Genomic DNA, 70,554 nt, shown 5'->3' with positions numbered 1-70,554 from the left:
CTTGGCTTGACCGAGTCCGGCCCGGTCGTGGCCCGTACTGGTCCTAAAATTCCAGCCCGGCCCAGCCTTGGCCCGCCATTTTAGCAAAAATAATAAGAAATAAAAATAAATTGGTAAGACCCGTCAGCCCGGCCCGTCCGCCCTTGCCCCACTCGGGCCTGGTCCGGGTCAAGCATATCCCAGCCCGGCCAGCCCGACACGGTCCTAGCCCGGCCCGAGTACAGGTCTAGTCACAATGACCGACCCGGAATACTAGTTAGTTTAGTTGGTGAAATTATTAATACATACCTAAAAAATGTGATCATAAAATCTTGAAAATGCAACTCATCAAGCTGCAGAAGTGCATGACCTGTTTAGTTCTCATATCCGAAGGCAGCGAAATTAAACATCGAAATCTCTTCTCTTAGGCCATATTAACAGTTTAAGACGACAACGACAACAAAAGAGAGTAAAACATACTAACTACTAATAACTGTTTTTCAATGCCAGCATATTGTTCCTGAAACTGATTAATAACAAAATTACTAAAGATCGCCCCTTTATTACTCATCTCGCCCCTATTATTCATTTTACTTTCCAATTTTGCCCTTTACTCTAAAACATTCTCAAAACTATTTTTTGTCAGTAATTCAAAATATGAACGACGGTGACCCGTTTTACGATAATTAATAATCAACCACGATTAAATTCGAAACAAAATTGACGATTAAAAACGTAAAAACTTCAAACGGTCATAACTTTGTACTCGGGTGTCCGATTTTGACGAATTTTTTTTCAAATCACTTAACTCGACGAGACGAACGCAATGGTAAAAAAAAATAATTGGAAAGTGGGCCCATTCGTGTGAAAAACACGAACTGGCCTAGGCCGGTTCATGTGGTTTACCGTTTACATGAACCCGCCTTGGCCAGTTCATGTAAATCACACGACTGGGCCTAGGTCGGTTCATGTGGATTACACGAATTGGCCCGGGCTGGTTCGTGTAAACCACATGAATCGGCCTAGGTCAATTCGTGTTTTTTACACGAATGGACCATTTCTCTTTTTTTTTTTTTTTTTTTTTTTTTTGCATTGCGTTCGTCTCGTCGAGTTAAGTGATTTGAAAAAAAAATCGTCAAAATCGGACACCCGAGCACAAAGTTATGATCATTTGAAGTTTTTTGGTTCTTTATTCGTCAAATTTTGTCCAATTTAAATCGCTATTTCGTATTATTTGGAGATGGTTGGTTTTTGTTAATTTAATTCGAAACAAAATTGACGATTAGAAACGTAAAAACTTCAAACGATCATAACTTTGTGCTCGGATGTCCGATTTTGACGAATTTTTTTTTTCAAATCACTTAACTCGACGAGACGAACGCAATGGTAAAAAAAAAAAAAAAATGGAAAGTGGGCCCATTCGTGTGAAAAACACGAACTGGCCTAGGCGGTTCATGTGGTTTACATGAACCAGCCTTGGCCAATTCATGTAAATCACACGAATGGGCCTAGGCCAGTTCATGTGGATTACACGAATTGGCCCGGGCTGGTTCGTGTAAACCACATGAATCGGCCTAGGTCAATTCGTGTTTTTTACACGAATGGACCATTTCTCTTTTTTTTTTTTTTTTTTTTTTTTTTTTGCATTGCGTTCGTCTCGTCGAGTTAAGTGATTTGAAAAAAAAAATCGTCAAAATCGGACACCTGAGCACAAAGTTATGATCGTTTGAAGTTTTTTGTTTCTTTATTCGTCAAATTTTGTCCAATTTAAATCCCTATTTCATACTCCGTATTATTTTGAGACGGTTTTGTTTTTGTTAATTTATGAAGCGGTTTTTTTGAAATTTTAAATTTAAAATCGAAACTGAGTAAAAAGGAAGGTAAATGGGGTTTTAATTACACAAGGGCAAAAAGGTAATATTTAGGGGCGAGATGAGTAAAACTAGGGGCGATCTTTAGCAAACCCGATTAATAACAAAAGGTAACTAACTCTATCCTGTAAATAGATTATGGAAGGAAACTGACAAAGCCGAAATCTTCCTTTCAAGCCTACTAATCCTCGATTCATACTCAAGACAAAGAGCCGCAAACGGGTTGTCCTGACATAATGCTTCATCTGGTCCAATTACATTGCCAAAATTCTGATGCTTAAAAGTTACCTGTGAACAAACAGAATTCATTGCATCACAGCCTTGCTTTCTTTTAGGAAGTATTTCCGCCAGTTCCATACCGCCTTCTTCCTGATATATGCCTTTGCTCAGCTCAATCTCACCCATGGTACGATTAATGGTCCACACCTCATCTTCATCGTCTTCCTCCATATCTGATCAAACCCGAATCTCCCTAGCTGAGAGTCTAAACACATATCAATCAATCAATATTATTAATATTATCTAATAAATTCCTAGCTGAGTTATTGGAGGCTGCCAGGATTTGAACCCGTGACCTTTGGTCACACGGGCTCTGATACCCTGATAGATGAACCAACTCAACCAAAACCTTAAGGTGATGATTGAGGTCCAACAATTATATTTATTTCTTCCTCGGAAAACATGGCGGGCAAGCCAAAGAGACAGAAAACCAACATACTCTATTTCATTACCATTTCCCATAAAATGTTCTTTCCACCTTTTCTGAGACAAATTATTATTTTTATCCCTTAATTTTCTAGATGTCTCAATTAACTTATTCTCAACCTGCTGAACATCTTCCCCTAAAGAAAAGCTATTACTCGAAACCGAAACACCCAAAGGAGAAAAACCACCCAAGATAAATACATCCTCTAATGTAACAGTAGCTTCACCCCATGGAAAAACAAAGGTGTTAGTCTCAGGACACCATCTTTCAACCAATCTATAAGACTATAAATAAGATTATCAATTTTCCTAATATGGTAAGTAGAACAATTAATAGCATCAAAGATTCTGGCTTTACGCCACATCGGTTCATGGGTTACCCTCAATTTCTCTACCCATGTTTTCCATCCTTTAAGAGGGGTTGAGTGGCAAAGAAAGACAACATTTGGTTTCGTCGAGGATGAAAAAGATTGAATCTTTGGAAGTTTGGGTGGTAATTCATATGCATTGGGGTTTAAGGAGGGTTTTAGGAAAAGAGCAGTTCTTCTTTTAGTTGGGTTTTGGATAACATTGGTAGTAGTACGATCAACCATGAACTCTGCTCTTTCCTCAATAATGGTGGTTTCAATTGTTGTAACGGAGGCGTCCCGTTACCCAAACAGTTAATTGATAAGGCGATAAGAACAATAAATAACGAATGTAAATAAAGTTGACACAAAGATTTACGTGGTTCACCAGTAAAATAACTGGCTACGTCCACCTTGCGAGGAGATCAAATTTCACTATTGTGGAGAAAATAGTACAACAGTAGACCGGTACACACGCGCTCAATATGAGCCAAAAGTATACCCTATTCTACCAACAAATATAGTAGTCTCAAAGGAATAAAAGAGACTACCCCAATAAGACGAAGGACAAATAATCTTGAGGCCTACCCCGATCTGAACAAACTCCTCCGATCTTCAAAGACAGACGAACACCAATAATAGAGCCCGGAACAAACTGAGTTTTCTTCTTCAGAAAAAACCTCACAAATTGACCCTCTTTATTGTGCTCTCAAATCTCTCTCTTAATTAACCTAGAATAAAACTTAGGTCTTTATATATTTATTCCACCCAAGATAAAATATCTAGACTAATAAGAAATAAACTAATAGGAAATAAATAATTTCCTAAACACTAAGAAAGCCGTCGAAAGAATAAACAATGACAAGCTAAGACTAATTAATTAAGAGTCCTAGCTCTCTAAAGCCAAAGCAAGTCAACGTGACTAACAAACCAAAAATAAGACAATTCATGTACGTACAATAATCACTTTGGCATCAGAGACTTCTGCGACCCGCACGTCATGCCTAGTCCCTTCCTTCGACGCTTCTTTTCGATTCTTGTCTTCGACACAAATTCAAGGCACATATTTCTAACAAATCTCCACCTTGACTTGAATTACCCAAAGACGAACCAAACCAAGAAGAAACAAACCCAAAGCAGCTTCAACAGAATCGATCCTCAAGTCACTACCTGTCCCGGTAGTCTCCACTCTGACTTGAACACAACTCCCAAAATGGACAAATGAACCAAGTGTGCAACAAATGTGACCAACATACGAAGTACCCAATGTAGTAAGCTGAAAACTACCAATTGTACTAAGTACCGAACATATCTTCATACCAATAGGAAGGCCAAACGCAGCAAACTCCGAAGAGGACAAAAGCTACCAAAACGCCAACACAAATATATGAGATACCAAACGTCACTAAGATGGAACGGTGTACCAAAACAACACACACAAGACTCCAAAACAAAATCTCCTCCAAACTACATGGCTAAATGTACCGTCGTACCAAACTGTCCAAAAAGAACACAAACGCCATGAACAAAACAAATGTCTCACTTGAGTATACTAGGTGTCATGACCACCACGAAAATGCCTACACCAAGGCAACAAAACTCAAGTCGAAACCAAACAAAAACAACATTCTAAGCGAGCACAAATTACCTCCATCAAGGTACAAATTGTTAGACAAGATAGTCCAACCCAAAAGCTCCAAAGAATAAACTCTCGTCGAAGTTTCAAATGACCCCTTACGAGGTCCCAAACGGCTCTCTTTCAAGAGCCACAACAGCTCCACCTGGAGCCCCAAACTGCCCCACCTCTTGGGGCGCAGACCGCCTCATTGAGGCGAAGAGACAAAAGTAGATAGCTTGTCTTGAGAACCCCGTAGCTTGACTGTCTGGGAATAGACTCCACCTTCCGTCAACACTACCATTCTCACTAAAGCTATCCAAACCCGAATTATCCAGAATATCACCAAGTGACCCAAGTGACCCAAACTGGATGTGCTTCAAAGTATCATTCACATATCCAAGTTGCATATGCCCCAACTTAGACTCGAGAGAGACAAAGAATGATTACCCGATGCTCCAACAATCGGCAGACAAAGGCTTGAAGGACATAAATAGTTCCTTCCTTAACACCCCTCCAAGTAACAGAAGAACCCTTACCAACGCACAACGATCCACCATCACCTTGAAAACTGTAGCCCTGATCAACTAACATTCCAAGTGATACAAGATTTCTCTTCAAACGTGGAACATGCCTAACACCTTCTAGGAAGACAACAACACCATCACATGTCCTAATCCGAATAGTCCCAACTCCAAGCACCTCACAAATAGACCCGTCACCCATAGCAACATTAGCCCCATGTGAAGCTTCATAAGAAGTAAACCATTCCCTAAAAGGACACATATGATAAACGCATCCCGTATCCAAAATCCAACTATCCGAAGAACGTGGAACAACATCAACAACGAGAGCATAATCTTCCTCATAATCGTATTTAGCAACCTTTTGTGCAACAAATATAAACACCACTTCCTTCAACTTAGGACACCGATTTTTCCAATGACCGGGTTCCTTGCGGAATTGCAGACATTCTTACGAGGACCCTTAGACTTTGCTTTACCCTTATTAGAACCCTCCGAATTCACAACAAGCCCTACAGGACTACTGTCTACAACACCACCTGACGCTACTCGGCGCAAATCCCTAGTGTGAAGCGCTGACCTCACTTCCTCTAGGGTCAAAGAATCTTTACCAACAACAAATGACTCCACAAAAGTCTCAAACGAATTTGGCAAAGAAACTAACAAAATCAAGGCAGCATCCTCATCATCTACCTTAACATCTAAATTACGAAGATCAAGTAAAATAGAGTTAAGACGGTCTAGATGGTCCTTGAGAGACGTACCTTCTTGCATACGAAGACCAAACAAACGCTGCTTAAGAAGCAACTTGTTGGTTAGAGTCTTTGTCATATACAAAGATTCCAACTTCAACCACAAACCTATAGCGGTTTCCTCATCGGCAACCTCAACCATAACATGATCGCTAAACATAACGAAATTAAAGAATGAGCCTTCTCCTCCAAGACTACATCTCGCATCTGTCTTTTGTCTTTGTCTTTGCCGCATCGACGAACTACCCGCTGAATTTGCCTTTGAGATAGCGGACCACGCGCCTTCTTTGTCTAAGCAAAGCTCTCATCTTTAACTGCCACAGCCCAAAACTATTTCTCCCAGTGAACTTTTCAACATTCAAAACATTCGTAGACGACATCTTTTCACCTGAAAATCAAGAAACCCAAATAACGCCTAAAACACAACTAACGCGGAAGCAGCTCCCAAATCAGAACCTTAGCTCTGGTGCCAATTGTTGTAACGGAGGCGTCCCGTTACCCAAACAGTTAATTGATAAGGCGATAAGAACAATAAATAACGAATGTAAATAAAGTTGACACAAAGATTTACGTGGTTCACCAGTAAAATAACTGGCTACGTCCACCTTGCGAGGAGATCAAATTTCACTATTGTGGAGAAAATAGTACAACAGTAGACCGGTACACACGCGCTCAATATGAGCCAAAAGTATACCCTATTCTACCAACAAATATAGTAGTCTCAAAGGAATAAAAGAGACTACCCCAATAAGACGAAGGACAAATAATCTTGAGGCCTACCAAGATCTGAACAAACTCCTCCGATCTTCAAAGACAGACGAACACCAATAATAGAGCCCGGAACAAACTGAGTTTTCTTCTTCAGAAGGAACCTCACAAATTGACCCTCTTTATTGTGCTCTCAAATCTCTCTCTTAATTAACCTAGAATAAAACTTGGGTCTTTATATATTTATTCCACCCAAGATAAAATATCTAGACTAATAAGAAATAAACTAATAGGAAATAAATAATTTCCTAAACACTAAGAAAGCCGTCGAAAGAATAAACAATGACAAGCTAAGACTAATTAATTAAGAGTCCTAGCTCTCTAAAGCCAAAGCAAGTCAACGTGACTAACAAACCAAAAATAAGACAATTCATGTACGTACAATAATCACTTTGGCATCAGAGACTTCTGCGACCCGCACGTCATGCCTAGTCCCTTCCTTCGACGCTTCTTTTCGATTCTTGTCTTCGACACAAATTCAAGGCACATATTTCTAACATCAATGATTTCTTCTTTTGCCATTGTTTTTCTGTGTGGACTGAAGCTCAGAAATGTTCAGGAAAAAATGTCAACTTTTTAACTCTTTTGGCTGTAACGCTGAAACTGTGTTGGTATGCACTATGCACCAGGTTACAGGGCTAATGTACTAATGTGTGTGGACTGTGGATTGTGGAATAACATGTCGAACGGGTCGGGCGGGTCTGGTTCCGGGTTGGGTCATACGGGTCTTGAATCGGATTAGTATCAGAATACGTGTCAGAGAAAAGTTTATAACGTCTTTTACTTTATTATTTTTCAGACGAAAAACATATTTTTAAAAAATCAAATCATATTTAATATTAATAATGTTATTATATTCATTATTTGATAATTGTTTTATTATTTAATGATATAAAAGTTGTATAATACTGACTTTTAAATTAATTTTTTAATTAAAAATATAAAAATAATATTTTCTATATTTATATAATATACTCCCTCCCAGTCACTATAATGTTCCCTCTTTCCCGAAACGGATTATTCAACTAATGTTCCCCTTTCTATTTTTAGAAACTTTTACTCTTATTTTATTTATTTCTCTCTTTTGTCACCAAACCCCACACAACTCTTTTACTCCTATTTTATTACTTTCCTTTATGTTTTGGCCCCACAATTCTTTATTTAACTACTAATAATTTATCCATCTCTCCTATCACCAACCCCACACAACTCTTTTACTCCTATTTTAATATTTTTCCTTAAGTATTGTGCCCATATCAAATGGGAACAATATAGTGACTGGGAGGGAGTAAAATTTTAATAATATTCTTAATTTATCTTTGACCCATTAGGTCGAACGGATCGGGTCGGGTTTCAACCCTAAAATAACGGGTAATTTCGGATCGCGGGTCAAGATTTACGGGTCTTTGACCCTAAAAAACCGGGTCGGGTTTACAGGTTAAGGCCATGTTCTTTTGGACTGAAACTTATAGGATCTCGAATCGAATCAACTTATAAGATCTCGAATCGAATCGAATCAACTTATAGGATCTGAACTGAACTTATAGGATCTGAACTTAACTGAACTTATAGGATCTGAACTTAACTGAACTTATAGGATCTGAACTAAACTTATAGGATCTCGAATCGAATCGAATCGAACTTATAGGATCTCGAATCGAACTTAAATTAAGTGAGTATAGGATCTGAATCAACTTATAGGATCTCGAATCGAATCGAATCAACTTATAGGATCTCGAATCGAATCGAAATTATAGGATCTCGAATCGAATCGAACTTATATGATTTGAACTGAACTTATAGGATCTGAACTAAACTGAACTGAACTTATAGGATCTGAAGTTAACTTAAATTAAGTGACTTTAAGTCCAAAAGAACAGGGCCTAAGTCATATGTTTTGACGGGTCTTATTTCGAGGTACTCCTATTATCTTACTTCAATTGGTCTTCTGTGAGACGGTTCTACTCTAATAGGAGTATAATGTAAAACGGATTTATAAACAGAAAATATAGTACGTAGTATCAAAACTTTAAAAACCATTTTACACCAAAAGAAACAACATAACATTATGCACAACTACAATCTTGATCGCGTATCGTGAATGTAGAAATCTAAAATAAAAGATAATGGTACATTTTGGGGTGGCAATGGCCGAATTCACGGGATGAACCCCGAGCACGACATCGAGGCTGGATTGTAAAACTAGGTCCGAGCATGGCTAGTTAGACTGTTAAGGCTAGGGCATGCAGCGGGCGGGACTTATGCAACCTTTTTTGGATTGGGTCGACGGGCTTGACTAGGGCCAGACCAAGAGGAGAGCGACAATGATCCAGCCCCGAGCCAAGGTCGGGCTAGCTCGTGCCTGGTAGTGGACCACTAAAAACTAGCCCAATGTGACAAGCTGGGCGGGATAAGCCGAGTTGCCTCGTTATATTAGACCCCTCTAAGTATATCCCACACATTAGTTTTAGCGGCTGCTCATAATTTAAAAAACAATTACTTAACAAAGTTAATTATATTCGACTACAATGCATGATAAAAAATGGCTTTATCTTTATTTTGATTCTAACCCGACCTATGAAACCCGACCCCTCAGGTTGTCACAAGTCTCAAGTCTCGACGACACGTATGACGGGTCTACCCAAAAGTCCAAAACCCATGAGTCCATGACCACCAAGTAGACAACCCTACGATCCGATTCTCCAAACTCCCAAAACAAACCCTCGGCTTGAACTCAAAGAACCCAAAACTGTGAAAACTAGGGCTGAGCAAAACCGGATATCCGATCCAGATTTTAAAACCGGCTCAGATATCTGAATTTAAAATTATCATTTTTCCTGATCCACACCCGATCCGAATAATTCGGATATCCGAAAATCTGGAATCCGAAAAATCGGAGATCCAGATTTCGGAAACCGGATTCGATCCAGATTTAAATTTACTGTAAAAATTACGCCGGGGCTGGTGGTATTGGGCTATTGGCAGACTAAAACTAAAAGCAATTTTGGTCCATTTCGCATTTTGCAACCCACTAAAAAAGATAGCGTCTTCGATCGTATAAATTATAAGTCTTGATCGCATAAATTACAAGTCTCGATCGCATAAATTACAAGTCTTAATTTCATAAATTACAAGTCTTTATTACAAATTTCAAAACTAGTCTAAAAACCGCATAAACTAAACATAAAGTTTTCTTTTTTTTATATATATAATTTTTTAAAATTCGGATCAGATTCGGATATCCGGTTTTAAGAAAATCACAATCCACATCCGATCCAGTTTATTCGGAAAAAACCGGATCGGATATCCAATTTAAATGGTATCCATATATTCGGATTTTTTTATTCGGATTTCGGATCGGATTCGGAAAAAAAATCGGATCGAATATTTTTTGCTCAGCCCTAGTGAAAACGCCTTTCGATAACAAGATTTACAACAATGGCGAATGTATGTTGCAAAGCACGAGTAGCCCTACAATCCTGCAGTACCAAAAACGCCGTCGCTTCCAAATTATTTGGCCTCAAATCTCCATCAATAGGGAGTAAATCTTCAAAGTTACCTGGTTTTACTACCTCTAGTAACCCTAATTCAACCCCTAATATCTCTCCTCAGAGGTTATTCTCATCATCTAGGTAATTTATTCAATAAATTTTTAATCTTTATGTTTTAATTTATTTCTATTGCTTTTTTTAAGATTGCCCAATTTGGTTTTAATGCTGTAATTTGCTTTTATTACTGCAGTAATAAGATGGGTTTGTTCCAATTGATTGAAAATGTTGGATCTGGGTAAATGTTGGATTAGGGATTTATTGTTTAGCTTAGGATGATGTGATGATTGCAGTTACGTTGGTAGTAACAATGTTTGCTCTTCTTTTTACTGTGAAGTCGTAAGTATTCGATGATGATTTCGACACAATTGTTTTAATGGTAAATTAAACCAGATACCCGTCTTAAACAATAAAACGGGTCAAATAGGGGGATGAAACAATAAGCTGATTGCATAGGGGATGACAAACTCTGTCCCATCTACCTATATGGGGTAGTATTCGACCCGTTTTACACTTAAGACGTATATGACCGTCTTAAGAGAGACCAACTGATTGAAAATAGCCTCGCATTGTTTGTTGATAATGGGGAGAAAGCTGTGTACATTTCACCCCCTAGCTCGCTATTTTACGGAGCCATTAAGGCACAGGGTAATGTTATTGTACTAAAATAAGTGTTATTGAATATTAGTGTTGCCCATCAAAATAATTATTAGTGGAGTAATTATTAGCAGCAGCCAGCAAGTGTAGCAACTATGTTAATTTCTTTTAGGGTATGTTTGGATTGAGATATTTCCAATGGAGCCAAAGACTCATTACTCTTTGGTTATGGATTATAATGGAATAAATCAAAATCGCTCACTAAAGTGGCTGCCCTTCTTTCTTTTGTAAAGTAGCGGTCCTTCGATGCAGTTCTCGACGCAATTTTCATCTTGGGTAATTCGGAAACAGCCTCTTTGTGTTGCTAACACAAGGGTAAGGCTGCCTACATCCGACCCCCCTTACCCCGCAATTTGTGGGAGCCATTGAGGCACTGGGGTAATGTTGTTGTTGTTGTTATGTTTGGATTGAGTGATTTGGAGGGAAAAGAAAGGTAGGGAGAGTAAGGGGATTTAAAATCCCTTGTTTGGATAGCAAATAAGAGTGGAGGGAAATGGAGGGGGAGAGATTAGAGGGATCCATTTTCCCTCCTCCAAGGCAAATCAAAATCTCTCCACAATAGACGAGATTTGGGAGGAAATTGTATCCAAGCACCCACTCCCCTTCCTTTACCTCCCTTTCTCTTCCCTCCTTCCCCCTCCCCTCCATTTTCGCTATCCAAACACACCCTTAATCTACAATTTTTTTCTGCTACATTGCCAAAGTTAGAGCCATGTTTTGTAGCTATTGATTTATGTACATATGAGAGATTAGTTCATGTATCAAGCATGTTTTATTTGTTGATTGAATGATAAAATGGGAATGTAGGCTTCCGACATAGTCAATCGAAAACCACCTCTCAATATTTTGTTGATAATGGGGTAAACTTGAGTATATTCCATCACTGATCTTGCTATTTGTGGGAGCCCTTAAGGCACAGAGTAATGTTGTTGTACTAAAATAAGGGTTATTGAATATTAGTGTTGCCAATCAAAATTATTATTAGTGGAGTAATTTATAGTAGCAATCATAGCTACTATGTCAATTTCTTATAGTCTATAGTCTATACAATCTTTTCTACTATGCTGCCTAAGTTAGAGCCATGTTTTGCAGTGTGATTAATGTACACATGAGAGATTAGTATGAGTATTAAGCATGTTTTATTTGCTGACTGAATGATGATGGGAATGTAGGCTTCCTGTGGAGTTGGCTGGCGCGCAATCTCTGATGCCTTTACACAGTGCCACTGCATCTGCCTTGTTCACTTCCTTGCTATCAGTTCATGCTCAGAGCTGGGGTTCCCTTTCTGAAGGTATATGTTTGTTCTAGCTTTTGCATTACTCTACCGACTATGATCAGAAGAAATGTATCTTTGAAAGCTTAATTTTTGTTGTTATGAGTACTTTAGTTATATGATTGTTTAGTTAGCTTAATTCATATATGATTATATGAATGAGAATGATTATGTTGCTCTTCCTGCTCTGAGCTCAGCAGAAAATGAAGCTAGATAAATGTTTTTTCATTTTCTCTCTAAATGTGTTCGGTGTTACCTCCTAACAAGGCGTGACAACTCCTACTGTTTAACTAGAATCTCGTTAGTTCTACATGTATTCCATAAGCTCCGCTTATACAGACCTCTGAGATTCAGTATATTTCTGATGTTGGAATTTGGCTGTAACATCCAAACTTATCGCTGTCTTTGTGTAGGATGTATTGGACTATAATTTCATCTGTGTCACAGACTCACAGTCTTTATAGATTAAATATATTACTAACGACTCAACATACTGGATACTGTAGCAATGTGGCTTATTACATATTAGGGCTATACCGTATAAATACGTGTCTTTACTCTCTTATTTCGAATTGTAAACGTTTAGGTACACGTGATAAATGGTTCGTGCATCAAGCTTGGGTTGATATGTTGTAGGATTTCTTTCCTTGTGTTTTCCCTTTAGGTATGCCGTTTAAGCTGCTTTCATGCTTTGTATATCGGTTGTTAGTCACCAAAGTAAACAATTTAAAGTATACAGTGTATCGTGTCTTTTGGCTAGAAGTACTCTGAATTAGTACTGATTGGAACCTACGAGGATTTTTCCAAGCTTATATGCTTCTTCACTTCAGTCTGTTCCGGACCTAGGAATTCTCTCTCTCTCTCAGTAGCTGGTCCCCAAAGTTTTATGCTAAACTTGGTGCTAAGAAATCAAATCAGTCGGTTTTTCAAATCAAGAAGCTGTGGTTTTGGTGGTTGTTAAAACACGAAATGCCTCTCACTTCAAATGTTCTATTTTAGCTGTTCTTCCCACTCGTTGAATAAAAATTGCTTAATGAAATACTATATCTCTTCTCAGTTTAAAGAATCTGTTCGGTTTGACCTAGCTCACATATTGCTATTTGACAGGAACCATACTGGATGATTCTTAATTATACGAAATATTGCTTTCCAACTATTCCAAGTACGCTTCTTTCAGTTCCATACAAACTCTTATTCATAGGAGTATACAGCGTTGCACGCTGCCCTCATAATTTATTTGAACTCTACCTTTTCCATGCGTAGCTCAATTGTTCCTTTGTGGCCTGTTGTTTGGTAGGCTAGTGAAGTATTGATGTAGAATTAGGGAGTCCTGCAGCTTAAGTGATTCAGAGTGAGACGAGGTGCATCCTCACTGTTAGTCATGCATAACACGTCTCCCTCCCCTGTTGCTCGTTATTTCTTGCCAAATAAAAAATCAAGGTTTTTCTGCGTAAAAAGAGCCGTAATCACAGTTTTGAGCCCATTTCTTACCCGATTAACATTTTCAAATGGAGGTGACTGACTACTTATACACTGCATGAAAGTACTTTTTTTTTTTTTTTTTTGAAATTTGAACACTTTCCCGATTTCTTTTGTTGATTTCGTATATTTAAGTGGATTCGGTCAAATTACTGCCTGACTCCATGTATTAACAGGTTTTGCTACCCCACAATAACGAGGCCTTCAACTGCGTCAAGGCGGGAGATGCTGGATTCATGATAGTTGGATAAGTTCTTCAAACTGTAAGAAGAAATTGCTAGTTAGTCCGTATTTTATATTTCGAGGTTTGAACTTATGTCAATGTTTCCAAAACTTCTACTAACAGTTAATTATTTTTGGTGCATTACTAACAGTTAATTATCGAAAGGTAATATAGCACTCAAGTAGAATTTATGTTCTATTTTGGTTGTAATTTCTTTTATATACTGTATGTTGTTTTCCTCACTTCAATAACATTTTAGAGGGAATACATGATTCTACTACATTCATGTCACTGTGTGTGCATCAAATTCTTTCACGTGATGTTAGCCTATGTCCTTTTACCTGACTGGAGCTGGAAATATTAATGCCACAGTCTCACTTTCTATTGACGGATCGGGTCGGGTTTCAGCCCTAAAATAACGGGTAATTTCGGATCGCGGGTCAAGATTTACGTGTCTTTGACCCTAAAAAACTGGGTCGGATCGGGTCGGGTTTACAAGTCAAGTCATATGTTTTGACGGGTCTTATTACGAGGTACTCCTATTATCTTACTTCAATTGGTCTTCTGTGAGACGGTTCTACTCTAATATAATGTAAAACGGATTTATAAACAGAAAATATAGTACGTAGTATCAAAACTTTAAAAACCATTTTACACCAAAAGAAACAACATAACATCATGCACAACTACATTCTTAATTGCGTATCGTGAATGTAGAAACCTAAAATAAAAGATAATGGTACATTACTACATTGGTACATTTTGGGTTGGCAATGGTCCGGGCCGAATTCACGGGATGAGCCCCGAGCACGACACAAGGAGGGGGGGGGGGGGGGGGGCGATGGATCAGTAACCGAGCATGGCTAGTTAGACTGTTAGTGCTAGGGCTAAAGCAGGGCAACGTGCGAGACTTATGCAACCTTTTTTGGATTGGGTCGACGGGCTTGACTAGGGCAAGACCGAGAGGAGAGCGACAATGATCCAGCCCCGATCCAAGGGCGGGCTAGCCCGTGCCGGGTAGTGGACCACTAAAAACTAGCCCAATGTGACAGGCTGAGCGGGATAAGCCAAGTTGCCTCGTTATATTAGACCCCTCTAACTATATCCCACACATTAGTTTTAGCGACCGCTCATAATTTAAAAAACAATTACTTAACAAACTTAATTTTATTCGACTACAATGCATAATAAAAAAATGGCTTTATTTTTATTTTGATTCTAACCCGACCTATCAAACCCGAACCCTCGGTTATCACTTGTCTCAAGTCTCAAGTCTCAAGTCTCGACGACACGTATGACGGGTCTACCCAATACCCATGGGCCATGACCAAGTAGACTAGACAACCCTACGATCCGATTCTCCAATGTCCAAACTCCCAAAACAAAACCTCGGCAAAACTGTGAAAACGCCTTTAGGTAACAAGATTTACAACAATGGCGAATGTATGTTGCAGAGCACGAGTAGCCCTACAATCCTGCAGTACCAAAAACGCCGTCGCTTCCAAATTATTTGGCCCCAAATCTCCATCAATAGGAAGTAAATCTTCTAAATTGCCAGGTTTTACTACCTCTAGTAACCCTAATTCAACCCCTAATATCTCTCCTCAGAGGTTATTCTCATCATCTAGGTAATTTTTTCCATAAATTTCAATCTTTATAGTTTAATTTATTTCTATTGCTTTTTAAAGATTGCCCAATTTGATTTTACATCTGTAATTTGCTTTTATTACTGCAGTAATAAGATGGGTTTGTTCCGATTGATTTGATAATGTTGGATCTTGATTAGATTGATTGAGTAATAATTGGGTAAATGTTGGATTAGGGATTTATTGGTTAGTTTAGGATGATGTGATGATATTTTCGACAAAATTTGTCAGCGTCAATTGAAAACCACAAATAGAGGGATGAGAGCAGCCTATATAGGGTAGTATTTGACCCATTTTACACTTAAGACGGATATGACCGTCTTAAGAGAGACCAACTGATTGAAAACAGCCTCTCATTGTTTGTTGATAATGGGGGTAAAGCTGCGTACATTTCACCCACTAGCTCGCTATTTTACGGAGCCCTTAAGGCACGGGGTAATGTTAATGTACTAAAATAAGAGTTATTGAATATTAGTGTTGCCCATCAAAATAATTATTAGTGGAGTAATTATTAGCAGCAGCCAGCAAGTGTAGCAACTATGTTAATTTCTTTTAGGGTATGTTAGGATTGAGATATTTCCAATGGAGCCAAAGACTCATTACTCTTTGGTTATGGATTATAATGAAATAAATCAAAATGGCTCACTAAAGTGGTTGCACTTCTTTCTTTTGTGAAGTAGCGGTCCTTCGATGCAGTTCTCGATGCAATTTTCATCTTGGGTCATTCGGAAACAGCCTCTTTGTGTTGCTAACACAAGGGTAAGGCTGTGTACATCCGACCCCCCCATACCCCGCAATTTGTGGGAGCTATTGAGGCACTGGGGTAATGTTGTTGTTGTTGTTGTTGTTGTTATGTTTGGATTGAGTGATTTGGAGGGAAAAGAAAGGTAGGGAGAGTAAGGGGATTTAAAATCCCTTGTTTGAATAGCAAATAAGGGTGGAGGGAAATGGAGGGGGAGAGATTGGAGGGATCCATTTTCCCTCCTCCAAGGCAAATCAAAATCTCTCCACAATAGACGAGATTTGGGAGGAAATTGTATCCAAGCACCCACTCCCCTTCCTTTACCTCCCTTTACCTCCCTTTCTCTTCCCTCCTTCCCCCTCCCCTCCATTTTCGCTATCCAAACACACCCTAAATCTACAATTTTTTTTTCTGCTACATTGCCAAAGTTAGAGCCATGTTTTGTAGCTATTGATTTATGTACATATGAGAGATTAGTTCATGTATCAAGCATGTTTTATTTGTCGATTGAATGATAAAATGGGAATGTAGGCTTCCGACATAGTCAATCGATAACCACCTCTCAATATTTTGTTGATAATGGGGTAAACTTGAGTATATTCCATCACTGACCTTGCTATTTGTGGGAGCCCTTAAGGCACAGAGTAATGTTGTTGTACTAAAATAAGAGTTATTGAATATTAGTGTTGCCAATCAAAATTATTATTAGTGGAGTAATTTATAGTAGCAATCATAGCTACTATGTCAATTTCTTATAGTCTATAGTCTATACAATCTTTTCTATGCTGCCTAAGTTAGAGCCATGTTTTGCAGTGTGATTAATGTACACATGAGAGATTAGTATGAGTATTAAGCATGTTTTATTTGCTGACTGAATGATGATGGGAATGTAGGCTTCCTGTGGAGTTGGCTGGCGCGCAATCTCTGATGCCTTTACACAGTGCCACTGCATCTGCCTTGTTCACTTCCTTGCTATCAGTTCATGCTCAGAGCTGGGGTTCCCTTTCTGAAGGTATATGTTTGTTCTAGCTTTTGCATTACTCTACCGACTATGATCAGAAGAAATGTATGTTTGAAAGCTTAATTTTTGTTGTTATGAGTACTTTAGTTATATGATTGTTTAGTTCAGGGTTACCTAATTCGCTCGTCCCCCCTCCGAATTGCGAATTAATTCGAACGAATTAATTCGCAATTCATTTTCATCTTAATTCGTCCCAATTCGCGAATTATTCGTTGAGATGAGCGAATTATATGATTATATGCCAAAAACCAAAAAAAATCAGGAAAAATTGAAGTATTGACAAGATACCTGGTTATTTTGAAGTTTGAACTTTGAAGCCAAGCACAATGATTTGATTCACTATTGTAGATTTGTAGATTTAGCTTTAATTTGATTTTGATTTTTGACAGGAAGATGATTTTTTTTTAGCTTTGTTGATATAAAAGGATAATCCTTTTGCGAATTGGATTTGACGAATTACCGAATTTTAAAATAATGTAATTCGCGAGCGAATTGAATTCGCTAAATTGAGCGAATCGCGAATTAGAATTAAGAAAGCGAATTGAACGAATTGCGAATCCGGTAACCCTGGTTTAGTTAGCTTAATTCATATATGATTATATGAATGAGAATGATCATGTTGCTCTTCCTTCTCTGAGCTCAGCAGAAAATGAAGCTAGATAAATGTTTTCTCATTTTCTCTCTAAATGTGTTCGGTGTTACCTCCTAACAAGGCGTGACAACTCCTACTGTTTAATTAGAATCTCGTTAGTTCTACATGTATTCCATAAGCTTCGCGTATACAGACCTCTGAGATTCAGTATATTTCTGATGTTGGAATTTGGCTGTAACATCCAAACTTATCGCTGTCTTTGTGTAGGATGTGTTGGACTATAATTTCACCTGTGTCACAGACTCACAGTCTTTTTAGATTAAATATATTACTAACGACTCAACATGCTGGATACTGTAGCAATGTGGCTTATTACATATTAGAGCTATACCATATATACGTGTCTTTACTCTCTTATTTCGAATTCTAAACGTTTAGGTACACGTGATAAATGATTCGTGCATCAAGCTTGGGTTGATATGTTGTAGGATTTCTTTCCTTGTGTTTTCCCTTTAGGTATGCCGTTTAAGCTGCTTTCATGCTTTGTATATCGGTTGTTAGTCACCAAAGTAAACAATTTAAAGTATACAGTGTATCGTGTCTTTTGGCTAGAAGTACTCTGAATTAGTACTGATTGGAACCTACGAGGATTTTTCCAAGCTTATATGCTTCTTCACTTCAGTCTGTTCCGGACCTAGGAATTCTCTCCCTCAGTAGCTGGCCCCCTAAGTTTTATGCTAAACTGGGTGCTAAGAAATCAAATCAGTCGGTTTTTCAAATCAAGAAGCTGTGGTTTTGGTGGTTGTTAAAACACGAAATGCCTCTCACTTCAAATGTTCTATTTTAGCTGTTCTTCCCACTCGTTGAATAAAAATTGCTTAATGAAATACTATATCTCTTCTCAGTTTAAAGAATCTGTTCGGTTTGACCTAGCTCACATATTGCTATTTGACAGGAACCATACTGGATGATTCTTAATTATACGAAATATTGCTTTCCAACTATTCCAAGTACGCTTCTTTCAGTTCCATACAAACTCTTATTCATAGGAGTATGCAGCGTTGCGCGCTGCCCTCATAATTTATTTGAACTCTACCTTTTCCATGCGGAGCTCAATTGTTCCTTTGTGGCCTGTTGTTTGGTAGGCTAGTGAAGTATTGATGTAGAATTAGGGAGTCCTGCAGCTTAAGTGATTCAGAGTGAGACGAGGTGCATCCTCACTGTTAGTCATGCATAACACGTCTCCCTCCCCTGTTGCTCGTTATTTCTTGCCAAATAAAAAATCAAGGTTTTTCTGCGTAAAAAGAGCCGTAATCACAGTTTTGAGCCCATTTCTTACCCGATTAACATTTTCAAATGGAGGTGACTGACTACTTATACACTGCATGAAAGTACTTTTTTTTTTTTTTTTTGAAATTTGAACACTTTCCCGATTTCTTTTGTTGATTTCGTATATTTAAGTGGATTCGGTCAAATTACTGCCTGACTCCATGTATTAACAGGTTTTGCTACCCCACTATAACGAGGCCTTCAACTGTGTCAAGGCGGGAGATGCTGGATTCCTGATAGTTGGATAAGTTCTTCAAACTGTAAGAAGAAATTGCTAGTTAGTCCGTATTTTATATTTCGAGGTTTGAACTTCTGTCGATGTTTCCAAAACTTGTACTAACAGTTAATTATCGAAAGGTAATATAGCACTTAAGTAGAATTTATGTTCTATTTTGGTTGTAATTTCTTTTATACAGTATGTTTCCTCACTTTCATGAACATTTTAGAGGGAATACATGATTCTACTACATTCATGTCTGATACGAATTTGCGGAAGCGGTTTAATAGAAAATAAAATAAAAGAATATTTGCCTTGAATTCTTATGTCGAATTCAAGTCAATGGGATATTTGCTATTGTTAGACCTATAACAATAACAATAGGGACCAAACTCAAGACCTATTGAGATCGGACAAGTTAATATTCAAAGACGCGTTTGAACAATTAACGGAAAAATGCCAACAAGCAATTTGTGATTTTTGATTAAACTTCTGAATGAAATAATCCAATGTAAGAAGGCTATAAATAGCCAAGCACCTAAGACGTTTAGGAGCTACAAACAAATGAAAAGCTAGCTAATTAAGGACACCTATTAATGCTAAACTAAGACTCCTTATTGAAGCATTAAAAGAGGAAACTAAAGAGCTACATTAAGACTTCCTTTATTAGCTAAGATAGTAAAGTTGTAGATGATAATTTGTAAATTTGTCACACATTATCTATCGACGGTCCACTGCAAGTTAATAAGCAAATGAACCATCGAAGAATCTTCGACCCTTACCCATTAGCATAGTCAACCGTATCAATGTCACTAGTGTGCATCAAATTCTTTCACGTGATGTTAGCCTATGTCCTTTTACCTGACTGGAGCTGGAAATATTAATGCCACAGTCTCACTTTCTAGTGCTATGCAATTAAATTCATAAATTAAACACACTACCTTATCGAATTATACCAGACTATCTTCGTAACTACATATGAGGAACTACATAGACACGGTAAATTGGCAAGAGGAGATAATTTCGAGTTGAAACTAATTAAACACATACTATACCATGTAAAAATGATGCCTTATAATGGTCTATACAAGACTACAACCCTTCTATTATAAACAAAAACAAATTCTTATGTATTACACTTGTAAGTGTGAAACGGATCAAAACACCTCATAAACACAGTTAATAATGAGCATTGATTAGCAATGGAGATCTTATGAGACATAAAAATGGAACTGCTGAATAACAAAAAAAAATATCAATTCTCATGATTCTTTATAGCGCTTCAAAAGGAAGAATATAGTTAATTTCTGAAAAATAAAATAAAAAATATTGACTTTTTACAAAAAATAAATTTGGAAAAAAAATAATCTTCAAAATAAAAGGGAAAAGAAATAAAGATCGTGACCTCAAGAGATCCAATTAATCACAATTCACCGCCAAACATGTGACCGTTGCCCAACGTTACTATTTTTTAAAAAAATACCTCACGCTCGCTTTTCCCTTCCAACACTTTACCGTTACTACTAACCTCAGCTACCTCTCCACTCCCCAACAAAAATCACCCTTTTCTTTATTTCTCATCCGCCATTAACAAACACCAACCACTTTTAATCTCCTCCCAACAATTCGTCATCAATCAAACACTTACAGTTTTAATCTTTACTTTGTTTTTGTTTCTGGTTTAATTAATTACCCAATTACCCAATTTAATCCTTAAAAGTGACCAAATTTAGTGAAAATTTGATCAAATTTGGTTAACTTTTGGGTGATTAAGGCGGGATTAGTCGAAAAATAGCGAAAAGATGGCGACTTTAGCACCCGGGGTTTTAGTAAAGTTGTTAGAAGGGATGAGTACAGGTGTGAAACCAACTGGTGAACATAGGAAAACACTTCTTCAAGTAACTGACATTGTTCCGGCCGAGCTCGACGAGAAAAGCTTGTGGCCTAAACAAGGGTTTTATATTAAGGTTTCGGATTCTTCGCATTCGATTTATGTTAGTTTACCTTATGAACAAGATGATCTTGTTTTAAGCAATAAAATGCAGCTTGGTCAGTATATTTATATTGAAAAATTGGAACCCGGTTCACCTGTTCCGGTTGCTAAAGGTGCTAAACCGATTCCCGGTCGGCATCCGTTAATGGGTACTCCTGAACCGTTGATGGGGTTAAGAAAGAAGGGAGAAAATATTCAAAATAATGGTAATGCTGCAGCAACTCCTAGAAGAGGGTCTTGGGAATTGAATAATATGGATGGGATCGGTTCACCGTCTATGAAATTAAAACCGGTTCCTTTGGATTTTGATCAGTGTACTCCAATGAAGGAGAAGGGTAGTTTAGTAAAGTTTAATCCGCCTCCGATGTCGCCTATGATGAGAATTAAGATGAATAAGGATTGTGGGAGTTCTGGTGTTAGGGCTTCTGTTGGTGGTGGACTATTACTGTCTTCTAAGATGGAGGTAAAAGGTGAAAGTCCTGGTTGGCTTCGGAAAAGTTGCGTTACGCCTACGATTTTACAGTTTGCTAGGAGTAAGAGTGTGTCTGAAAGAGGGCCTAGGGTTTCTGCCACTCCTTTGAATTCATCTGTAGGTACATTTTTCCTTACAAGTTTTTCGTCTGATGATTCATGTTTGCCGTCTCCAAATCATTGGCCTTGCTTTATGTGCTTGTGTTTATGTTTCACCCCCCTTTTGTTTTTCACTTTTTCTTTTCTGTTTTTCGCATTTTTGAGGTGTGTGTTCACCCATAGACGTTTCTAAAGCATGATTCAGGTCAGCCGACCCCAAATCCCAAATCATTCTGTGCTTGTGTTTATGTTAAGATTCGGCCTTGCTTTTAAATCGATTGTATCAAAATCACCTCCTATGTTACTCAGACTCGTCTACTCGTATCCGGGAAAATACGTATCAGAGTATCTGATACGGCTAATTTGTGCGAAAATTTCAATATTTTGGTCTAAAATGAAGTATCAAAGTGTCGTATCGTATTCAACAGAATACGTGATACGGAATACAACAACTAAATGAAGTATCGGAGTAACAAAGATCAGCTCTCACTGAATTTAGGAGCTAAGCTAGCTGAAATACGCATATGATGTCTTTTTTTTTTTTTGGCAACAATAAAGAAAGTTTCCTTACACAGTGCGGAGCTGACTATCTGAGCCAGACTTTATTATTACATTATTTGAAAAAGAAATTAAACTGAATGGGGTTAGCAAATAGAAAAGGCTTCTTGAGGGGACGATCATTATCTATACTGTCGTATGTAGGTTTATCGAACTTCTGAGAATCATTATCTATACTGTGCAGGTGAAGAAGAGTTCTACGCCGCCACCAAGTCTAAAGCGGGCAGAAGGATGGGTCAATGTAGCAGACAATGTGCAAAATTCCGCGAGTTCAAAGGCGGGTACTCCACAACCACAATCGAAGTCTAGTAATCCGACCTTTAATTCGACTAGCACACATCTATCAGTGAATTTACCAGGAAAACTTGGTCTTTTAACCAGGGTAAGCTTGTGTTTACTGTTTACCATCTGTTATTTCAATTTTTCCTGTTAAGTGAGATTTGATCAGTCTAATGATGTTTCGTTATTGTTTTCGTGTGATTAGGAAGCTGTCCAACAAAGAGAAACAGCACAAAAAATTGCCCTTCAGGCATTACGACAGTCTACCGCTACAGACAATGTTGTACGCTGTCTTAAGTAAGACTCTACGTATTTTCATGGCGGTTTAATTCTCGAGATTATATTAATTAATGTATTTCTGTGGTGAGAAAAGACTAAAGTATAAGCATTTGTTGTGTAGGATGTTTGCGAACTTGAGCAAGTCGGCAAAGCCAGATGCTCCTGCAACCTGTTTTGATCAGTTCCTAGAGTTTCACACCCAAATTCAGCAGGCAATGACCGACATGGTCTCAATTCAAGCCGCGACATCAGCAAACGAAATCAAACCTGAGACCAAAGAAGATAGCTCAATCCTACATGAGATAGGACCAAATTCTATGGATCGGTTCCAAGACACAGAACCCAACAATACATCCAAGAGAAGATTAGCCCTGTACAAGTCCATTGCATCATTTTCTACAAGTAATGGAAGGGTACTGAGATCGCAAGCCAAGGCATCGGGAAAAGTTCATCCTAACGAATGTAATAATAATGGTGGCACCGAGAATGATGAAAACAAACAGCCTGGTGTCGGGTCAGGTTGTTTGAGCAATATGGTGAAATTGTGTCGGGAGATAGAGACAGAAGCCGGGAATTGGTTCATGGAATTCATAGAAAAGGCGCTTGAGACGGGGATGAGAAAGTCGAAAGACAAGGCAGATGTTGATGTTAGGAAAGTGCCACAAAGTCTTATACTTAAGGTCATGAATTGGGTTCAAGTCGAGCAAAGTGATTCTAATAAACGACCAGTTCATCCTAAGGCCGCGCATATTGGAAGGAAATTGAGAATTAAAGTGAAGAACCCTTGATTTATTTTAGTAGATTATTATTGTTTTTATTTATTAGGATGATTGTTAGAATATGTTTGTATGATCAAAGCCATGCCATAGTCAGTCATTCATAGGTCATGTAGAGTGATTGCTAGGAACTCGGGTATTTGTGTAATCAGCCGTGAGTCGATTTTATTAGTTTTGAGTGAAGGTTTATTTGTGTATTAGCTCAAAAACAGTTTATGCGGCTTGCATCTTCTCAATAACAATTTGGATTGGTTATGAGTGAAGATTTATTTGTGAATCAGCTCAATTACAATTTACGCGGCATGTATTAGCTCAATAACAATTTACGCTGCTTGGAGGTATTTGGTTTATACTCCACGCCTTGAGATCAATTCACATTAGTGATTTTACATTCTTACGGTTATCAAGAGAATGAAATCGAATATGAAGAAACATTGTGGTTCTAGATTTGCTCCAATGCATTTTTTTCGGGATATTTCTCAATCCAGTTACACTAGCATTTGAAATCATGCTTGTACTCCAGAATCGAAACCATTTTTTTTCTTCTAGTTTGACAAGCTTTTTTTACATTGAACATCGTACGAAGCAGCTTACACCTTACGACCAGGGGCGAGGCCACTATAGGCTTTGGTGTAGCAGTCGCTACACCAAAGGCAAAAAAATCGGTTAAAATTTCGTGATTTACTACACCAATATTTACTTCTTTCATACTAATTATCTATACATTTTACCTTGAGTATATATTTTGCTTCACCGAAATCGAAATCCTGGACTCGCCTCTGCTTACGGTCATTGTTTAATTTATGTTTAATTAAATGTTTCGAGTTCAATTTTCCTAAAATTATCGACATTTATATCGATAATATGTTGCTATATACTCGTAAAACATTAATATTAATATCATTGTGCTATATACTCGTAAAACATTAATATTAATATCATTGTCCTATAAGATTTAACCAAATGAGTTTGGTGTGGTGGTTGCTCACCTCATCCCTTAACCATGAGGTCATGGATTCGATCCCTATCCATGGGAATGTACCAAACTCTTTGATCAACCGTTTCCTCTTCATGAGAGTACTCGCGGCGAGGTAATGATACACAGTTATCGACATTGGACACCTCGATTTACCAAAAAAAAAAAGAAAATTGTCCTATCAGATTTTTAGGAAATACGGAAATGTATACTATAAATACGGGTCAAATTTCAACTACCAAAATACGGTTACACGCCTATCGTTCCTCCTCCTCCCCCCAAATTAATCAAAATCAAAATCAAAATTAGGGTTTATCATTATCTCTCTAAATCAATAAAAACTCCATGGATCTAATTCAATCCTACTCCCCAACTTCCAACTCTGATTCCGATTCCGACTCCGACTCCGAAACCCGAATAATCAAACTCCCTACCAAATCCGCCGCCCCAAAAGTCGACGACACCGCTCTCTCTCTAATCTCATCCGACCCGACTTTCTCATCCGGATCCCCAGCCACACCGCTGGACCCAACCCAACATATCGTCTCCTACGACCCAACCTACGACCAACTGTGGGCCCCAATATACGGTCCAGCCCACCCGTTTGCGAAAAACGGGTTAGCTCAAGGTCTTCGTAATCATAAACTCGGCTCCGTCGAAGACGCCGCTTTCGCTTCGCTGCACTTTGTCGGCGATCTCAATTCGCTTGAGACGAACCGCGGCGTCTCCGTCCACAAACGACGCCGTTTATTAAATAAGAGGGAAATCGATGAAGATGATGCAAATGATGAGGATAAGGATAATCCTGCTACTGACACGTGGCTGTCGAGGAACAGGAAAAGTCCGTGGGCGGGGAAGAAGGATAATGTAGGTCAGGAGGAGTTGACGGAGGAGCAGAAGAAGTATGCGGAGGAACATGCTAAGAAGAAGGCGGAGGAAAGAGGGGAGAAAGTCGAAAAAGGCGAGGTTTTCGAGGAAAAGAGTAAGTTTCATGGGAAAGAAGAGAGGGATTATCAAGGAAGGTCATGGATTAAGCCGCCAAAGGATAAGAAACCGGATATGGAACAATGTTATATTCCGAAACGATTGGAACATACTTGGATTGGACATACGAAAGGTGTGAGTGCGATACGGTTTTTTCCGAAGTTTGGTAATTTGATTTTGTCCGCTGGGATGGATAGTAAGGTGAAGATATGGGATGTGTATAATTCTAGGAAGTGTATGAGGACGTATATAGGGCATTCAAAGGCGGTACGAGATATTTGTTTTTCAAATGATGGGAGTAAGTTTTTGAGTGCAGGGTTTGATAAGAATATTAAGTATTGGGATACTGAGACGGGGAAGGTGATATCGACTTTTTCGACAGGGAAGATTCCGTATGTTGTTAAATTAAATCCGGATGATGATAATCAGAATGTTTTGTTAGCGGGGATGAGTGATAACAAGATTGTACAATGGGATATGAATAGTAGGGAGATTACTCAGGTGTATGATCAGCATTTAGGGGCAGTGAATACCATTACATTTGTCGATGATAATCGTCGTTTTGTGACATCTAGTGATGATAAGAGTCTTAGGGTTTGGGAGTTTGGGATACCTGTTGTTATAAAGTATATTAGTGAGCCTTATATGCATTCGATGCCGTCTATTGCAGTTCATCCTGATAATAATTGGTTGGCTGCTCAGAGTTTGGATAATCAAATTTTGGTATATAGTACTAGAGATAGGTTTCAGCTTAATAAGAAGAAGAGGTTTGCTGGACATATCGCGGCTGGGTATGCTTGTCAGGTTAATTTTTCGCCTGATGGACAGTTTGTTATGTCGGGAGATGGTGAGGGGAAAATGTGGTATTGGGATTGGAAGACTTGTAAGGTTTCTAGGAAGATTAAGTGTCATGAAGGTGTTTGCATTGGATGTGAATGGCATCCATTGGAAACTAGCAAGGTCGCGACTTGTGGTTGGGACGGTTTAATCAAGTTCTGGTAAGTGGAGTGTATACTTACTTGTTTGGTTAATCTGTTTGTGTTTACTCTTGTTTTAGGTTATTTTGGTAATTACATTCAAGTGATTCAACCAACCCCAATCCTTTTACCCATTAGCATTTTAGGAGGATCCTTGTGTTAAATTGATTGATTGCCAGTATGTTTATGCTAGTATGACTTGGTCATCTGGTATTGATAGATAATGGGTTTTTCTATATAGTACCCTTGTGTTTTTTCGAATTCTACGTGGTACCCCTCGGTTTTCAAAAATATCACTGGTCATCTGGTATTGATAGATAATTTATGTTGATGTTGCTTTTTAGTGTTAGTCCGTCTATTCTTGCCTAGGTTTAGGTGGTACCCAGCGTCCAGCGACTAGCTTATGATTTGTAGTGATTAAGCGGTGTTTGTAAAACTAGGCTGATTTGTGTGTTTTAGAGCCAAAATTAGTTGGGAAGTGGGAAACACAGCGTATGTAGTAGACTAGTAGTTGATGCAATTATAATTAGTAGTATCACATAGTATGTGAATGTATTTGATGGTCCCTTTGTTAAGGATGTGCCTAGTCTGTAAAGGTATGGTCGTATCTGCTTTGTCAGAGTCCCAACTTTCCACACCAGTTACACCACCACTCACCTTCCCTTAACCTCTTGAACACTACAACCCTCCCACCGCCACTCACCTTCATAACCACCTCACCTACGACATGACCGACGATCACCAACCTGACGACACCTTACACCTATGACGTCGATCTTCTCCCTTAACCGCGATGATGCCATCCTCCACTTTTAAAATCCAATCCCCACCCACAAAAACCCCTAGGATTTTTGTGGGTGGGGGAGGGGATTTCTTGGGTGGTGGGGATTGGGTTTTCGTGAACAGGAGGCTTTTTTTGAGTCATTGGGAGGTGGTTTTCAGGTGGTTGAAGAATATTTCGGGTAGGTTGTGGTGGTTTTGGGGGGGTGGGTAAGGGTTTCAGGTGGGGCCATGGGGGGCTGAGTTAAGCAGATCGGGGTTGGAGAGTAAATATCGCTCGCGATATAGAGGCGCTGGACGCTGGTAGTGGTGGAAAGGGCGGTCCACACGGCGATAAAGAAGGTGGCAGTGGGTGAAGGGTGGGGTGGGGAGGATATGGACTGGTGTGTGACTGTGGAGTGAATGGACAAGGTGAGTAAAGACGGATAGAACTGTCAAATTACACACATTATTGACTTTTCTTAAAGTGGACCATAGTCAATGTGCTATGAATTGAGTGAATGGGAGGGAGTAGCTTTTTATTAGGTAATTTGTTTTGACACTGAGGTAAGGCGGAAGCCTTTGTGGTCACATTGTTGTATTTAAAAATTTTATTTTTCATTTGGCGTGTGTAGTTAAATTAACTGGCTTGTTACATTTCTCAGTGACAAAAAGTTTCATCTAGTGTCATTTCCTAGTCTAAAACTTGCTTATAGTAAATATAAGTGATGTCTTACAGAGTAGCTATCAGCCTATCATGCAACACATGCCATTTTCTTTTGCTGAAATGTATTAATCGTTTTAATCTTTTCTCTCGATTTAAATTTTAAGTTTTTATAAAAAAAATCCGGAATTCGATTTTAAAACCTCTAAGTTTACCTTGACTTTCCATTACATTTTCGTTCTCCCTTTTTGTTTTTCATTTTCCCTTTTCTATTCGCATTTTGAGGCGTGCGTTCACCCATGGACGGTTCGAAAGGATGATTCATGTCAGCCGACCCCAAATCATTTTGGGATTAAGGCTCTGATGTTGTTGTTGTTGTTGTATTAATCGAAAGACGAACGTCATATTAATACGTAACAATTTAAACTTGAAGGTTAACACTTCCACACATATTGAGCCATAACTAGCCTCGAGTGCTTACACCTATCTTGATCATTGGTTTCCTGTTTGTGGATTGGTTTCTTCATTTTGATATTCTATAAAGTTGTCTTCTTAACTGATGTGTTTGCCTAGAAGTTTTGGGGATCCGATTAGGCTGATGACCTCTTATTTACCTTCTGTTGGAAGCTTTTTTGACGTTTGTATTTAAATTGACTCGGTTGGAATCTTCATAGAGTATTATACATGTTTGAGGACAAGAGGTTCTTGTGGTATTGTTACTAGTTGAGGCCTGCTCGCCTAGTGCTCGGGATAGAAGGTAACTGTTATGCCAAAGTATCTATGAATTTGAACTTTTGATCGTCTTTTGACGTTACTAATTCATTATCCAGATAAATAGATGGTATTTACAAGACTACAAGTCAGGTGTGATAACCTTGAATCATAGCCCCCCAGCTATGATGAATTTGTGATTTTATGTTTTAATCGTCTTTTGTGGGTAGTAATTTATTATTCAGATAGTTAGACGGTCTCTACGTGTCGGGTGTAATAAGCCTGAGTCATAGCTATGCCGAATTTGTGAATTTATGTTTTAATCGTCTTTTGTGGATACTAATTCACTTCTTGATTGTCGTGAAACTAATCTTTGTCATCTACATCATTCAGGGACTAGAGACTTTAAAAGCTCGATGATTGTCCGCTTCTCACCTCAACCAAGACTTGTAAAATCTGCCAAGCATCGATGGTTCTGGCATTGAGCTATACAACATGGGAAGATTAGCATATTAAGTTTGCAAAACTATTGTGTAAATTTAAGCAGAATGTTCAGTTTTGCATCCTTCTAGTGTTTGACGTAGTTCACGTAGAACAGTTTAAGATAAAAAGGCTTGTGCTGTTCTGTAGCACGTGTCCGGGATCACATAGAAAGTTACCCCATTAAGTGTATCGCATACCGCTACCCCCAAATGTCCTCCGTTACTCTTCGCATACCGTCACCCCCAAATGTCCACCGTTGCTCCTCAAATTTTGTTTGGCCTCTTTACCTGATCCCAGTAACCTTCAGTGTGATTTTCGGAGAATTTTGTTCCGGGACTCTAGAATCTCGAAAGTCGTGTATTATATACACTTCAATTTGATCAGTTCAGGAGGTCGTACCGGGCCACATTAATCTATTTTTCACGATTATCCGAGATCCCATGAATGTTGGTTCATAACATACAACCACCCCCAAATGTCCTCCGTTATTTCTCAAATTTTGTTTGGCCGCTTTACCTGATCCGAGGAACATTTTGTGTGATTTTCGGAGAATTTGGTTCCAGTACCCTCGAATCTCGTAAATCGTGCATTATACATTTCAACTCGAGCCGTTCAGGAGGTAGTAGCGGAACACTTTTCCTTTTCTCCCGGTTTTTTAACCACGTGTCCGAGGTTCTTTCAGGAATTAACGAATTCGATTTCAAGCCCAAATAACGAGTATTAATCCATTTTTCACGATTATCTGAGGTTCAACGAATGCGAGTTTATCGCATACCGCTACCCCCAAATGTACTCCGTTGCTCCTAAAATTTTGTTTGGCCGCTTAACCGCTTTACCTGATCCGAGTAACCTTCTGTGTGATTTTCGGAGAATTTTGTTCCGGGACTCTAGAATCCCGAAAATCGTGTATTGGTCGTACCGGACCCTGTTTCTTTTTCTCCCGGTTTTTTATCACGCGTCCGAGCTCATTTCAGAAGTTAACCTATTCGATTTCAGCTCGGGTAACGAGTATTAATACATTTTTCACGATTATCCGAGGTTCGACGAAAGCTAGTTTATGGCATATCGGCACCCCCAAATGTCTTCCGTTGCTTCTCAAATTTTGCGTGGCCGCTTTATCTGACCCGAGGAACTTTCTGCGTGATTGCCGGAGAATTTTGATCCCCGAAAAACCATGTATTATACACTTCAATTTCAGCCGTTCAGAAGGTCGGACCGGACCATGTTTCTTTTTCTCCCGGTTTTTTTTATCATGCGTCCGAGCTCATTTCAGGAGTTAACCTATTCGATTTCAGCCTCGGATAACGAGTATTAATACATTTTTCACGATTATCCGAGGTTCGACGAATGCTGGTTTATGGCATACCGGCACCCCCAAATGTCTTCCGTTGCTACTAAAATTTTGCGTGGCCGCTTTATCTGACCCGAGGAACTTTCTGCGTGAATTCATGAGAATTTCGATCCGGAATCCCGAAAAACCGTGTATTATGCAATTAATTTCAGCCGTCCGGAAGGTCGGACCGGACCCTGTTTCTTTTTCTCCCGGTTTTTTTATCACGCGTCCGAGCTCATTTCAGGAGTTAAGCTATTTGATTTTAGCCTCGGATAACGATTATTAATACATTTTTCACGATTATCCGAGGTTCGACGTATGCTGGTTTATGGCATACCGGAACCCCCGAATGTCTTTCGTTGCTGCTAAAATTTTGCGTGGCCGCTTTATCTGACCCCGAAGAATTTTCTGCGTGATTTCCGGAGAATTTTGATCCGGGACTCCCGGAATCACGAAAAACCGTGTATATACACTTCAATTTCAGCCGTTCGGAAGGTCGTACCGGACCCTATTTATTTTTCTCCCGGGTTTTTATCACGCGTCCGAGCTCATTTCAGGAGTTAACCTATTCGATTTCAGCCTCGGATAACGAGTATTAATACATTTTTCACGATTATCCGAGGTTTGACGAATGCTGGTTTTGGCATGCCGGCACCCCCAAATGTCTTCCGTTGATACTCAACTTTTGCGTGTCCGCTTTATTTGACCCGAGGAACTTTCTGCGTGGTTTAATGAGATTTTTTATCCGGGACCCCGGAATCCCGAAAAATAGTGTATATACAATTCAATTTCAGCCGTTCGGAAGGTCGTACTGCACCCTGTTTCATTTTCTCCAGATTTTTTTATCACGCGTTCGAGCTCATTTCAGGAGTTATCCTATTCGATTTCAGCCTTAGATAACGAGTATTAATACATTTTTCACGATTATCCGAGGTTCGACAAATGCTGGTTTGTGGCATACCGACACTCCCCAATATCTTCCGTTGCTACTCAAATTTTGTGTGGCCGCTTTATCTGAACCGGGGAATTTTCTGCGCGAATTCAATAGAATTTTGATCCGGGACCCCGGAATTCTGAAAAACCGTGTATTTATACACTTATAATTTCAGCTGTTCGGAAGGTCGTACCGGGCCATGTTTCTTTTTCTCCTGATTTTTTTATCACGCGTCCGAGCCCATTTTAGGAGTTAACCAATTCGATTTCAGCTCAGATAACGAGTATTAATACATTTTTCACGATTATCCAAGTTTCGACGAATGCTGGTTTATGGCATATCGGCACTCCCAAATGTCTTCCGTTGCTTCGCAAATTTTGCGTGGCCGCTTTATTTGACCCGAGGAACTTTCTGCGTGATTTCATGAGAATTTTGATCCGGGACCCCGGAATCTCGAAAAATAGTGTATATACAATTCAATTCCAGCCGTTCTGAAGGTCGTACAGTACTGCACCCTGTTTCTTTTTCTCCCGATTTATTTATCACGCGTTCGAGCTCATTTCAGGAGTTATCCTATTCGATTTCAGCCTCAGATAACGAGTATTAATACATTTTTCACGATTATCCGAGGTTCGACGAATGCTGGTTTGTGGCATACCGACACTCCCCAATATCTTCCGTTGCTACTCAAATTTTGTGTGGCCGCTTTATCTGAACCGAGGAATTTTCTGCGTGATTTCAATAGAAGTTTGATCCGGGACCCCGGAATCCTGAAAAACCGTGTATTTATACACTTCAATTTCAGCCGTTCGGACGGTCGTACCGGACCATGTTTCTTTTTCACCTGATTTTTTATCACGCGTCCGAGCTCATTTCAGGAGTTAACCTATTCGATTTCAGCTCAGATAACGAGTATTAATACATTTTTCACGATTATCCAAGGTTCGACGAATGCTGGTTTATGGCATATCGGCACCCCCAAATGCCTTCCGTTGCTTCTCAAATTTTGCGTGGCCGCTTTATCTGACCCGAGGAACTTTTTGCCTGATTGCCGGAGAATTTTGATCCGGGACCCCGGAATCCCGAAAAACCATGTATTATACACTTCAATTTCAGCCGTTCGGAAGGTCGGACCGGACCCTGTTTCTTTTTCTCCTGGTTTTTTATCACGAGTCCGATTTCATTTCAGGAGTTAAGCTATTCGATTTTAGCCTCGGATAACGATTATTAATACATTTTTCACGATTATCCCAGGTTCGACGTATGCTGGTTTGTGGCATACCGGAACCCCCAAATGTCTTTCGTTGCTGCTAAAATTTTGCGTAGCCACTTTATCTGACTCGAGGAACTTTCTGCGAAAAACCGTGTATTATACACTTCAATTTCAGCCGTTCGGAAGGTCGTACATAGCCCTGTTTCTTTTTCTCTCGAGGTTCGACGTATGTTGGTTTATGGCATACCGAAACCCCCAAATGTCTTCCGTTGCTACTCAAATTTTACGTAGCCGCCTTATCTGACCCGAGGAACTTTCTGTGTGATTTACGGAAAATTTTGATCTGGGACTCCGGAATCCCGAAAAACCGTGTATTATACTATTATACACTTCATTTTCAGCCGTTCGGAAGGTCGGACCGGACCCTGTATCTTTTTCCCCCGATTTTTTTATCACGCGTCCGAGCTCATTTCAGGAGTTAACCGATTCGATTTCAGCCTCGGATAATGAGTATTAATTCATTTTTCCGATTATCTAAGGTTCGACGAATGCTGGTTTACGGCATATCGGTACCCCCAAATGTCTTCCGTTACCACTGGAATTTTGCGTGGCCGCTTTATTTGACCCGATGAACTTTCTGCGTGATTTCCGGAGAATTTTGATCCGGGACCCCTGAATCCCGCAAATTCGTGTATTATACAGTTCAATTTCAGCCGTTCGGAAGGTCGTACCGAACCCTGTTTCTTTTTCTCCCGGTTTTTTTATCACGCGCCCGAGCTCATTTCACGAGTTAACCTATTCGATTTCACACTCGGATAACGAGTATTAATACATTTTTCACGATTATCCGAGTTTCGACAAATGCTGGTTTATGGCATACCGTCACACCCAAATGTCTTCCGTTGCTACTAAAATATTGCGTGGCCGCTATATCTGACCCGAGGAACTTTCTGCGTGATTTCCGGAGAATTTTGATCCGGGACCCCGAAATCCCGAAAAACCGTGTATACACTTCAATTTCAACCGTTCAGAAAGTCGGACCGAACCCTGTTTCTTTTTCTCCCGGTTTTTTTATCACGTGTCCGAGCTCATTTCAGAAGTTAACTTTTTTGATTTCAGCTCTGATAACGAGTATTATTACATTTTTCACGATTATCCGAGGTTCGACGAATGCTGGTTTATGGCATATCGGCACCCCCAAATGTCTTCCGTTGCTTCTCAAATTTTGCGTGGCCGCTTTATCTGACCTGAGGAACTTTCTGTGTGATTGCCAGAGAATTTTGATGCGGGACCCCGGAATCCCGAAAAACCATGTATTATACACTTCAATTTCAGCCGTTCGAAAGGTCGGACCGGACCCTGTTTCTTTTTCACCCGGTTTTTTTATCACGCGTCCGAGCTCATTTCAGGTGTTAACCTATTCGATTTCAGCCTCGGATAACGAGTATTAATACATTTTTCACGATTATCCGAGGTTCGACGAATGCTGGTTTATGGCATACCGGCACCCTCAAATGTCTTCCGTTGCTACTAAAATTTTGCGTGACCGCTTTTTCTCACCCGAGGAACTTTTTGCGGGAATTCAAGAGAATTTTGATCCGGGACCCCGAAATCCCGAAAAACCGTGTATTATGCACTTAATTTCAGCTGTTCGGAAGGTCGGACCGGACCCTGTTTCTTTTTCTCCCGGTCTTTTTATCACACGTCCGAGCTCATTTCAGGAGTTAAGCTATTCGATTTTAGCCTCGGATAACGATTATTAATACATTTTTCACGATTATCCCAGGTTCGACGTATGCTGGTTTGTGGCATACCGGAACCCCCAAATATATTTTTATGCTGCTAAAATTTTGCGCAGCCACTTTATCTGACTCGAGGAACTTTCTGCGAAAAACCGTGTATTATACACTTCAATTTCAGCCGTTCGGAAGGTCGTACATATCCCTGTTTCTTTTTCTCCCGAGGTTCGACGTATGTTGGTTTATGGCATACCGAAACCCCCAAATTTCTTCCGTTGCTACTCAAATTTTACGTAGCCGCCTAATCTGACCCGAGAAACTTTCTGTGTGATTTACGGAAAATTTCGATCCGGGACCCCGGAATCCCGAAAAACCGTGTATTATACACTTCATTTTCAGCCGTTCGGAAGGTCGGACCGGACCCTGTATCTTTTTCCCCCGATTTTTTTATCACGCGTCCGAGCTCATTTCAGGAGTTAACCGATTCGATTTCAGCCTCGGATAATGAGTATTAATTCAATTTTCCGATTATCTAAGGTTCGACGAATGGTGGTTTACGGCATATCGGTACCCCCAAATGTCTTCCGTTACCACTGGAATTTTGCGTGGCCGCTTTATTTGACCCGATGAACTTTCTGCGTGATTTCCGGAGAATTTTGATCCGGGACCCCTGAATCCCGCAAATTCGTGTATTATACAGTTCAATTTCAGCCGTTCGGAAGGTCGTACCGAACCCTGATTCTTTTTCTCCTGGTTTTTTTATCACGCGCCCGAGCTCATTTCAGGAGTTAACCTATTCGATTTCACACTCGGATAACGAGTATTAATACATTTTCACGATTATCCGAGTTTCGACAAATGCTGGTTTTTGGCATACAATCACACCCAAATGTCTTCCGTTCCTACTAAAATATTGCGTGGCCGCTTTATTTGACCCGAGGAACTTTCTGCGTGATTTCCGGAGAATTTTGATCCGGGACCCCGGAATCCCGAAAAACCGTGTATACACTTCAATTTCAACCGTTCAGAAAGTCGGACCGAACCCTGTTTCTTTTTCTCCCGGTTTTTTTTATCACGTGTCCGAGCTCATTTCAGGAGTTAACTTTTTTGATTTCAGCTCTGATAACGAGTATTATTACATTTTTCACGATTATCCGAGTTTCGACGAATGCTGGTTTATGGCATATCGGCACCCCTAAATGTCTTCCGTTGCTTCTCAAATTTTGCGTGGCCGCTTTATCTGACCCGAGGAACTTTCTGCGTGATTGCCGGAGAATTTTGATGCGGGAGCCCGGAATCCCGAAAAACCATGTATTATACACTTCAATTTCAGCCGTTCGAAAGGTCGGACCGGACCCTGTTTCTTTTTCACCCGGTTTTTTTTTATCACGCGTCCGAGCTCATTTCAGGAGTTAACCTATTCGATTTCAGCCTCGGATAACGAGTATTAATACATTTTTCACGATTATCCGAGGTTCGACGAATGCTGGTTTATGGCATACCGGCACCCTCAAATGTCTTCCGTTGCTACTAAAATTTTGCGTGACCGCTTTATCTGACCCGAGGAACTTTTTGCGGGAATTCAAGAGAATTTTGATCCGGGACCCTAAATCCCGAAAACCGTGTATTATGCACTTAATTTCAGCTGTTCGGAAGGTCGGACCGGACCCTGTTTCTTTTTCTCCCGGTTTTTTTATCACACGTCCGAGCTCATTTCAGGAGTTAAGCTATTCGATTTTAGCCTCAACTAACGATTATTAATACATTTTTCACGATTATCCCAGGTTCGACGTATGCTGGTTTGTGGCATACCGGAACCCCCAAATGTCTTTCGTTGCTGCTAAAATTTTGCGCAGCCACTTTATCTGACTCGAGGAACTTTCTGCGAAAAACCGTGTATTATACACTTCAATTTCAGCCGTTCGGAAGGTCGTACATAACCCTGTTTCTTTTTCTCCCGAGGTTCGACGTATGTTGGTTTATGGCATACCGAAACCCCCAAATGTCTTCCGTTGCTACTCAAATTTTACGTAGCCACCTAATCTGACCCGAGGAACTTTCTGTGTGATTTACGGAAAATTTCGATCCGGGACCCCGGAATCCCGAAAAACCGTGTATTATACACTTCATTTTCAGCCGTTCGGAAGGTCGGACCAGACCCTGTATCTTTTTCCCCCGATTTTTTATCACGCGTCCGAGCTCATTACAGGAGTTAACCGATTCGATTTCAGCCTCGGATAATGAGTATTAATTCAATTTTCCGATTATCTAAGGTTCGACGAATGCTGGTTTACGGCATATCGGTACCCCCAAATGTCTTCCGTTACCACTGGAATTTTGCGTGGCCGCTTTATTTGACCCGATGAACTTTCTGCGTGATTTCCGGAGAATTTTGATCCGGACCCCGAATCCCGCAAATTCGTGTATTATACGATTCAATTTCACCGTTCGGAAGGTCGTGCATCAACCCTGATTCTTTTTCTCCCGGTTTTTATATCACGCGCCCGAGCTCATTTCAGGAGTTAACCTATTCGATTTCACACTCGGATAACGAGTATTAATACATTTTTCACGATTATCCGAGTTTCGACAAATGCTGGTTTTTGGCATACCGTCACACCCAAATGTCTTCCGTTCCTACTAAAATATTGCGTGGCCGCTTTATCTGACCCGAGGAACTTTCTGCGTGATTTCCGGAGAATTTTGATCCGGGACCCCGGAATCCCGAAAAACCGTGTATACACTTCAATTTCAACCGTTCAGAAAGTCGGACCGAACCCTGTTTCTTTTTCTCCCGGTTTTTTTTATCACGTGTCCGAGCTCATTTCAGGAGTTAACTTTTTTGATTTCAGCTCTGATAACGAGTATTATTACATTTTTCACGATTATCCGAGTTTCGACGAATGCTGGTTTATGGCATATCGGCACCCCCAAATGTCTTCCGTTGCTTCTCAAATTTTGCGTGGCCGCTTTATCTGACCCGAGGAACTTTCTGCGTGATTGCCGGAGAATTTTGATGCGGGAGCCCGGAATCCCGAAAAACCATGTATTATACACTTCAATTTCAGCCGTTCGAAAGGTCGGACCGGACCCTGTTTCTTTTTCACCCGGTTTTTTTATCACGCGTCCGAGCTCATTTCAGGAGTTAACCTATTCGATTTCAGCCTCGGATAACGAATATTAATACATTTTTCACGATTATCCGAGGTTCGACGAATGCTGGTTTATGGCATACCGGCACCCTCAAATGTCTTCCGTTGCTACTAAAATTTTGCGTGACCGCTTTATCTGACCCGAGGAACTTTTTGCGGGAATTCAAGAGAATTTTGATCCGGGACCCCGGAATCCCGAAAAACCGTGTATTATGCACTTAATTTCAGCTGTTCGGAAGGTCGGACCGGACCCTGTTTCTTTTTATCCCGGTTTTTTTATCACACGTCCGAGCTCATTTCAGGAGTTAAGCTATTCGATTTTAGCCTCAAATAACGATTATTAATACATTTTTCACGATTATCCCAGGTTCGACGTATGCTGGTTTGTGGCATACCGGAACCCCCAAATGTCTTTCGTTGCTGCTAAAATTTTGCGCAGCCACTTTATCTGACTCGAGGAACTTTCTGCGAAAAACCGTGTATTATACACTTCAATTTCAGCCGTTCGGAAGGTCGTACATAACCCTGTTTCTTTTTCTCCCGAGGTTCGACGTATGTTGGTTTATGGCATACCGAAACCCCCAAATGTCTTCCGTTGCTACTCAAATTTTACGTAGCCACCTAATCTGACCCGAGGAACTTTCTGTGTGATTTACGGAAAATTTCGATCCGGGACCCCGGAATCCCGAAAAACCGTGTATTATACACTTCATTTTCAGCCGTTCGGAAGGTCGGACCGGACCCTGTATCTTTTTCCCCCGATTTTTTTATCACGCGTCCGAGCTCATTACAGGAGTTCACCGATTCGATTTCAGCCTCGGATAATGAGTATTAATTCAATTTTCCGATTATCTAAGGTTCGACGAATGCTGGTTTACGGCATATCGGTACCCCCAAATGTCTTCCGTTACCACCGGAATTTTGCGTGGCCGCTTTATTTGACCCGATGAACTTTCTGCGTGATTTCCGGAGAATTTTGATCCGGGACCCCTGAATCCCGCAAATTCGTGTATTATACAGTTCAATTTCAGCCGTTCGGAAGGTCGTATCAACCCCGATTCTTTTCTCCCGGTTTTTTTATCACGCGCCCGAGCTCATTTCAGGAGTTAACCTATTCGATTTCACACTCGGATAACGAGTATTAATACATTTTTCACGATTATCCGAGTTTCGACAAATGCTGGTTTATGGCATACCGTCACACCCAAATGTCTTCCGTTCCTACTAAAATATTGTGTGGCCGCTTTATCTGACCCGAGGAACATTCTGCGTGATTTCCGGAGAATTTTGATCTGGGACCCCGGAATCCCGAAAAACCGTGTATACACTTCAATTTCAACCGTTCAGAAAGTCGGACCGAACCCTGTTTCTTTTTCTCCCGGTTTTTTTATCACGTGTCCGAACTCATTTCAGGAGTAAACTTTTTTTATTTCAGCTCTGATAACGAGTATTATTACATTTTTCGAGATTATCCGAGTTTCGACGAATGCTGGTTTATGGCATATCGGCACCCCCAAATGTCTTCCGTTGCTTCTCATATTTTGCGTGGCCGCTTTATCTGACCCGAGCAACTTTCTGCGTGATTGCCGGAGAATTTTGATGCGGGAGCCCGGAATCCCGAAAAACCATGTATTATACACTTCAATTTCAGCCGTTCGAAAGGTCGGACCGGACCCTGTTTCTTTTTAACCCGGTTTTTTTTATCACGCGTCCGAGCTCATTTCAGGAGTTAACCTATTCGATTTCAGCCTCGGATAACGAGTATTAATACATTTTTTACGATTATCCGAGGTTCGACGAATGCTGGTTTATGGCATACCGGCACCCTCAAATGTCTTCCGTTGCTAATAAAATTTTGCGTGACCGCTTTATCTGACCCGAGGAACTTTTTGCGGGAATTCAAGAGAATTTTGATCCGGGACCCCGGAATCCCGAAAAACCGTGTATTATGCACTTAATTTCAGCTGTTCGGAAGGTCGGACCGGACCCTGTTTCTTTTTCTCCCTGTTTTTTTATCACACGTCCGAGCTCATTTAAGGAGTTAAGCTATTCGATTTTAGCCTCGGATAACGATTATTAATACATTTTTCACGATTATCCCAGGTTCGACGTATGCTGGTTTATGGCATACCGGAACCCCCAAATGTCTTTCGTTGCTGCTAAAATTTTGCGCAGCCACTTTATCTGACTCGAGGAACTTTCTGCGAAAAACCGTGTATTATACACTTCAATTTCAGCCGTTCGGAAGGTCGTACATAACCCTGTTTCTTTTTCTCCCGAGGTTCGACGTATGTTGGTTTATGGCATACCGAAACCCCCAAATGTCTTCCGTTGCTACTCAAATTTTACGTAGCCGCCTTATCTGACCCGAGGAAATTTCTGTGTGATTTACGGAAAATTTCGATCCGGGACCTCGGAATCCCGAAAAACTGTGTATTATACACTTCATTTTCAGCCGTTCGGAAGGTCGGACCGGACCCTGTATCTTTTTCCCCCGATTTTTTTATCACGCGTCCGAGCTCATTTCAGGAGTTAACCGATTCGATTTCAGCCTCGGATAATGAGTATTAATTCATTTTTCCGATTATCTAAGGTTCGATGAATGCTGGTTTACGGGATATAGGTACCCCCAAATGTCTTCCGTTACCACTGGAATTTTGCGTGGCCGCTTTATTTGACCCGATGAACTTTCTGCGTGATTTCCGGAGAATTTTGATCCGGGACCTCTGAATCCCGCAAAAGCGTGTATTATACAGTTCAATTTCAGCCGTTCAAAAGGTCGTACCGAACCCTGTTTCTTTTTCTTCCGGTTTTTTTATCACGCGCCCGAGCTCATTACATGAGTTAACCTATTCAATTTCAGCCTCGGATAACGAGTATTAATAAATTTTTCACGATTATCCGAGTTTCGACGAATGCTGGTTTATGGCATACCGTCACCCCCAAATGTCTTCCGTTGCTACTAAAATATTGCGTGGCCGCTTTATCTGACCCGAGGAACTTTCTGCGTGATTTCCGGAGAATTTTGATCCGGGACCCCGGAATCCCGAAAAACCGTATATACACTTCAATTTCAGCCGTTCAGAAGAACGTACCGGACCCTGTTTCTTTTCCTCCCGGTCTTTTTATCACGCGTCCGAGCTTATTTCAAAAGTTAGCCTATACGATTTCAGCCTCGGATAACGAGTATTAATACATTTTTCCGATTATCCGAGGTTCGACGAATGTTGTTTTATGGCATACCGGTACCCCCAAATGTCTTCCGTTATCACTGAAATTTTGCGTGGCCGCTTTATTTGAACCGAGGAACTTTCTGCGTGATTTCCAGAGAATTTTGGTCCGAGACCCCTGAATCCCGCAAATTCGTGTATTATACAGTTCAATTTCAGCCGTTCGGAAGGTCGTACCGAACCCTGTTTCTTTTTCTCCCGGTTTTTTTATCACGCGCCCGAGCTCATTTCACGAGTTAACCTATTCGATTTCACACTCGGATAACGAGTATTAATACATTTTTCACGATTATCCGAGTTTCGACAAATGCTGGTTTATGGCATACCGGCACCCCCAAATGTCTTCCGTTGCTACTAAAATTTTGCGTGGCCGCTTTATCTGACCCGATGAACTTTCTGCGTGAATTCATGAGAATTTTGATCCGGGACCTCGGAATCCCGAAAAACCGTGTATACACTTCAATTTCAGCCGTTCCAAAGGTCGTACCGGACCCTGTTTCTTTTTCTCCCGGTCGTTTTATCACGCCTCCGAGCGTATTTCAAAAGTTAACCTATTCGATTTCAACCTCGGATAACGAGTATTAATACATTTTTTCGATTATCCGAAGTTCGACGAACGCTGGATTATGGCATACCGGTACCCCCAAATGACTTCCGTTACCACTGGAATTTTGTGTGGCCGCATTATTTGACCCGAGCAACGTTCTGCGTAATTTTCGGAGAATTTTGATCCAGGACCCCGGAATCCTAAAAAACCGTGTATTACACTTCAATTTAAGCCGTTCGGAAGGTCGTACCAGACCCTATTAATTTTCTCCCGATTTTTTTTGTCACGCGTCCGAGCTCATTTCAGGAGTTAACATATTCGATTTCAGCCTCGGATAACGAGTATTAATACATTTTTCACGATTATCCGAGGTTTGACGTATGATGGTTTATGGCATACCGGAACCCCTAAATGTCTTCCGTTTCAACTCAAACTTTGCGTGGCCGCTTTATCTGACCCGAGGAACTTTCTGCGTGATTTCCAGAGAATTTTGATCCAGAATCCCGCAAAACCGTGTGTTATACAGTTCAATTTCAGCCGTTCGGAAGGTCGTACCGGACTCTGTTTCTTTTTCTCCCGGTTTTTTTATCACGCGCCCATGCTCATTTCAGGAGTTAACCTACTCGATTTCAGCCTCGGATAACGAGTATTAATACATTTTTCACGATTATCCGAATTTCGACGAATGCTGGTTTATGCCATATCGTCACCCCCAAATGTCTTCCGTTGCTACTAAAATATAGCGTGGCCGCTTTATCTGACCCGAGGAACTTTCTGCGTGATTTCTGGAGAATTTTGATCTGGGACCTCGGAATCCCGCAAAACCGTCTACTATACAGTTCAATTTCAGCCGTTCCGAAGGTCGTACCGGATAACCGGACCTTGTTTCTTTTTCTCCCGGTTTTTTTATCACGCGTCCAAGCTCAATTCATTAGTTAACCTATTTGATTTCAGCATCGGATAACGAGTATAAATACATTTTTCACGATCATCCGAGTTTCGACGAATGTTGGTTTATGGCATAACGTCACCCCCAAATGTCTTCCGTTGCTGCTAAAATATTGCATGGCCGCTTTATCTTACCCGAGAAACTTTTTGCGTGATTTTCGGAGAATTTTGATCCGTGACCTCGGAATACCGAAAAACCGTGTATACATTTCAATTTGAGCCGTTCCGAAGGTCGTACCGGACCCTGTTTCTTTTTCTCCCGGTCTTTTTATCACGCGTCCGAGCTTATTTCAAAAGTTAACCTATTCGATTTCAGCCTCGGATAACGAGTATCAATACATTTTTTCGATTATCCGAGGTTCGACGAACGCTGGTTTATGGCATATCGGTACCCCCAAATGTCTTCCGTTACCACTGGAATTTTGTGTGGCCACATTATTTGACCCGAGGAACGTTCTGCGTAATTTCTGGAGAATTTTGATCCAGGACACCGGAATCCCGAAAAACCGTGTATTACAATTCAATTTCAGCCGTTCGGAAGGTCGTACCGGACCTTGTTAATTTTTCTCCCGGTTTTTTTTTTGTCACGCGTCTGAGCTTATTTCAGGAGTTATCATATTCGATTTCAGCCTCGGATAACGAGTATTAATAAATTTTTCACGATTATCCGAGATTCGACGTATGCTGGTTTATGGCATACCAGAAACCTCAATGCCTTCCGTTGCTACTCATATTTTGCATAGCCGCTTTATCTAACCCGAGGAACTTTCTGCGTGATTTCCAGAGAATTTTGATCCGGGACCCCGGAATCCCGGAAAACCGTGTATTATACAGTTTAATTTCAGTCGTTCAGAAGGTCGTATCGGACCCTATTTCTTTTTCTCACGGATTTTTTATCATGCGTCCGAGCTCATTTCAGGAGTTAGCCTATTCGATTTCAGCCTCGGATAACGAGTATTAATAAATTTTTCACGATTATCCAAGTTTCGACGAATGCTGATTTATGGCATTTCGACACCCCAAAATGTCTTCCGTTGCTACTCAAATTTTGCGTGGCCCCTTTATCTGACCCGAGGAACTTTCTGCGTGATTTCTGGAGAATTTTGATCCGGGACCTCGGAATCCCGAATAACCGTGTATACACTTCAATTTCAGCCGTTTGTAAGGTCGTACCGGACCCTGTTTTTTTTTTCTCCCGGTTTTTTTATCACGCATCCGAGCTCATTTCAAAAGTTAACCAATTCGATTTCAGGCTCGGATAACGAGTATTAATAAATTTTTCCGATTATCCGAGGTTCGACGAATGTTGGTTTATGGCATACCGGTACCCTCAAATGTCTTTCGTTGCTACTCAAATTTTGGGTGGCCGCTTTATTTGTTCCGAGATACTTTCAGCCCAATTTTCGGTGAATTTTGATCTGGCACCCCGGAATCCTGAAAAACCGTGTATTATACACTTCAATTTCAGCCGTTCGGAAAGTCGTACCGAACCATGTTTCTTTTTCTCCCGGTTTTTTTATTACGCGTCCGAGCTCATTTCAGGAGTTAACCTATTTGATTTCAGCCTCGGATAACGAGTATTAATACATTTTTCAAGGTTATCCGATGTTCGACGTATGCTGGTTTATGGCATACCAGAACCCTCAAATGTCTTCCGTTGCTACTCAAATTTTGCGTGACCGCTTTATCTGACCCGAGAAACTTTCTACGTGATTTCCAGAGGATTTTGATCCGGTACCCCGGAATCCCGAAAAACCGTGTATTATACAGTTCAATTTCCGCCGTTCGGAAAGTCGTATCGAACCCTGTTTCTTTTTCTCGTGGTTTTTATCACGCGTCCGAGCTCATTTCAGGAGTTAACCTATTCGATTTCAGCCTCGGATAACGAGTATTAATACATTTTTCAAGATTTTCCGAGGTTAGACGAATGCTGGTTTATGGCATACCGGCACACCCAAATTCCTTCCGTTGCTACTCCAATTTTGCGTGGCCGCTTTATCTGACCCAAGAAACTTTATGCGTGATTTTCGGATAATTTTGATCCGGGACCCCGGAATCCCGAAAAACAGTGTATTATATACTTCAAATTTAGCCGTTTGGAAGGTCATACCGGATCCTGTTTCTTTTTCTCCCGGTTTTTTTATCACACGTCCGAGCTCATTTCAGGAGTTAACATATTCGATTTCAGCCTCGGATAACGAGTATTAATACATTTTTCACGATTATCCGAGGTTCGACGAATGCTTGTTTATGGCATACCGGCACCCCCAAATGTCTTCTGTTGCTACTCAAATTTTGCGTGGCCGCTTTATCAGACCCGAGGAACTTTCTGCGTTATTTCATGAGAATTTTGAACCGGGGACCCGGAATGCCTAAAAACCGTGTATTATACACTTCAATTTCAGCCGTTCGGAAGGTCGTACCGGACTCTGTTTCTTTTTCTCCCGATTTTTTATCACGCATCCGAGCTCATTTCAAAAGTTAACCTATTCGATTTCAGCTTCGGATAACGAGTATTAATACATTTTTCACGATTATCCGAGGTTCGACGAATGCTGGTTTATGGCATACCGGCACCCCCAAATGTCTTCTGTTGCTACTCAAATTTTGCGTGGCCGCTTTATCAGACCCGAGGAACTTTCTGCGTTATTTCATGAGAATTTTGAACCGGGGCTCCGGAATGCCGAAAAACCGTGTATTATACACTTCAATTTCAGCCGTTCGGAAGGTCATACCGAACCCTGTTTCTTTTTCTCCCGGTTTTTTTTATCCGGCGTCCGAGCTCTTTTCACGAGTTAACCTATTCGATTTCAGCCTCGGATAATGAGTATTAATACATTTTTCACGATTATTCGAGGTTCGACGAATGCTGGTTTATGGCATACCGGAACCCCCAAATGTCTTCCGTTGCTACTCAAATTTTGCTCGACCGCTTTATCTGGTCCGAGAAACTTTCTGCGTGATTTCCCGAGTATTTTGATCCAGGACCCCGGAATCCCGAAAAACCGTGTATTATACAATTCAATTTCCGCCGTTCGGAAGGTCGTATCGAACGCTGTTTCTTTTTCTCCCGATTTTTTATCACGCGTCCGAGCTCGATTCAGGAGTTAACCTATTCGATTTCAGTTTCGGATAACGAGTATTAATACATTTTTCAAGATTTTCCGAGGTTCGACGAATGCTGGTTTATGGCATACCGGCACACCCAAATTTCTTCTGTTGCTACTCAAATTTTGCGTGGCCGCTTTATCTGACTCGAGGAACATTCTGCGTGATTTCATGAAAATTTTGATCCGGGACCCCGGAATCCCGAAAAACCGTGTATACACTTCAATTTCAGCCGTTTGTAAGGTCGTACCGGACCCTGTTTTTTTTTCTCCCGGTTTTTTTATCACGCATCCGAGCTCATTTCAAAAGTTAACCTATTCGATTTCAGCCTCGGATAACGAGTATTAATACATTTTTCTCGATTATCCGAGTTTCGACGAATGCTGATTTATGGCATACCGTCACCCCCAAATGTCTCCCGTTGCTACTAAAATTTTGTGTGGCCGCTGTATCTGACCCGAGGAACTTTCTGCGTGATTTCCGGAGAATTTTGATCCGTGACCCCGGAATCCCGAAAAACCGTGTATGCACTTCAATTTCAGCCGTTCGGAACGCCGTACCGGACCCTGTTTCTTTTTCTCCCGTATTTTTTTATCACGCGTCCGAGCTTATTCAGGAGTTAACCTATTCGATTTCAGCCTCGGATAACGAGTATTAATACATTTTTCACGATTATCCGAGGTTCGACGAATGCTGGTTTATGGCATACCGGCACCCCCAAATGAATTCCGTTGCTACTCAAATTTTACGTGGTCGCTTTATCTAACCCGAGGAACTTTCTGCGTGATTTAATGAGAATTTTGATCCGGGACCCCGAATCCTGAAAAACCGTGTATTATACACCTCAATTTCAGCCGTTCGGAAGGTCTTACCGGACTCTGTTTCTTTTTTTTCCGGTTTTTTTATCACGCGTCCGAGCTCATTTCAGGAGTTAAGCTATTCGATTTAAGCCTCGGATAACGAGTATTAATACAATTTTCAGGATTATCCGATGTTCGACGAATACTGTTTTATGGCATACCGGCACCCCAAAATGTGTTCCGTTGCTACTCAAATTTTGTATGGCCGCTTTATCTGACCCGAGGAACTTTCTTCGTGATTTCATGAGAATTTTGATCCGGGACCCCGGAATCCCGAAAAACCGTGTATTATACACTTCAATTTCAGCCGTTCGGAAGGTCGTACCTGACCCTGTTTCTTTTTCTCCCGGTTTTTTTTATCACGCGTCCGAGCTCATTTCAGGAGTTAACCTATTCGATTTAAGTCTCGGATAACGAGTATTAACACATTTTTCACGATTATCCGAGATTCGACGAATGCTGGTTTATGGCATACCGGTACCCCCAAATGTCCTCCGTTGCTACTCAAATTTTGTCTTACCGCTTTACCTGATACGAGAAATCTTCTGTGTGATTTTCGGATATTTTGTTACCGGACCCTAGAATCACGAAAATCGTGTATGATAACACTTCAATTTGAGCCGTTCGGGAGGTCGTACTGGACTCATTTCTTTTTCTCCGTTCTTTTCAACCACGCGTCCGAGGTCATTTCAGGAGTTAACCAATTCGATATTAGGCTCAAATAACGAGTATTAATCCATTTGTCACGATTATTCGAGGTTCCACGAATGCTCGTTTATCGCGTACCACCACCCCCAAATATCCTCCGTTGCTACTCAAATTTTGTCTTATCGCTGTACCTAATCCGAGAAATATTCTGTGTGATTTTCGGAAAATTTTGTTCCAGGACCCTTGAATCCCGAAAATTGTGTATTATACACTTCAATTTGAACCGAAATAACTAGTATTAATCCATTGTTCAGGATTTTCCGATTGTCGCCCGGGATTGGTATATCGCATATCGGCACTCTCAAATGTACAATGTTGCTCTTCTAAATTTGTGTGTCCGCTTTATCTGACCTGAGAAACCATCCGTGTGATTTACGTACATTTATGTTCCGTGACTCTGAAACCCCGAAAACTTTCTATTATGCACTTTAATTTGGGCCGTTCGGGAGGTCGTGCTGGGTAACGATTCCCTTTTTTCGATTTTTCTACCACGTTTTGAGGGTCGATTCAGAAGTTACTATATTTAGCCGAAATAACAAGTATTAATCCATTGTTCAGGATTATACGATTTTCGCCAAAGATTGCTTTATTGCATATAGGCACCCTCAAACGTCCACCGTTGATCCTCTATATTTGTGTAGCCGCTTTATCTGGCCTGAGGAACCTTTTGTGTGATTTACGAACATTTTTGTTCCGGAACTTTGAAATTTCGAAAACCATGTATTATATACTTCAATATGGGCCGTTCGAAAGGTTGTACCGGGCCACGTTTATTTTTCTCCCAATTTTTCTACTACGAGTCCAAGGTACTGATGAACTAACGTCTGCCTAGCTCTATCACTGTATCCTCGAAATCATTCTGATTGTACTCGTGATAAATTGAGCTGAGATAGTCTACGTAAATTCAAAGACACTCTTGGTGCAAAGTCGGTGTCTAGCTTAGTCATATAATACAGTTTCCAACCCCGTATCTTTACCACAGAAGAATTGCGAGATACACAACTTTGTTGATTGATACGGCGAACGTGCACCCTTATGATGACTAAGCAAATTCTACCAATGTTTACGCCACTGAGGCTTGTAATGTGCCCTTGAACGTGAATTATAACCTTTAAATTTCGCAATTAAACACAATTCTAAAAACCGTGTCGGGAAAGATTGAGGCCATCAACAACAAATCATAAACATTACTAAAACGGTGAATCATTTACTGTTATTGCTTTACAAATTGTAGTTGATTATACGACTTGGAGTGTGTACTGTAGATTTGTAGCCTTCAACATTTTGAGTTAAGGTCATAACATCAACAAATTTCATGCTTGATCGTGGTGGGGTGGCGACTGGCGAGTGGGTGACTAATTATTTGGTTAAGAAAACCTTCCAAGGGCTTTTTTAACATACAAGAGCTATCTTATGGAAAAATAGGAACCAATGGGGCGTCAGTGCGTCACTGAATGATACCGAGTTTTAATATTCACAATGGACAGAATTATGCAATATGCAATACCATAGTCCATAGCAGTACCACCCCATAGCAGTCACAGCACTATCACAGTTTCGCAAAACAAATATTGGTGTGAAGAGACACTACTCGTAAATAATGGTCATTCTCTCTTCACTGCGGTAAAATCGCATTCCCAACTCCCAAATAGAGTATAAAATAAACGCACTCCTCTTGCACACTTCTCCGGAATAGTAAAATTACATCATTGGTAAAATTACGGAATATGGTCTAGAGGCTGTAAATCTTCAGGAAAGGAATTGTGGAAGAAAGTTCAAGTGCCCGCAACACCGGAGAAGAACAAGAGACAACAAGAGACAGAGAAAGAACTAATTTAGTGATCTCAATCAGATTAAAAGTTAAAACTATAAATGGTTGAAACCTAGAAGACACAGGTTAATCATTTTGAACGAAACTCGTATTCATTCACTCAAAGTGAAGGAAACTTGATTGCTTGCATAATATTCTCTCACCAAAATTGCAAGAAAAATCAACCGCTGAAGCGTTTTTTTGTACAAAAACTACCTCCCCTAACTTCCCTCCATGAAACCTTTCCCATTCTATACAACGGTTATGAAAACCTTAAAACTATTTAAACCCCTATCGATAGCCTCATCTTCATCGTCATCGTCAAAGGGATTAAGGATAACAAGTTCATTGAAAAGATTTCATACCATTTTCAGTGACGGCTACATTTGACTACTGGGAATTATATGTGCAGCTCCTGCATTGTTTGCCTTCACTAGTTCTATACATCAGACACACTCCATTTGAAGCAGTCAGTAAATCAACGAGAGGGTTGTGCTGTCATGACATGTCAGCGAGGTGTGCGGCTTTTGCTCTTGTAACAGGCGAAGGCAGGCACACAGGTTCCCATAAGGAGGAATTATCATCTGTTGGTATCTTTCGAAATTCATCCATGAGAATGTTTTTAATTCTGCTTCTTAAACTTGAAGCTTCTTGAGCTTTAAACCACTTCTTTCCAAACTGGGATAAAAATGTAACCCAAAGGGTCCACAAACAAAACATTGGAGATAAGATGGACTTAATTTATTGCACTTAATATTTTTACGAGTGAATGTTGACGCTTGATAGATTCTCTATGCGTAGTCCATTTGCACTACCATATATATAACACTAACACCGATACAATGTTGAGAAACCAAAACAAATTCAAATGAAGTTCGTTTTTTTGTTACTTTATTAAACTTGGGAGGGGGACCGCAAAAAAATATACAGAGTTTGATACTAAGGAATCTTACCATAGATAAATATTCGTCTCTCATCTTTTCAGGTGCATCTTCAATGAAGCGCTCAATGTAGTACAACACAAAAAGGCCACAATCATAGTCATTAGTCTGCCGAGGAGCCTGCAATCGGGTTAGAGTTTAGTGAGGAAAGATCCAACAAGTCTGCTATGAAGTTAGCTTATGAAATAAGTCAGCATGAACAAGATACAGCATCGAAAGTAGGTTAACATGATCAACTGGTAATAAATGACCGGACAACAACCAAAGGCAGAAAAGGAAAATCTCAGTCATATCCATCCAAAAGCATACCAGAGGCAGACATATACTCCATCTGCTTCTAAAGAACATGTTTTTAGGAAGAGAAATTTACAGAAACGGCTGGTATTCTGATAAGCTGGGCCTATGTTGAATAAGGTACAGTATTAAGGTTAACATCAAAAGGTAACTACACAATTATAAATAGAGTGACTCCTTAACTGCATGGATGCAAGACAATGCCACTTTACCAAAAAAATTGTGAGCCATTAGTATGAAGCTTTTCATGTAGTTGATACGACAAAAATATCCTCCCAGCGGAGAAGATTTGAACATGTACTTCACTCAATGGAACCATTTCATCATTTGATTATGGATCTGCAGTTTAGTTACCAAAAAGGCCAAATTTCAAGCTTAAAGAATCATCTAAACAGTTTCACAATAACTATGGCCCTAGATTATGTAAAGACTCGTCTATACCATTCATCAATTCTCCTCAATCCCCAGATCACTAGTGACATCCCCAGTTGGCTCCCCAACATCAAACACTTTCGGCATCTACAGCCTTGATCGTGATACAGGGAAAAGGTAAATTACAACAAGGATGGAAACATAAGCAATCATGATTTACGGAAGATCATCGTTGAAATTAAGATGTCAAGAATGGAAAACGAAACCACAAGTACAAGCATAAATCTAGCACTATTATCAGAACAGATTCATTTTGGGAGCGCTATTCTAAGCTCAATTTTTAGTTCATACTAGGGGTGTTAACGAGCCGAGCCGAGCGCGAGCTTGGCCTTGCTCGGCTTGTGCTCAAGAACCAAAACTCGAGCTCGAGCCGATCTCGAGCTTGAAAAAAATGTGCTCGTTATAAAGCTTGCGAGCTTTAACGCGAGCTCGAGTCAAACTCGAGCCCAAATCGAGCCTATATAAAACTGTTTATTTTTTTATTTTTTTCCTTACGATATTTTCAATAACAAGGCTCGAAGGTTATATGTAAAAATATTTAGCAAATCATTGAGACATTTGATATGTGTGATACAAAAATATAATCATGATAACATATTTTTATAAAATAATAGCAATATCTTAGGTAATCACACAAGTTCGAGCCGTTCGCGAGCTTTTCGAGTCGAGCCAGCCTTTGCTCGGCTTGACTCGTTAAGCTCTCGAGTCGAGCCCGAGCCGAGCTCACACGAGCCAAGCTTTGACCGAGCCGATCTCGAGTAGCTCGCGAGCTATCTCATCTCATTAACACCCCTAGTTCATACTTCATATTACGAGATAAACAACTAAGAGTAAATAGTAATTGATGTCCAGGACAGTCAAATAAAAAACCCACAAATATCTCACCAGAAATAAAGTCAAAACATAAGCAGACACAAACTTCAATTCTTTCACAAAAGTACAGACAGAAAAACCCTTGTCTAATAAGAGGCTACAACTGTACGAGAAACTATAGTAGTCATAACAGGGATAAATACACACAGGCCGACAGCCACAACACAATAGCCACCGCGATTAGAAAAAGAAGTTATGAGTTACCTCAATGGTTTTGCCATCAATCCTTTGAGAAAGGTTTTCCTTCAATGTGTCTGGAATAGGGATGTTAACTGCTTCACCACTCTCTTTCAGATACTTCCATTCATTTTCCAAAAGACTGAAGACACCATAACATTCTAAATAAAATAATTACAAAACTGTATCTTGACCATTTTTTTTTTTTAATAAAGAAATTGGTATTTGAAAGATAACAAAAACAACAGACTACTAGTGGGGTGTGTCACTCATTTTCAGATGGTTTAAAAAAAAAAGCAATAATCACCCCAGTCAGTCATGCTAGCTTAAAATTATTCAAAATAAAAAAAAATATGGACATGTCTATAACAAACTTTAATAGTTCCACATGAATGAAACCCCAACGAATCTAGAATCTTTACCTTTTGACATTCTTAATAATTAAACGACTATAATGCAACCCCAACGAATCCAAATGAAGTATGATTGGCCCTGAATCTTCCTCATCAGAGATGCATAATATCACTAAACTCCAATGTTTGCTGCAGCAAAAAGATCATCCATCACGATAAAAAGACGAATTCACACTTAAACTTAGAAGTAAACATCACAAATAAAAGGGCTGAAAATATGAACAAAGTTATTCTGAGCAAATGACGCAAGTATTATGAGTAGTAAGACAAACACTCCATGACAAAAAATTTCAAATACTTTACAACATAATGCGATATAATTCGTGTTTTAAACTAGAATACACAAGGAAAAAGGTACTCTGACATAGGCCAACCAAACTGAGCCTGAGCCTATGATTGAAAACTTTGGGTTACATATCAACATTTCAAACCTAATCAAACAAAGACCTCACGTGATTAAAACTCAACCCTGAAGTTGGCTGGCCTACTCAGGTAAATGCTAAATGCAGAAGTCTAAGGTCATCTGCGGCAAATTTGAGAATTTTGGTCCATTGTCTCTAAACAAGCATCATATTATAAGTGATGGAGAACTAACATGGTATTACTTTGATTGTAGATAACATTTTAAAGGGTCGAAACAAAAATAATACTCCCTCCTATTCACTATTTTCTTCCCTATTTCCTTAAACGGATTATTCAGGTTTTCTCCCCCTTTCTTATTTTGGAAACTTTTACTCTCTCCTATCACCAAACCCCACCTTACTCACAATTCCTTATTTAATTCCTAATTATTCATTCCTCTCTCCAATTCACAAACCCCACCATCTTCCTTTTATTTATTCTTTAATCATCTCCTAAAATCTTGTGCCCACATCAAAGGGGAAGAAAACCCCGACTAGGAGGGAGCATTAACTTATAAAAGTGGTTCTGTGTATAGCGCAAGTAACACAGACTTTGGCAATTCTATCTGGCCTTTTGACATTTAATATTTACTTATAAAAGTGGTTCTATGTGTAGTGCATGCCAGAAAACTTGATGATAGATTAAAAGGTGTTAATAGGCCTTCACATCTGATATAGGACCAATAAAGAAAACAAAACATAAGCTAAAGAACTCTCATTGGCATTCTAGAGACTAACAATTCCTACTTACTCTTCGTTTACCGGAAGGAATATATATGTCTTCTCAAATATATTAACACCTTTCCACCACCTCCGGAACTTGATGAAAAAAGTCTCCTCATTCTACATGGAAATATGATTCAATCAAAATCCGTAACTGTAAAAAGATACTTCAAGCATCAAATTATTACAAAAAATATCTTGTTAACTTTTAGTCACAGGCTAAAAGCCATGTCATTTCAATTAAGTTATGATTAAGGACACTGAAGGTATATAAGAATCCATACACCTAAATCCTGCAAGAGCTATAACACAATGTTATATGTTGTCACATATTAAATGTAAGAGATCACAATAGATATTACTAATGATTATCGCCTCACTCTTCTTCTGAACGGAGTAAAGTAAATATTTTTGAGAAACCTATACCTCGTGTGTCATAGCCTCTTGGAGCTTGCTGTAAAAGTATGTATTGAAAAAATAGAACTTTTGCTTTGATCTATCTGACGTAGAGCACATCTGCTGAAGATACCTAATAAAATCAACACAATCATAAATGCATATAACAAAAAGCTAATTTGCAAAGCCAATACATGCCCTCTTAATATGAGTTAGGAAGGTATGTTGTGCACTTGTGCCTCTATCAACTAATCGTACAGATCAGATTGTTAGGCTAATTTGTAGACTCCTTACAGTGTCATTACATAGAATATACAATGTATCACCTACGAAGCCTTGCAGATATGACCCAACACTCATCTATTTCAAATAGTTTACGATAGACATAACGTCGAACTACATCTACTTTCATCAAAACTAAAAAAATACTCCAACTTCTCGAGTGTTGTTTTACCTCCAAGCTAAAATGACTAGTCAATTATTTAGCTATGAATTTGGTTCGAAATGTTTAGGGACTAAAGTTACCCAAACTTATCTTCCAAGACATGCTTTAATATTTTGGGTTTAATTCTCAAAATGAAGAAAACTGGAGAAGAATATATGCATGACCCTAAACTGACACTTGTTTACTACAAAATGTTAGATAGAGAGTTAAAGTACCGTATGTAAAAGTTCATGATAGTTGACGTCAGGCACTCGCCTGGTTCTAGGCATTTTAATTCTGAGCGAAAGATCTCAAGAGATTCCGGATCTTCCCTGCATGAAAGGCAAAAGAAATTATTGTATGTCAAAACTCGATGATAAAAAAATCACATTATAAAGGAGCACAAAATACCTAGATGGATAAAAGATCTTGCATTCATTCCTCCTGTAAATAGTACACACAAGAATCACATCTCCCTGGCCATGCAAAAGAAAACATGCAAAAACAAAGACCATCTATCCATGAAAAAGAAATCTAGAGAAACCATACCTTGAACGTCGTTTTTCAGGTTCTTGAATTCTCTGAGTAGTGTCAGGTTCTTCCTCATCCACCAGAACAACAGTACACTCTTCCTATTAGTTCGTTCCAATAGCTATATCAGTACTTACGAGATGTTTCTCTTCCCCGTCTTTTGTAACAGTCTAAAGGTTCTAATACGAAATTGTACGTTTGAGCTAGCAGTGTAGTGCAATAAAAAAAATACTTTCTCCTACTCCAAGAGTCCAAGACTCTAAGTTATCTTCCTCTTTGTTTTGGTTACCAGCATTAAGAAAGTCAAGTCATTTACCCTTTTTACACTCATAATACTCATCCATCTCTTTCTCTCACACCCCTCAAAGTCTCACCCGACACCCATTTATCCCAACTATCCCAAACCATCACCACAAACTCAGCCTGATTTACCAGCCAAAATCCACCACCATAACCTAGCCTCAACTCCTCGACCCCTCAAAACAGCCGAATCCCCTCCCACCACTGGCATAGCCACGAAACACTCCTCAAAACGCCTAGTGTACCATTGAAAAACTGAGTCAACCTCTTCAAAAAATCCCCACCCTGTGAAACAACCCCCAAAAGCCTATTTAGGGTTTTCAGGGGCGAAGAAGGTGTGGGCAGAGTGTTGTCGTTGCATGGTTGTGTGAGGTGCGATGGTAGGAGATGTGGTGGTGCACAATGGCGGTAGAGCAATGAGGTGGCTACTGGCTAGTGGTAAAAGGGTAGTGCAATTATGGAGATAGAGGGCTCGACCGCTAGAGGCGATGGTACGCGGTATCTACGGCGGTGGTGGGCAAATGGAACGGTGGTGGGTTGTCGGTAGTGTCGGTTAGGGATGAAGTGACGTTCTGGGTGGTGGAGAAATGGTTGTGGATGGAGAGAGGGTATGGGCGGGCTGACGTGAGGTTTTATGGAGAAGAAGAAAGTGGGAGTGACTGAGGGTATTAAAGTCCTTCATGCATTAATATATGTCCAAATAAGGATAGAGAAGATAACTCAGAACAAGAGAATACAACAACAACAACAACAACAACAACAACATCAGAGCCTTAATCCCAAAATGAATTGGGGTCGGGTGACATGAATCATCTTTTAGAACCGTCCCTGGGTCAACGCACACCTCAAAATGCGAATAGAAAAAGGAAAAGTGAAACACAAAAGGGAGAGCGAAAATGTAATATAAAGTCAAGGTAAACTTACAAGTTTTAAAATCGAATTCCGAATTTCTTTTATAGAAACTTAAAATTTAAATCGAGCGAAGAGATTAAAACGATTTGAAAACCGAAATAGAATTAAGGATCTGGAATGCCCTAAAGTAAACCAAGTAAAATATATAAGAAAGTGGTTGGTAAAAAAGTGTAATAAAGGAGAGAAGAACAGAGAATAAAAAAAATAAAAAATAAAAAACGAGTGCATTGAAGAAATACCTTGTCATCATTTGTGCATTTTGAACTTAAATCATTGAAACCATTCCTGCAGAAAGTTTTAAAAAGTGCAAACAAGATTCAATCATGGAAAAGCTTAACAAGAAAATGCAAATAACCATAGCAGAGATGATAGCAGTCAACCAAGTTGCAGAAGGTCCCAACTCTCAACGAAGCTTTTTAATACCCATTACGTCTTTTAAGAGCTGGTCCCAAAGAATGTTTTTTTTGTTCATATAGCTGAATTAAGTAGCGGATGAGTATCAATGGTACTAGTAATACTGATCTCAAAAAGAAAATGCTAGTTACAAAATCCCAAATATCACGAAAGGGGATGTGGAAACAAGGATGGCCCCAAGCTTATAAATGATGTATGACATGAGAGTGTCAACTGTCACGAGTATCAAGAATTGAAGGATTACCTACAAGTCGATGACGGAGAGGGAAACTAGAATTCATAGAGCTTAGAGTAATGTCTATCCCTTAATGCCCACCATTTTCTTTATTACATTATAAAGATCTACATTAGCACTAAAGCTGCAGCAGCTTAGATACCGGATACCCATCTCATCTTCCCATCTGACAAACCCTTACACTTCCACCAAAATAGAAGTAAAAAAACAAACTCTGGTTTGGGCTTATGGCACCCTATTTTGGTAACAAATTTGTTATTTTCAAATAAAATTTTGGCCAACAATACTCTTTTCAGTAGTTCTCAAGTGGGCTAACATGTAAATTGCTAGAAGTTGGAATAATGGGGAAAAGAGATGGCACAATTAGATATCCAGGTGAAAAAGACAAGGAAAGTGAGTACTAGTGTGCCTCGTTAGGTAAACCTTATATAAAAGGCGCACCTAAAATTCACCGAGGCATTTTGGCTAATGCCTCATCTAAGGCACGCCATAGACGCACTCAAGGCACATTTTTAAGCTAACATCACGAGGGGTTGAGTGAATCCGGTAACCAAAACATACACGTGGAGCAACATACTCACACCAACTATGCAGCAAACCAAAAAAAATCACTGTGATTTAAAAGCATACCTCAAGGTAACTGAGACAGGCAGTTTCTCCTGTGCTGAAGGCCTGCTGAGCAGGTTCCCTAAAGAACAATATTTTTGCCGGCTCTGAGAGCCATTGTTATGCTTCCAAGGAGCAAATTCTTTGGAACCAAGCCCATATTTCGCTTTCTTGTTACATGATAATTTTGCTCCAGTATTTCTATTCTGTTTGGCACGCGGGTTAATATATGATATTTCATCTTGAAAAGCAGCCTGAAATGTAAGCAAAACGTGAAGTTATAATAGAAGCAATATTTACAAATGCAACCAGAAAGAGCAGACAGAGAAATTACACAGTACATTCTGATCCGGTTTGGGCTTTACACCAGTTCCCATCTTTTCCAACAGTAAATTACCAAACTCAGAAAACTCTGGGTCCTTGCATTCATCAGCAACCTGTTAGATTTTACAAGAAGAATATCAGCCTTCCAGAATTTTCCATGCTCATAATGATCCATATCCGAGCTATTTATTGTTTGTTTGTACCACAAGCAACAAGACGACACTTGAGAGCCAAACTAAAAATAGATAGCACATCTAATAGTAATTAAAAAACTGAAAGACCAACCTATAAAGTTGAAAGCTTGCGTCATACTAGAAGGTTAAAAACAGAAAGAACAACAGAATAATAAATGCTGTACAAACTAATCCAGCTCCAAAGAAGATGATGGAAACTACTGTCATATAATTATTCAAAACATCAAGTAATGGAAAAACAAGCGGAATCAGCTTGGTTTATTATTACTATTGGTTTTATCCTTGATAAGGGAGTAGACCATCAACCCACTAACGTTGCACCAAAAAAACAGATACTACAGATACAGCTACTTCAGAGTTGAGAACACATCCACAGAGTCACTCAAAAATGCTAAAGCTCCGCTCTCCTTGATCAAAAACCGTGTGAGCATACAAAACTATTGAGCACGAAATAAAGTTCACTAAGATGTAAGTGATGCCATGCATTTCCGTCGTTTTCTCCAACGAATAACATGAATATGAACACAAAGGCAGAAGCCACAACTAGCATCATCATCATCATCATCATCACTGGAGACTAAATTTTCCACCCTTCAATCGGAAATGACTGTAAAATCACAACACTCAGATAATGTTCTATTTAATTTACAAATTACTAGTAGAATCAACAACCGTTACATATCTCTCCCCCACATTGTGAAAACGAGAGTGATCGAAAATCCATCCTCACATACTCTCACCAATCACCAATCACCAATCACCATCACCAACCTCGAATCCAAAACTTAATCAAGTACCCAAATTCCTACAATGCATGCAATCCAGCAACTATTCTCATTACAGGAAACATTTAATCTAAATTCTCACACACATGATTATCCTAAACATCATTAACAACAACATTTGCACCGAAAAAATCGCTAATTTAAGCAATCACCAGAACAAAAAAATATCAAAAACTTCGAAATATCCTAAATTTCAATACAAATGATTCAAATCAAGAAACACTTAATCTCAATTCTCAATACACATGATTATCCTAAAGTCACTAACAACAACATTTACACCAAAACAAAATCACTAATTTAAACAATTTTTAACAGAACTCCGAACAATCCTAAATTTCGAAACAATTTATTCAAATCATACCACATTATCAAACGAAACACTTAATCTCAATTCTCATACACATGATCAACCTAAACATCACTAACAACAACATTTACACCAAAAAAAAATCCCTAATTTAAGCAATTACCAGAACAAAATCAATCAAAAACCTCGAAAAGCCCTAATTTTCGAAACAAAATGTTGAAATTATACCTCCCGATTATTGCGACGCTGCAATTCTTCCTCCAAACCAGCAATTTGACGCTTAAGCTTTTCACCTTTATCAGGCAAATTGCGACCCCCCTGACCGTTAAGTACACTAGTAAGCCTTGAAATTTTTCCTTTTAGTTGGTCCATTGATAGCGACGACAATTCACCGCAATCAGTTTGCGTCGCCGTAGACACCTCCGTCGGTTTATTTTCCGGCGGTCGTCGACGGCGGCGATTGGCGGAGGATACAACGACGACGTTTGGGACAGGTTCGTCATCGCCTTCACGAAAAAGCTCGTCGTAGTTGATACTCAATTTCTTCTTTTCGCCATCGTCGGATGCCATTTTCGACGGAGCAGGAGCTTCCTCTCTCTAGAAATAAATATCTACGACGGCGAAGAGAGAGAAAGGGGGGGTTTTCGGTGAGGGAGTACAAAATGTGGAGTGTGTGTTTGTGACTTGTGAGGGGTAAAACCGGTAAAGAAAAAAAAAAAAAAAAAAAAAAAAAAAAAAAAAAAAGTTTTACGGTGGGGAGAATGTGCGATCGTGTCAATTGGTAAAGTGTCCTATGTTTAAGGTTATTATTGGTCAACCCTTTTTGATTGATTCACTTGCCTAATTCATCTTCATATTTTAGGTACAAAATCAATTTAATATCACATACTGAATTCTTATTAAAGACTGGTATATTTGTCGTAAATATGAAATGGGTTAAGTAGATGGATTAAATAGACAAAAATGCAAAATGTGTAAAGACTAAAGTGACAAAAATCTTATTTCATCTAGTAGTTTGGACTCGTTTTAAACTTATGATGAATATTGATTTCTTAGGCTCTGTTTGGCAAAACTACTACTCGAAAAGGTAAATTTGAAACCCAAAAAGGTAATTTAAAAAAAAAAGGTAATCAAACCCGAAAAGGTAAATCGATAAGGTAAATTTGAAAATTAAGAGTGATAAGGAATCGATTATATAAAAATGTGTTTGACAAACTAAATGGAAAAGGTAGTTGATTTTGGTAAAATGACGTAAAAGGATATGAAAATTATTTAATATTATAGAATAAAGGGGTACAAAATGGAAAATAAGTCATTTCATGTACCTGATTTCTCAAATGCTACCTAAGGTAGCATTTCATTTCAGGTACCTTATTTGACCAAATAAGCTACTTGCCAAACACTTGCAAAAAAATCAGTTAGCTGAAATTTTGGTCAAATAAGTTACTTTGGTCAAATAAGCTACCTAAAGTGTCAGGCCAAACGGAGTCTTAGGTTCATCTATACACAAATTCTCATTTGTGACGGATGACGGGTCAAATACTACCCAGGTAGGGTAGATAAAGACAAAAGCAGAGTGCCTAAGGAGTAACAATCTATTTTATCTTATCTATCCATATGGTTAGTATTTGATTGGTCGCAAGCTTATAACGGATATTGATACAAAATAAAGGTTTTCCATAAACCATTGGGACTAGTTTATTTCCTAGTTAGATTATTACTAGTTTTTAGGAAGTTTACTTATTTCTGCTTTCTGTTATTTCTTTCCTAAAGTTAGTTTTCTTATTGTACAAGAATAATATCTCCTAAAGGTACTAGGATTAGATGAGCCTATATAAGGCATAGGGTGTGTTACGTTTTAAACAGCGATTGAGAATTAATAAAATTTGAAGCAAAAGCTTTTTCGTGTTTGCAAGTTCTGTAAACATAGGATCGACGCGTTTTCGTTCCGAAACTGTTATTGTTTGACGCGTTTCAAACTCTAACCCGATTGATAGCAATAGGTCTTGCGATTCAATCATCATTGTTCGATCTATAGGTCTAGATTGCGCAAATATCCCATTGTTTCGATTTCAAGACAGATTTCGAAGCAAATATCCCTTATTCCATTATTGTCCTTATTCTTTGAAACCGCTTCCGCGCAACTTCCGTATCAGATATACATGTCACAATGGAGACTTGTTATTGATACAAATGTGATGTCCTAATGACATTTCATTTACTCAATTAAGCTCTCCGAGCCTCGAGGGCTCAAGAGTCAAGGTGCTAGATGAATCAATGGTCTAATAAATGTTGTACACTATGTTCTTTAATTTGTAACTAAAGGTCCTCTATTAATTAAGCTATGAGTACAATCTTAATCAACATTTAAATGTCTTAGTGAAAGAAGTTGGACTCATATAAAAATTTGCAGTTAATATGATAAATCTATATATATATATAAAAGAGAGTTTTTTCGAGCGTTCTGAGAGCGTCCACATCATCAAAAATCAATTTAGGAAAGTATAATTTTTGATGTAAAAAATAAAGTAGAAAATCTTTTAATTATTATAATATGTATATTTCCTAAATTATATTCAAGTGATATTTCTAATTTTTATATCAAACTTTTACATTTCATTTGGCAAAAAAATATCGTTAAAAAAAATATGAAAATAATATAATTACCTTTGTGGTAAAAAATGCTATCATTAGAGTATAGATTTCATATTATTTGCAAATATTAAAGATGGTGTACTTCTTAATATGTAAAATTGTGTACTTTTTAGTATGTTTTGTCCCACATTGGAAAATAAGTAGGTGTGGTGAATATACTACATATAAATAGTAGAATTGTCCCACATCGAAAGATTAGTATAAGGTAGTGTGATCCTATGATTATAAATAGGAGACATATTTGGAACTTATGTATCAACCCAAAAAATTTTGAGTCTCATAAATATTGTTTTAAAGAACTCTCTTAAGATTTTCTATTATTATCTCTGCGATATGATATAAAAAATAAAGTGGAGATTGATGATAACTACTCGAGAAAGAGTTAAGAACATGAACAAGAGAAGCAAAAATCACTTAATAATATTGGTGTCACATAGGCAACCTATAATGAACAACATTACAACATACACAAAGTTAAAGCACAATACAAAACAAAGAGTTTTACTAATGGTTGTCTCCTAACACAGTACAAAACTAAAGATTTTACTAATGGTTCACTCCCGAATACACTAATAGAGCGTTAATGTGTCGTTATATGTACGATATAGAGATCCCTATCTAATGATCGTCGATCGAGACTAAGTGGTTTTACCTTCAAAGAAAAATGATACGTATACAATAATGGTTTTTTTTAAGAAGAGACAATTACTTCTTGGTATGTTATATCTTTCACATTGAAAAATAATGTAGGCATGATGAACATACTACGTCTAAATAATTAAATTATGTATCTCACATCGAAAGAATAGTATATAAAAGATATGTACTTTTTAGTAGGGTGATTCTATAAATTTAAATAGGAGGCATCTTTGAAACTTAGGTATTAACACACAAAAATTATATATAAAAGATATGTACTTTTTAGTATGTTATATGTCCCACATTGAAAAATAATGTAGGTGTGGTGAATATATTATGTATAAATAATAGAATTGTCTCATATATATACATTTTCTTTATTATATTAAAGTGATGTTTATAATTTTGATATAAAACCTTTATATTTCATTTGACAAAAAAGTATCGTATGAAAATTATATAATTAGATGGTGACAAAAAAAATGCTATCATTAGAGAGTAGATTCTATTGTATTTTCTCATTATTAAATCGAGTTGATGTCAAAGTAGGTGCAAAAAAAAATGGTGTACTTAGTATGTTATTTGTCCTACATTGAAAAGTAATGTAAGTGTGGTGAATATACTATGTATATATATTAGAATTGTCCCACATCGGAAGATTACCATAAGGCATAGTGATGTTATGATTATAAATAGAAGTCATAACCCAAAATCTTTTGAGTCTGTTAAGTATTGTCTTGGAGAGCTCTTAAAAGTTTATATAATTATTTTCTACCTATAGATTTTATATGTCCCGCATTGAAAAATAATGTAGGTGTGGTAAATATACTACGTTTAAATAATATAATTAGAATTGTATTAAAAAAAAATTTATTATTAGAGTATAAGTTCATATCATTTGCATATATTTTAATTATGATAAAAAAATAGAAAACAAACGTATGAATATTAATAGATAATATAGTATTTGCTTATTATTAAATTGGGTTGCATGTCGAATTAGGTTTGAAAAATATGGTGTACTTTAAAATATGTTATTCGTCTCACATTGAAAAATAATGTAGGTGTGATAAATATATACTACGTATTAATAATTGAATTGTCCCACATCAGAAGATTATCATAAGGTGAGGTGATCCCATGATTATAAATAGGATTTATCCTTGGAACATAGGTATCACCCCAAATATATTGAATCTCTCAAAGTATACTTATTATATAAGAGACTTTAAACATAATCTTGAATTAAATGTTAAATTTTTAAAGTTGTAACATTTTTTTAGGTGGGAGAAATAGCGATAAAATGGTAAATATTATAACGGAAATTTTTCATTGTACCCTCGAATTTTGGTAGATTACACATAATACCCCTAATTTTAAGTTTCTACATATAATACCCTTGTGTTTAATTTTTTCATAATGTCGTTACTCCTATGAGTAACTAGATGAGTAACTGAGCATGCCATGCTATTTGTGTTTTATTATTTAGGTATTAGATGTTAGTTTATTAAATAAAATATGGAATTAGGAATTAGATGATGAAGTGTTTGTGTAACAGATAACAAAAGAAAAAGAAGTCACAAGTCATAGGAGTAATGACGAAAGTTGTCAAATGATATTCTGGGAAAGAAAAAGGTGAACACAGGGGTACCATTTGTAGAAACTTAAAATTAGAGGTACCATGTGTAATCTATCAAAGTTCAATGTTACCATGAGAAATTTTCAATATTATAATGATATAGTTAATTAAATTTTATTTAAAAGAGAGAGATATCCGTACCAATAGAACAATAAAGGGGATATTATTCTTTAACTGTTATTTTATTGCCACGCCATCAAACTTAACGTCCATTTAACAGCCTTTACATTAGGGGGTACCATAGGCAAAAAAAATGGAATCTTAAGAGTATCATAGGCAGATTCTTAAAAATAGGGGTAACATGAAAAATCTGACAAAATTAAGGGGTACCACGGGACATTTCCGTATCTCAATTATGATAAAAAAAATGAAGAAAAACAATGTACAAATATTAATGGAGAGTACTTGATCATATTATTAAATTTAAATATAACTATTATATATAATGAGTAGCAATTGTCCGTATTCGGTATTCGGGATCTGGTTGGATGTCGAACTAAGTGCAAAAAAGATGGTTTAATTCTGAGTATGTTATTTGTCCCACATTGAAAAACAATGGAGGTTCGATGAATATATACTACGTATAAATAGTAGAATTGTCCCACATCAGAAACATAATCCAAGTTTGGTGAATATATTACTTATAAATAGTAGAATTGTCCCACATCGAAAGATTAGTATAAGGTGGGGTGATTATATGATTATAAATAAGAGTTACCCACGTACATTAATCTTTTATTTTTTTTGAAAGAGATATTTTAATAATATATAAACAAATCATTAGACATAGAATATAAACATTAAACTCTTATAACATTTTTTTTTCATTATAAATAAGTTAATTACCCCGTTGCAACGCACGGGCATTCAAACTAGTCTTAAATTAAAAGAGGAGTCTTGAAAAACAGTTAATATTTGACTTATACAACCAATGTCTAGAAAAACACGACCATCGATACTAGATTGTGATGTAATTGGAAAGAAAAAATACAACCTTCACACAAAATATTAACTTTACAAATTACAATAGCTTTATCATTTTTTAAATTTAAAAACAATAAATCGAATATAATTACATAAATTTCTTATTCGAAAGCGACTAATAATTCAGCAAAACAATAGATGTTGTTTAAAACATTCTTAAATTAAAACGTCTTACATGTAAGTTGTAAATTCAAGCATTGCTTAACTTAAAACCGTCTTAAATTAAAACGTCTTACATATAGATAGGAGATGAGCCTTAAATACAACTCCAACTAGATTGGAAGTATGATAGCCTAATTCTCTTTAAGAATTTGTTCGAATGTTCGATGATCACATAGCTACTCTATAAAGTCATAAATAATGCACAAATGTGACAGCTTTTAAGTTCATAAATTGTCCAATGACATCATAGCATGAGGCTACGTAAGCCAGCTTCATGCAATTCGACCTTGCACCGCACTTTGTATAAGGCTTGGCTCCTATAATGGACCACTATTCAAAATGTTGTGTGCTTGAATTCTCCCTATTACTTGCTCTTGTTCTGCTGTAAATGCAATGCTCTTCCCGTGCAGGAGAGACTGGTCTGGAGCGGCTATTAGAATTCTCCATTTATATGTTTATGTCGTCTTTAAATTTGGTTTTGTAGCACTAGATTTGGTAGCGGCCTTGTCTTTTTGGTGTTACTTAGTCTAATACTCCGTAGCTTACTTTATACTGTTTGGAATATTGTGAGTTATTTCTTGACTGTCAAAAAAATATATATATAAAATTTTTAAAAACACGGCGAATTAACCAAGTGGGTGGTTTGATGGGATGGTTGTCAAGTTAAGGAATGGGCTTTATTTCTGATGTCATGGCAATGTGACGGTTGTCGGTCAGGGCGGGTTTGAGTTCAAATGGGTTTTTGATATCATGACAATGACGAATTAATAGCCGAGAACCGTTAATCTCAAATGGGGCGCTAGAAACGAAAATTTAGAGTAGCGAAATTTCTTCTTATAGTTTAGTATCTTTAGTAAAACCTTATTTGTAGAGATTTATAGGTGGCAGAAATCAATAATTTAAACTATATTTTCGAGATTGGGTTAAGGAGTGCTATCCCTAGACCCTACTCCCAATGATAGTTCTATATCATATTCAAACCTAATGATTCAAATATTTCTACATCTAAAGCTGACAAGTCTGACCCGACCCGAACTCAAGCAAATTCGATAGGACCCGAAAATATTGCGACTCGAAACCGACCTGACCCGACGATGACCCGTAACCCGACACGACCCAATTATCGGTGACCCGACCCAGACCCGGCCCGATATTGACCCGACCCGGTGCTGACCCGATTAAATTGATGACCCGATAATTATTAAGCTTAATTTTGATCAAAATGAAAGTGATTTTGTGTTTAGATTGGTATGTTTGACTTAGTAATGAAGTAATTAAATCAAATAATAGGTTAAAAACTAAATTTAATGGTACAAAATTATATAGTAATTTGATTAAGTTACCGGACCCGATAATAACCCAACCCGTTACATCATTTGACCCGAAATGACCCGACCCGATAATAACTCAGACCCGACCCAAAAAGGCATGCTGACCCGACGTGACCCGACCCAACTGACCCGACTACATCACAATTCACAACTCATAACAAACATAGAAGGTGTAGTGAAAATTGTTGTTTGCTCTTAAAAACGTTACTCCTAATGACGGTTCACTTTCACTTTTCATGCTTAAGAAACGATCTTATACTCTTATAGACACCATTATGTTAACATCTCATTTCCAAACCAATAAATTTCTTTTATCATTAATAAGGGCATTAGTAATAGATGAACCTTTAATAGGTTTGTTCTCATGCCACATAAGATAATATATAACTCATTTACTTACAAACCTTATACCAACAATAGATAAACCTCTTCAAGGTTCATAATATGGCCCACTATACTATTTCTTCTCTTACATTCTCTCTCCACAAACCTGTATACTATATTGTAACCCCTCTCATCCATGAACCTTTAACACCCATGTCCAACAATAGAGGGTTTGTAGACAAACCTCTAAAATAATTGACACATCATTTTACAAACCCTTTGACAAATCTCTAACCACAACTTTAGAGGCAATTCAAATATGCTAAGGAAGATATATTCACCTTTCATTAACTCAATTACCTTTTTCAAACTACTTGCATAAGGAAGCCAGCTTGCAACAACTCAGCTGCACCATTCCTCATACAACTATATATAAGTAGAACACCTCCTATTACTCTTCCTACCCACTCCCTCTACTTCTCCTCTGTTTTTCAAAGATACACAAACTCAAATAATAAAAGAGAAGACCGATCAAATACCTCCGTCTTAAACAAGAATTTTGTAATCATAAAAATGACATACTTTCATAGTAAACTTTTCTTCTATGCCACCATTTTATGTACAATTCTTCTACTACAAAGCTCAAAAAATGGCTACATGTTATTCACAACTGCACAATATGTGCCTCCTAGCGCGACACGTTTGACGAGCCTTTTTCCTCACCTTAACTTCAACCAGGATTTCTCTCCAGTTTTTGGAGGCCCATATGTTCAAATTTACGGCAATGGATCAAATGCTAATATTACCCTTGATAAGAAATCCGGTAAGCTACTCGTCAACTAAAGTATATTAGAGTAAGTCTCTTGTAAAACCGTCTCACTTTTATGTGTGTGATCAAATAGGCTCAGGACTTGGCTCCAAGAATCATTACAATTATGGTTTCTTTAGTGCTGCTATCAAGCTTCCTACTGGTTTCAGCTCTGGTATTGTAGTTGCCTTCTATGTAAGTCCAATTCTCCATATTACCTTAGTATCCGTGTCCGACACTGCACCCGTGTCAGATACTTTTAATCGTGTATGGATAACACATACTTTATTTAAATGCCTAATTCTCATGAAAAATACATGTACATGTGATTTCAGATGTCGAATTCGGATTTATTTCCACATAACCACGACGAGATTGACTTCGAGCTACTTGGGCACCAAAACCACAAGGATTGGATACTACAAACCAATATGTACGGCAATGGAAGTGTTAAGACTGGAAGAGAGGAAAAATTTCGGCTTTGGTTCGACCCGACTACCCAGTTCCATGAGTACTCCATCTTATGGAATAAGCATCATATTGTGTAAGCAAGCTAACCTCAATTTTCCACCTAACTACTCTGCTCTTCAAAACACTTCGCATATTAACTAAAGCATCCTGCTTGTAACGGGTACATTTCGTCACAAGCTGAAAACGGGGTAAAATGTGATCCATTTAAGACGAAAATGTAACCTATTTAAGACGAAAATGTAACCAATTTACCTAAAAGCTACCAGAATAATTTTCTAAACTATAATAATTTGTCGTTTAAATGGCGACATTTGGCCCGTCTTCAACTTGTGACGAAAAGTGTCCGTCTTCAATGAAAATTTTACATTATATCCTTCGGCGAGAGCTATTTTAATTAAACGTAAACAAATGACTGAAGCAGAAGAGTACTATTTTACGAAACACATAAGTGGTAGCCAGCAATTGAGGTCTCTTTATTTAGTGTTGTGCCTAAAACATACTGAGTTGTCTCATTTAATGTGGCCTAACAGAAGCTAGACAACATTTGTGTTCCTCCTAACACAAGTTGTAGAAATTCACAATATTTGGAAATGGAACCCACATATGATTATTATTCAAAATATAAAATTGTTTATAATTTTCGGATTAAATAGATGATATTCAGTTTCAGACCATTTCACGTGTGTTTTGACAATCCCATTTGGTGTGACTATGTACGAAATAGTCTGTCTTAGTTACCCTTATGTGAGAAAATGATATCGAGATTGATTATTACCCGCTCTATACAAGTGACATCTAAAATATACTAACATTGCAGGTTTCTAGTGGATAACATACCAGTTAGAGAAGTGATTCATACACCAGCAATATCAACAGCATACCCATCAAAGCCTATGGCTGTATATGCAACAATATGGGATGCATCCGACTGGGCGACCCACGGAGGAAAATACCCGGTTAACTACAAGTACGCCCCGTTCGTAGCATCCTTAGGGCAAATGGAAATGGGTGGTTGCATTTACAACCCGAATGACATTTCGGGTCAATCATGTTCTAAGAGTAGTAGTCCATCAAGTTTGGACCCTGTTGAGGGCCTAGATTTTGTTAAATTGTCAAATCAGCAAATTCAAGGACTTCAGTGGGTAAGAAGTAGACAGATGATCTACTCATATTGTAAAGATAAACGTAGATACAAGGTCCTACCACCGGAATGCAATACATGAGCGGTGTTACTCATGACCAGGGTGCAATCGCCCTTGTGACTCAATTAATACCAAAGTAGAAGCATGCAACACAACATAAGCAGTATAAAATTAATTGGATTAATTTTTTATTAATTTGTCAGTAACATTTTTTAAAATTCATTTAATTATGAACATTTTTTATGCAAGTATTTATATATGTTGTGTATGTATTATGTATATCAGTTAAAGACAAAAGACTTGAATATTTGTACCAAATATCATCAGTGTCAGAATGACAAAAACCAGGATGCAAGTAACATTTTTTCAAGGAGATGCTATATGTAGAATCTTTGTATCTTACTCCCTTCGTCTCAAACCTCAATTATTTGTTTAACTTCGATTAAAAATGAGGCGTAGAGAGTAATAGTTTCAAATTTCAATGAATAATAATCTACAATTTTTTCGACCCAACATTACCGAAGTAGCTTAAAAACTCGGACTTGTTATAAGGCAACAACCCATATTCTATTTTTGGATGACAAATAATGAAAATTGTATTGAAAATTAAAATGACCTATCTACCTCTTAGTCTCTACTCTCTACTAAATCATAAATCGTACTAACATATAAGTGAGTCGTTTTATTTTATGCCGCTCTTACAACTATTAATGTTTCACGTTGTGATTGTATTCTTATTCTCGATTCTAAAGGTAATCCAACAACACAAATTCTCATTTGTGACGTGTTACAAGCTTATGACGTCTCACAGTTAACTTAAATAATATCGTCACAAGCAAGAATAGCGGATCCAGAAATAGTAGAGCATGAAAACAAAACTAATCAGAACCCCACATGAAAACAAACACATAAAAACATGAAATCTATATCTTGTCTTTGCATGTATCTTTGATTTAAGGATTTAAAGAAAGGTTGACACAATGTCGAAATCATACAGCTAAAGAGGTAAAAAATGAGCTGGTTCACAAAAAACCTCTGAATCTATCTGCTCTTTTTTATATGCAACTTGTATTATCAACAACAACTAAGGTTGCCTATCTTGACTCTTCTTATAATCATTAAGTTCATAAAAAGTGACAAAAATTGACATGTACATGCTTATATGGAAGTGTACAGCTTGCCTCAAGTGACCATATTGATAAAAAGTCATAATCATCAACACAACACAACCCATATCTTAAACTTAAGAAGATAAGACAAAAACATAATGTCTATTGGACACTGGGCAGTACGGTAGTTATTATATTTTCTAGGCAGTACGGTAATTATTATATTTTCTATAAAATTTGGACAATAATACCTTAATAGCACGAAAAATTAAAAATGAACTAGAAGTAGTTTCGATCCATTTTATTTTCACCAAGAGACTCATGAATTGAGATTCTCGTGTGCTCGTATTATATATTTTTCCGTCTTCTCGTTACATCAGATTAACGGTTTTCATGTGAACTTCATCGTCACAAGTGAGAAATGGAGGAGGATATCCATCCTAAAGATTAACAACCGGGGAAGACCTCGAATGTAAAATTTGGGGTAGCAAAAATAATGAATATGCATACAACGGGAATCGAACCTGCAACCCATAGGAAAAAATTCAAAGCCTTTACCACTAAACCACTTGATGTTTTTTGCATGGGTAGCCCTATTTCCACGGGACCAATAAACTGCTCCACTGGATTTGTTGTGATTTGGACTATAATGCCCCTAACTTTGTTTAGGTTACGTGAAGTGCAAAAGGGTATAATAGGAAAGTACCATATAAATCCAGTGGCTCC

General features: G+C 38.6%; 6 protein-coding genes across 14 annotated transcripts; 5 read left to right on the top strand and 1 right to left on the bottom strand.

Annotated features, from left to right (window-relative positions):
• The first annotated feature begins 9,904 nt into the window (after positions 1-9,904).
• On the top strand, positions 9,905-14,032 carry LOC141644281 (uncharacterized). Of its 5 annotated transcripts, XR_012543987.1 has the most exons (5): positions 9,944-10,193; positions 11,939-12,057; positions 12,626-12,703; positions 13,147-13,201; positions 13,695-14,032. XR_012543987.1 is itself a non-coding variant. In XM_074453771.1 (4 exons), exons 1-3 carry the CDS (start codon positions 10,000-10,002, stop codon positions 12,673-12,675), a joined length of 363 nt encoding a protein of 120 aa, XP_074309872.1. In that variant the 5' UTR covers positions 9,905-9,999; the 3' UTR covers positions 12,676-12,703; positions 13,695-14,032. The 5 variants fall into 5 exon arrangements, 4 of the variants coding, with proteins under 4 accessions (XP_074309872.1, XP_074309871.1, XP_074309873.1 ...); XM_074453771.1 differs by lacking the exon at positions 13,147-13,201 and having other exon boundaries at positions 9,905-10,193; XM_074453770.1 differs by lacking the exon at positions 13,147-13,201 and having other exon boundaries at positions 9,943-10,193; positions 12,626-12,671; positions 13,695-13,951.
• A 1,073-nt stretch (positions 14,033-15,105) lies between these two features.
• LOC141644280 (uncharacterized) lies at positions 15,106-19,553 on the top strand. Of its 5 annotated transcripts, XR_012543985.1 has the most exons (5): positions 15,106-15,369; positions 17,023-17,141; positions 18,181-18,258; positions 18,698-18,752; positions 19,245-19,502. XR_012543985.1 is itself a non-coding variant. In XM_074453767.1 (4 exons), exons 1-3 carry the CDS (start codon positions 15,176-15,178, stop codon positions 18,718-18,720), a joined length of 336 nt encoding a protein of 111 aa, XP_074309868.1. In that variant the 5' UTR covers positions 15,106-15,175; the 3' UTR covers positions 18,721-18,752; positions 19,245-19,553. The 5 variants fall into 5 exon arrangements, 3 of the variants coding, with proteins under 3 accessions (XP_074309868.1, XP_074309870.1, XP_074309869.1); XR_012543986.1 differs by lacking the exon at positions 18,698-18,752 and having other exon boundaries at positions 19,245-19,553; XM_074453767.1 differs by lacking the exon at positions 18,181-18,258 and having other exon boundaries at positions 19,245-19,553.
• A 1,260-nt stretch (positions 19,554-20,813) lies between these two features.
• Positions 20,814-24,006, top strand: LOC141644279 (uncharacterized). Its single transcript, XM_074453766.1, has 4 exons — positions 20,814-21,870; positions 22,594-22,791; positions 22,894-22,985; positions 23,089-24,006. The coding sequence occupies exons 1-4, from the start codon at positions 21,091-21,093 to the stop codon at positions 23,753-23,755; spliced, it is 1,737 nt and encodes a 578-aa protein (XP_074309867.1). The 5' UTR covers positions 20,814-21,090; the 3' UTR covers positions 23,756-24,006.
• A 956-nt stretch (positions 24,007-24,962) lies between these two features.
• LOC141644275 (uncharacterized) lies at positions 24,963-29,707 on the top strand. The gene is made up of 2 exons (XM_074453762.1): positions 24,963-26,701; positions 29,208-29,707. Exons 1-2 carry the CDS (start codon positions 25,065-25,067, stop codon positions 29,212-29,214), a joined length of 1,644 nt encoding a protein of 547 aa, XP_074309863.1. The 5' UTR covers positions 24,963-25,064; the 3' UTR covers positions 29,215-29,707.
• Positions 29,708-48,973: 19,266 nt separating this feature from the next.
• On the bottom strand, positions 48,974-59,252 carry LOC141644274 (ubiquitin-like-specific protease 1D). The gene is made up of 13 exons (XM_074453761.1): positions 58,793-59,252; positions 57,293-57,388; positions 56,976-57,205; positions 55,936-55,981; positions 54,503-54,585; positions 54,365-54,397; positions 54,190-54,285; positions 53,560-53,662; positions 53,162-53,253; positions 52,019-52,138; positions 51,624-51,738; positions 49,833-49,940; positions 48,974-49,557 (listed from the first exon to the last, which is right to left on the bottom strand). Exons 1-13 carry the CDS (start codon positions 59,132-59,134, stop codon positions 49,378-49,380), a joined length of 1,644 nt encoding a protein of 547 aa, XP_074309862.1. The 5' UTR covers positions 59,135-59,252; the 3' UTR covers positions 48,974-49,377.
• Positions 59,253-66,744: 7,492 nt separating this feature from the next.
• On the top strand, positions 66,745-69,037 carry LOC141644278 (putative xyloglucan endotransglucosylase/hydrolase protein 33). The gene is made up of 4 exons (XM_074453765.1): positions 66,745-67,121; positions 67,201-67,301; positions 67,442-67,650; positions 68,395-69,037. The coding sequence occupies exons 1-4, from the start codon at positions 66,872-66,874 to the stop codon at positions 68,798-68,800; spliced, it is 966 nt and encodes a 321-aa protein (XP_074309866.1). The 5' UTR covers positions 66,745-66,871; the 3' UTR covers positions 68,801-69,037.
• The last annotated feature ends 1,517 nt before the right edge of the window (positions 69,038-70,554 follow it).

The sequence above is a fragment of the Silene latifolia genome, chromosome 2 (assembly GCF_048544455.1).
Source record: "Silene latifolia isolate original U9 population chromosome 2, ASM4854445v1, whole genome shotgun sequence".
Classification (NCBI taxonomy): domain Eukaryota; kingdom Viridiplantae; phylum Streptophyta; class Magnoliopsida; order Caryophyllales; family Caryophyllaceae; genus Silene; species Silene latifolia.
Note: the sequence above shows the minus strand (reverse complement) of the source record. Positions and strands in the feature narration are given on the sequence as shown.

Excerpts from the sequence above, each read along its gene's own strand:
- LOC141644279 (XM_074453766.1), top strand. The coding sequence starts at position 21,091 with ATGGCGACTTTAGCACCCGGGGTTTTAGTAAAGTTGTTAGAAGGGATG. Across the intron at positions 21,871-22,593 it reads CCACTCCTTTGAATTCATCT|GTGAAGAAGAGTTCTACGCC; the intron begins GTAGGTACATTT and ends TATACTGTGCAG. Across the intron at positions 22,792-22,893 it reads AACTTGGTCTTTTAACCAGG|GAAGCTGTCCAACAAAGAGA; the intron begins GTAAGCTTGTGT and ends TCGTGTGATTAG.
- LOC141644278 (XM_074453765.1), top strand. The coding sequence starts at position 66,872 with ATGACATACTTTCATAGTAAACTTTTCTTCTATGCCACCATTTTATGT. Across the intron at positions 67,122-67,200 it reads TACCCTTGATAAGAAATCCG|GCTCAGGACTTGGCTCCAAG; the intron begins GTAAGCTACTCG and ends GTGATCAAATAG. Across the intron at positions 67,302-67,441 it reads GTATTGTAGTTGCCTTCTAT|ATGTCGAATTCGGATTTATT; the intron begins GTAAGTCCAATT and ends ATGTGATTTCAG.
- LOC141644275 (XM_074453762.1), top strand. The coding sequence starts at position 25,065 with ATGGATCTAATTCAATCCTACTCCCCAACTTCCAACTCTGATTCCGAT.
- LOC141644274 (XM_074453761.1), bottom strand. The coding sequence starts at position 59,134 with ATGGCATCCGACGATGGCGAAAAGAAGAAATTGAGTATCAACTACGAC. Across the intron at positions 57,206-57,292 it reads AGCCCAAACCGGATCAGAAT|GCTGCTTTTCAAGATGAAAT; the intron begins GTACTGTGTAAT and ends CTTACATTTCAG. Across the intron at positions 55,982-56,975 it reads CCTGTCTCAGTTACCTTGAG|GAATGGTTTCAATGATTTAA; the intron begins GTATGCTTTTAA and ends AACTTTCTGCAG.
- LOC141644281 (XM_074453770.1), top strand. The coding sequence starts at position 10,000 with ATGGCGAATGTATGTTGCAAAGCACGAGTAGCCCTACAATCCTGCAGT. Across the intron at positions 12,058-12,625 it reads CTGGGGTTCCCTTTCTGAAG|GTACACGTGATAAATGGTTC; the intron begins GTATATGTTTGT and ends GTAAACGTTTAG. Across the intron at positions 12,672-13,694 it reads CAAGCTTGGGTTGATATGTT|GTTTTGCTACCCCACAATAA; the intron begins GTAGGATTTCTT and ends ATGTATTAACAG.
- LOC141644280 (XM_074453767.1), top strand. The coding sequence starts at position 15,176 with ATGGCGAATGTATGTTGCAGAGCACGAGTAGCCCTACAATCCTGCAGT. Across the intron at positions 15,370-17,022 it reads AGGTTATTCTCATCATCTAG|GCTTCCTGTGGAGTTGGCTG; the intron begins GTAATTTTTTCC and ends ATGGGAATGTAG. Across the intron at positions 17,142-18,697 it reads CTGGGGTTCCCTTTCTGAAG|GAACCATACTGGATGATTCT; the intron begins GTATATGTTTGT and ends GCTATTTGACAG.